The 68,500-nt window shown below is 46.9% G+C and overlaps 1 protein-coding gene across 1 annotated transcript; it reads right to left on the minus strand.

The window, feature by feature from the left end:
• Positions 1-43,112: 43,112 nt before the first annotated feature.
• Positions 43,113-57,331, minus strand: LOC144165291 (nitric oxide synthase, salivary gland-like). Its single transcript, XM_077695412.1, has 5 exons — positions 57,250-57,331; positions 56,443-56,573; positions 54,582-54,733; positions 52,717-52,908; positions 43,113-51,234 (listed from the first exon to the last, which is right to left on the minus strand). The coding sequence occupies exons 2-5, from the start codon at positions 56,462-56,464 to the stop codon at positions 51,130-51,132; spliced, it is 471 nt and encodes a 156-aa protein (XP_077551538.1). The 5' UTR covers positions 56,465-56,573; positions 57,250-57,331; the 3' UTR covers positions 43,113-51,129.
• Between the last annotated feature and the right edge of the window lie 11,169 nt (positions 57,332-68,500).

Genomic DNA, 68,500 nt, shown 5'->3' on the forward strand with positions numbered 1-68,500 from the left:
TCCCACGCCTCACTGATTTCGCGTGCGCGTGTGTCGCGAAGCGTTTGTGTCTTCTAAACGCTGGGACCGTTCACAGGTTTTGCAGTGCGTTGAAAATTGCTTCCTGTACTGATTCGGAGGGAGTATGCATTCTCTTTCAAGTGCTCGTTTAGGCGTCGCCAGGTTTGCCCGACATGCGCGCGACCGCATGCGAGGGGCGCCTCCTACACGACGCTGTCTTCTCCAGGCACGGCATTGAACACCCCTTCTGTATAGCCCTCTACAAAAAGGAACTTGGCTACCTAAACCCGTGATTAGCGCGTAGGTGACTCAACGGGTGAGCTTGCACTTCGGACATTTTTCTTTGTTTTCAATGTGCTATCTTCACTGACGCGTTCTGTCATCATTCTGTTTTTCTCTTTATACTGTTTCTGAAATAAAAAGTGCGCAGATTCTATTCAGGGCACGTGTTTGTGTATTGTTTCCTTGATTCTTGTTTAGCGCTGTTTTTTAGCCTTAGGATGAAGAACTAACAATCCCAAGTTAATGCCTTAGTAAGAGTAAATTTTGTGTTTTGTAGACTCCTCAGTATTAAGCAAGATATATACACAAATACAATATGTACTTCTGGCCCGTCAATATGCCGAATCGGCGTTTACTGACAGATTTCCATCATGCAAATACACAAAACCACTTTCAACAAATTTTTCCCAAGAATTACCTAAACAGTGAGAGGGACTTCTTCACTATAAAACACCTAAAAGGGCCGCCCTCAAAAGGGATCCAAAGTTGCGATTTTACTTGCGCACTCGCTGGAAGAACGTCCTGCAACAAATGTGGTTTAAATGTCTTGAGTATTATCCGAGTTATCGTTCATTAAAAAGGGCCAGGGACACGGCCTGTATATTTCACGCTCTCATCGCACCTCTCATCGCACTGTGGACGCTATGACGTCACCGACAAGGAGCAAGCCGGACGAGATCCTTGCGATTTCGAGATGGGCGCAGTCATGGAGGAAGGAAAAAAAGTCGAGGCGTTGACGAAGTTTTAAAGTTAACTGGTTTTAAATGCAGAGCATTTCAGTAACTCACGATGTCACCCGCGTTGACGTCCGTAGTCCGCACCGTCGTTGTCCCTACTGTATAAAAATCCAGAAACATCCCCCTCGCGAGGGGCACGATCAAATGCAGAGCATTTCCGCGGGGTTGTTTACGACGTTCACGAATGGCTGCGGCTTCTCGCTGGCGAAGTTCGGCGTCGGCGGCTCGCTTGCGGCGCTTGCGCTCAGCATCCGCAGCACGCCGCCGCGCCGCTTTCTCTTCCAGCGTAGACATTGTCGATGAAGTCGATGGTGAAACGTGAGACGTGCCGTGAACCCCCTGCCGCGGCTATGACGCAACGTGGCGCGGCTATCGCGCAACACAATCCAACACAATCCACTTTAATCCAATCCAATCCAAATCCAATCCCATCCAAGCCAAGCCAAGCCAATCCAATCGAATCCAATCCAATGCCAGACCCACGGGGAGCGATGCGGACTACGACTACGGACGTCAACGCGGGTGACATCGTGAGTTACTGAAATGCTCTGCATTTAAAAGTTAGGAGACGGCATGACGTCACGCAGCTAGCCTTCGCGAGCCCACCGCCGTTGAAGCCGCTCCCTCCGCTGTTTCCCTTTCTCAAGCCGCCGCAGTCGGCCCAGCACGTGACCTCCATGGTCGACTGGGCCGGCGGCGTCGGCGGTCTCCGACTCCGGTGCATCTCGCGTGTTTGGTTGGCGATAGCTTTTCCCCGTCCTTCCTGCATTTGTCTGCTCGGCGATCTCATGCCCGCGTGCGGGCAGGAGTGCCGCGTACGTGCGAAAGACAGATGCCGTGAAAAAAAAAACGAACATGTAGCAGGTTACGCGACAACGGGCCGCAGAGCAGTTTCGAGCAGACGAAATTGAAGAGTGCGCGGCGGCCCATACAGCGGCGGGCGGCGGGGTCACGTGTTTCCGTGACGCCTGGGCCGACTTCGATTTTACTTTTTATGCATAGGCTTCACGTTTCTCCGGTGGCGCCGTCTCCTAACGTTTTTTTTCTCCATGGGCGCAGTTATGGGCTCCTCTCGGCGGCAAGTCACGCTGTTTCTTTGTTTTGTTTGTTTGTTGGTTTGTTTGTTTGTTTGCTGCAGCACGCGCATGCTCCGCCTACTTCTGTCGAGCCGGGCCGGTCGTCAGTCGGCCCGCTCGAACTTCTGTGCTATGTGTTCCTCTCGTCGCCCGTGCTCGCGTCGGAACGTCACTTTTAAAATAGGGGAAACGAGCGTTTAAAGGTCAGACATGGGGGTTCCAAACACTTAACAATCTCGCCAACGAAATTAATTTAAGACGCAGCCCGGTAGCGTTTCCGCATGCGGCGCTCTCGCGGCGAACATGTCCTTGGAGCAGAAAAGGGTTAGCATCGCCGCAGCTGTTCGGTCACCGGTTTACGGAGCTGCGCCCACGGAGCAAGATGCTCCGTGGCCGCGCCGACAACGACCACCAGCGCAATCTTTCACTGCACTATCAGCCCTTCCGCGCATTCATAAACTCAATTTCAGTAACAGCCCCGCTCTGGCGGGCGGTGACAAGTTTTAGCTGCTGCCGTGCATGCCGTATCGTGCGTACACCGCACAGTGGGCTCCTTGCCGAGAGTGCAGGCAGATGCTTGCCGTGGTCACGCGTGTAACAACGTTTCCGCCTGCAGATACGCTCCGTGTTTTTCAGCATTATTCGTATCTTCTAAACACGGCGCTATATGTACAAACTCAGCTCAGCTCGCGTGAAGGATGGTGAAGATCGACATTCGTTCTTACTAAGATTTGCCGTGCCGGCGGTCCTCCGAGGAAATGACTGCGCGCGCCTTGCTCGATCGGTGGAAATTAGGCCAGTGTTCTCCGCGCGCGCGAGATGCGTCTCCGAAAATGACCGATATGACCTCATGCGGTCGCAGCAGCCTTGAAAGAGCAGACGCATCTAAGGTGCGAATAAAAAAAATTACGCCCACCTCCCCTTGCGGGAACCCTGGTGTGATGCGGCGCTGAGGGGGGTTCAAGCGCAAGCGGAGAGCAACCATCGACCGAAAGGCCGCCGGAGAGCGGCACACCGGTTACATGCGCAGCGCCGCCCACCGGCGGAGTGACAGCGCGCTGGGCCGCACACGCGCTCACCTGGGCACGCGCCGGCGCCAGTGCGTCTGCCGCGGCTATGAAGCAACACAATCCAACACAATCCACTTTAATCCAATCCAAATCGAATCCAATCCAAGCCAAGCCAAGCCAATCGAATCCAATCCAATGCCCCTCGCGAGAGAGTGTTCGCTATCGGAGAGGAGAGCGGGAGAGTGGCTGCGGACAACAACGGACGCACGCAGGAAGGACAGGGCCGCCGACAAGAGATGCTCTGAGCGTCGCATCTAAAAGGAGAAAGCTTAGGGCAATGCCGCGAGCTCGGGTAGTAGGTCTCCACGAGACAATTGCCGTAGGCGCCTGACTTTCTCGTTTGCTTTGTTTTTCCTTAAGGTGATTTCGCACGTTGCGATCGCATTTCTTTTTGTGTGGGACATTTCCATTGATGGGAATTGTCACCCTTTAAGATTCGTGTGCTTGGGTAAAGTACTGCTGGGCTAAAATGTAATTAGTGTGGTTAGTTCGTTGTGTATTTATGTTGCAACAAAAAGCCTGGTAGAGCTGCAGTGTGGAATTGTATTCGCACTTACCGATGATGCCGTTGTGTTTTCGGTGTTGTCGTGTCGCTTGCATGACCAAGACAGAGACGTTCCTGGGAAACAACTCTTCGTCCAGTGCCCGACCCGGTGAAGTTGCAGCACAGTGTCCTTAGTCCCAAGCCTGGAGTGGAGCGTCTCTCGAGCACATCTCTTCAAGGCCATCCCTCCAAACAGTGGTTGCTGGCCTTTCTCTATCGGGATCTGAGACCCCCGGGAGTGAAGCTGTTACGATTCAGCGCGCAGTTACCTTGTGCGCGCGTGCTGCGTGTAGGGTACCGAATAACCTCCGCTCGGCCGCAGAGCCCACCTTCCTCGAACGTGTTGAGACAAGCACCGGCGCGTGGGCACTTCATATTGCCGCGAACCATGCATTGGGTTTGTTTATTTGTGTAGCGTCACTTCATATTCTCCAAATAAGCCTGAACACTCCCGGGTCTGAATAATCGGGGTTCGCGGTCACGAATCCCTCGAGGGGAACGAGGTTGCTCACTCCAGTGTCCTTATCTGCTTACACCGAGCCGTTCCCTCGCGGGAAAATCATCTCCCCTCGTACCTAATAAACCACAACAACCTCCAATGCCCTGCACGAACGTCTTGGTCCACTGTCGACACCAACGGCGAATGTTTCCGCATGCACGCCCGCTACTCCAAAGATATGAAGCGCCCACCTTCAGAAGACCCAAACCAACGCCTATCCGCCCGCACCCTCCTCAATGCCGTACATCCAGTACAGCGCCAAGCCACCTGCAAATACTGTTTATCACTCGGCACCCTATGCCATAAGTAATCGGAGTGCCAGAAAACGTCATGTCTACAACCCATCTCGAACCCTTCAACAGTAGACGGCGTGGTTGCCCAGCAAGGACCTCACGATCCAGCTCGACCGGGTGAACATGGCCACGCATCCAGCAACAGTCCGAGGATCATGGAACGAGGATCCTCTCCACCGGGCGGGTGGCCTAACAGCAGCACCTGTCCTTGATTAAAGAGTTTATTCATTCGTTCAATACAGCGAATCTGAGCTAGCTTCTGGCCGAAATTGAGTGCGTCTATTGCGTCGCTTCGACACAGCATGGCACGCATTCGTTATACATAGCCGCGCGCTCGCTTTGAGGTAACGTAAAAACGCTCTGTAGCTATAAATCTAATGTAGGTATCTCAGACAAAATATGCTGAAATTGGCCGCTAAAGCGGCTGCATAATTATGCCGAGTTTCACTTAGTTGTCGGATATCGTTAGGTCACCGTGAAGTTCTAAACGTTGCAGAATTCCCATCTGCTGCCAATACATCTGTGGCCGTCTACGTAGGGAGTATAGTCGCAAGAAAGGGCCGCAACTTGTCGAAACTATACCCAAATTATCTGACAATCAATTTAGAATTAAAGATGGTACCTGTACAAGTCTTTATTTTTATTTCACCATCAATTACTCGATAGTTATATACTATTACAGCTTCGCTGGTCTTCCGTTTTACAATAGTGGAAAGGCGCTCGCTTTTAAAGCGAAGCTTTCTGTGCCACTATTATAGCGTGGTTCATTCAAGTAAAACGCACTGCCGGAAAGCCAACTTTACACAGTGGGATTTGCAAAACGATGATAAGTATGAGCGAACACAAGTCAAGTGAATCAAGAAAAGAATGCTTCACGTGGCCACAATCTATACAGGGTCCTCCGCATTATCTTGCCGACGCCTATCCGATTCCGTCATTTCGACATTTTTTCTTCAGTGCACTTGCAGTTATAACACATAACAAAAGTTAGCATGTTCTTGAACCGCGCTGTCTAAAAACACAAACAGACAAGGGAAGACAAACCAACTCGCCAACCAACTAACCAACTATAACCAACTAGCCCCCGTCATAGCCTTGCTAAAAGTTACAGTCATGCAAGAAGACGCATATAACTGCATCTAAAATAAGGCTTCCGCCAAAACGCCAGCAAGCAGATACACACGTCCAACAGATGCAGCCACTCTGGTGGGCAACTATGCTTCGCATAAATGCTCCGCCCCAACGCAGCCTGCTCCTGAAAAAATGGACTTCGTTGGGAGAGAGGATCCGCATGCCGGTCAGTCATGCGGAACTTCCACACGCTGCATAATCCCATCACGCGAAAATCGAAGACGCCTGTGTGTTCGAGATTTTGGCGCAGGTTAAAGATCCGCGGTTGGTCAATATTACTCCGGAGCCCTCAAATATGGCGCGGCTGATCGCCTGTGTAACGTCGACGAATTAAACGTCACAGTCAATCAAATATAATCAAATCAATCATAGCTCACTCCAGGAGAATCTGGAAAAGGGAAGAAACGAATTGTATAAGCGATAATGCCCATATGTCCTTTTTAACACTTCGGTGCAAAACATCCCGGAAAAATACCGCAACCCGGCACAAAACAACGCAATAGTCAATATAGTCTCTGGTTGATTGGACAAGCGGCAATTGTCGGACAAAGGAATGGACATTACTTCTTGCGCAACCATGTTTTCGTTGGTAGTGTTGATGTGTGCAACCTAAAATAATGTTTTTTTTTTTGCATTTGGCGGAAGACACGTACGCCCGGCACGGCACGCTTTGATGTAGGCATCCTAGAACTCACTAGCCGAGGCCTACGCAGCGGATGAACGCCCTCCGCGTCACCGCAGACGCTCAAATGCCATGCGCTTCTCCCGCATATTCGGAGCTTGCCTCACTCATGCCTGTATCCTACACTCTTAATCTGGTTCCACGTAAGATCCACTTAGGAACTGGAACTTTTTCGCAAAAAAGTTCCAGTTATATATTTGGAACCGTGTTCCACATACCTTGAAAATTAAGTGGAACAGTGCACCACATATTTTTGCAACTAAATTATGTGGATCGGTGTTCCAAACAAAAGTATGTGGATCACTGTTCCCAATAAAAGGGTAGTTTAAGTGACTGGAACATTGATCCATGTAAAATGATTATAGAATTTATCCGGTGCGCCGTTCTAGGTACCTTCAGACCAGCTGTTTATATAAAACGGTGTTCCTATAGACATTGGGAAGCTGTCTATGGGACTCCACTTTTCCAATATTTCTGCTTTCCTGTCGGTATACACCGAGGTCATAATCCAGGCTGGCGGATGCATTGGTATCAGCAGGAAACCGCAAGCACCATTTTAACACAGCCTTGATATACGACCCGCAGTGGTACCAACAACTGGAAAGCAGAAACCACCGCAGCAGTGTGGTCCCTGACAGTTCCCAACAGTTGCCTATCGGAGCACAGTTCTATATAAAAGTTGGTCTGAGGCACCTAGAGCGGCACATAGTCGTTGGCTTCACCCGCAGAATCCTGTGCTGGGTTTTAGCTGCATGTAAAAGAAACAATATATACTTGCATTAAAATACACACGAAACCAACTATTATGACTCACACACTGCTTTTCAATATACTATACAACTTTATTGGGTGTTAGTATGCATACATTTCAGATATGAATAGCTGTCTATTTTAAATTGCACAGAAAATGACCAACGTACAAGGAATAAATACCATAACGATTGCACTAGGCTCCAAGTGGCATTTTCACATATCCACCTTTACTCAAAAACATGGTTAATAAAGACGGTGTTAGGGGCAACTGCTTCACACATAAATAGACGTGCGCGTCTACCGCGGCACTGACACAGACATTATACAACAGTGAGCATCAAATATGCTGTCTTATCTGATAAACCAAGGTAATTCAAAGGCGGAATTACTCATTGCGCTTGCCATACTATGTTTACGCATAACTGTTTGGGAAAATGCAGTTTGCTATTAAATTGTAGGAAAACGCCTAAAAAAAGCCCTACACGGTTGTAGTATCACAAACCTACAACAGTGCAGTGCAAGAGTTTAGGAAAAGAACGCTCGAGCCAAGATTAACGATCAAACATTTTGACACGAGAGGTCACATACCACAATTAAAACATGATTATTAGAGATAGTAGTTTCCTGACACCAGACGTAAGTGAAACATCAAGCTATTTTTAGACAAAATACTGTATGAGCATCCTGAAAAGGCCTTTGACTTAAGGCACGTTACTTGCCCAAACAACTTGTAGTTGTTTAAAATATTTCATCCCAAGAAATCGCGCAAAAGCCAACGTGATTCTTATATAATTTTTCAAACCAGGTAGCTGGGAGCATGTTACACATATTAACATTTAATAAGCAGACTGATTATATACGTCATCAATTCAAGCAGGAACAAGTCATACATCCTTAAGAAGCAAACAAGCCAGCGTTGAATCATACAGGTGACCAGTTTTACAAAGCAGACTTGAAAGCATTTTTTCTAGCCTCAACATTTTACCTTAGGTAAAATTCACAGTTGCGTGCTATAAAAACCCTCCCGTCTTGCTGTCCGTGTAATTGTGACCAAAGCCCTGCTTCTGCCAAGCAAGAAATGCAACTTTGTTCAAAGGAGAAAACTTGTTCAAGCCAAATACGCACATTTTAAATTCTTCTACGGCGTGGGTGTCAGCTCACATACAGTACAAAAATGTATCAATGAAGGGGGAAGCCATCTGCGTAAATAGCACTGTCACTTTTTCCTCAGCAGGAGCACTGCCAGGGAAAAAAATCTCATGAGCTACACTTGAATAATAAGGACTTTACAATTCGGTGCCATGAACTCCATTAACACCCACTATAGATTCAAAGGCACCCTGCGCATTGTGCCAATGCTAAAAAATCGTAAAGCAAGGCACAAATTTAGTGTTCAGTTGACATGAAACTTGCATGTGCCAGTAACTTAAACCTGTTCATCTGACCTCACCCCCTTCATGCCTTCTATCTGACTTCCTTCATGCCTTTCAAGAGATACTTTGACATCTACCAATAATTTAAAATCCCAAGTAGAGCTGAACACTTCAAGTATTCCAACAGTACTCCAACTTAAAAGTACTCCAACCTAAATGGCACCAGGCCACTGTCAAATTTCTCATGCTTTCCAAGAACTCGCTGCAAAAGTCCCAAGAACTCTCCAAAAGCACATAACCATAAGAACATGATGACAAGATGAAAAAGATGACATATGCGGCGAAGAGGATGACCACATCCCGAAGTGACAATGCAGGCGGCGCATCCGTGATGTGTTTCTTGCGGGCAATATTGATGTCGTCAGTCCCTTCTCTCAGAATAACCGGGCCTCGAGAAGACTTACTGCTCATCTCATGTACCTTCAAGGAAACAAGAAAATTTTGTTACATGGTTGCTTTAAATGAGTGAGTTGCTTAGGCCCTTTCATAACACAGTAATTGATTTAAAATCAGTGATTTCTTGGTTTTTTTCTGGGAGTGCTGCTAAAGGTGAAAGTGCGCTAAACAATATCAGCACAGACAATCAATGGTTTTTATCCTTGAGTGGTTTCGTTTATTAATCAAATAAAATTTACTATAATCACCTTTCGACATTGTATTTTACACACCTTCTCTCTGCAAAAAATGTTCTCTGTACTGTACAATGTGCTCCCTACAATGCTGTAGTGACGCTGGCTTAATATAACTTACAGCTAAACGATGTTTTACCGCAAAGAAATAAATGACCAGTTATAGGAAATCATAAATATCGCTCTGTGGCAGAAATTTTTTCGTGGAATTATTTCCACCTAAAATATTTCCCTCTCGATGTATATTCCTCCATGGTGCGTAGTGGTATGAGCGAGAAGTTGAGCTGACTAATGCTGAACTAGGCTGTTGCACAATTTTCTTATAAAATACAACTCAGGCACATTTTATTGTACACGTCACTTTCTGTACTCTAAAAATTCCCTTCAAAAAATAATTATCCCTTATTTAGCCACCTATCAAAATCCAATGCAAGCATTACTCAAGCTACACCTGTATTTGGGAGTATTATTGGTACTACGGGCGTATTAAAAGAGTGAAATTTAAATTTTCATTTGCCACCGTATTGTTGTAGCAGCAACCACGTTGGGCGTGTCCGTGGTGCTGGCAAATGACCGCAACAACTCTCAAGGTGCAAAAGCTAAATATTTACAAAACTAAATACAAAATAGTGGACTTTTTGGCCACTGTTGGAGCATCCGTAATAGGCGGAATGTGAACACAATCGCCATTATTGGCGTTCACGATAACGTATTAACAGTGAGATTTTATTAGGATGAACAGTCCCAGAAATTGAGTCCCGCAAAAACAAAATGCCAGCGTACCCAACCAAAAAAATAAGATCCGGGCGTTTCTGCCAGGGCCGTTTTGAAGTGCACTTCCAGGAAAGTTTTGCTAACGCGTTTCGAAAAGCTCCTACTGTCACCTTGAACCACAGGCTAAGCTGTCACTGAAAAGAAGTTTCAAACCATTATTTATAAAGCAACTAACTAAAAACGCGCCATAAAAGACCCAAAAATGGCAGTGCGTACTTACTTGTAGAATGCAATGATTTCATCCCGTGAAAGAGCTTTAATGTGTTGCCTTGTGATCATACGTTTCCAAGAAGCGGTCCAAATACAATTAAAATAGCCATACGCATTCCTTTTTCCGCTGTTTTAGGTCTATGTTAGTCCTGTTGCCTAGAAAATAAACAGTACAAAAATATCAGAATAAATTCATGCCTTGATTTACCCAGGTAGCACGAGAAAATATTGAAGAATGTCTGATTCGTTCCACGAAACTCGAATGTTTTTTTTTACAGCGGAAGCCCTGGTAATCTTTTCTTCCTAAAAAATTTGAGATATAAAATATTTGAACATACTTTAAGCTCACCTGTTCTTGGTCTATGCGAACTGGTGAATATCTGCACAATATGCACGACTCAAAAGGTACTCTTTTGTGGCCTATGAGCTCCACAGGGCATTCCTAATCCGCCACACTCTCCCCAACGACCCTTCAGCATGCCGAAGATGTCTTCAGCCATAGTGAATTCCAGAGCCATGCCTTCGCAGGAGCATGTAAGGAATGGAAATAATTTGTTTTCATTGTTGTTTTGCAGAGGAACAAAAACATCTGTCACAACCTATCAGTGCAGGGCCAAATGTCTCCACAGTCAGCTATAGACTGTTTCTGAACAGGTCATAGAGTATGAATACAGAATGTAGCAATCTGCTTTTGCAGTATAATTTCTACGTTCAAAGGAGAACAGAAACGGATTAACGTTTGGTGCACATCATGATGCAACAACTTTGACCCTAAGCGTTTTGAAAATTATTTTAACACTCGAGCTGCCACTGACATTGATAGCATACAAATGCAGGAATGGATTGTTTTTAAACTTACTTTGTGATGTTAAAACTTTTCATAGTCCACACGTGAGCTTTATGCGTAATTATTCTGAGGTCTCAGGTTACCACTGACATTGACAGCATAGAAACGGCACTACGCTTTCTGCGTGTTCCCACGTGCTTTCCCCTCCACAAAAGGAACGTTTTGTCACTACGCTACTGCTCAGACAACCACTTTCCCTTGCATTTCACTACACGTCAGGGGACCAACTTAAGTTGACTAGTGTAAATAGAACATTTGAATTCATCGAAGGCATTGGAAGAAACCTGGAACTACACACACAGCACAGATAAACGTAAGCAGCGCTGCCGCTAACCCCTTGAGCGCACATTAACATTAAACGGAATAGCGTGATTAGCACAGTAAATTTATAGCTCTCAGCAGACCAACCCAACGCAATTAACACGAAAGTTTGAAAATGCCGATAAGTCTAAAGACAGACGCTCTGACAAACAAGTTGTGCAGTGCGTGCGCGCGAGACAATGGTGTGCGACTAACCCGAGAAGATTCAGTACCGCTTACAGCTACAGCAACCGTCAATATACAACTCAGCAACACCACACCGTAAGGGGACATGCAGACTCGAGAAATGCGCACACCAACAACTTTCTAAATAGCACTAGCTAACGTACGCAGTTAAAAATGTCAAACCGACTCCGACCCACAAACACACAAGCTTAAAGGGGCCCTGAAAGGCCTTTTGAGCACACTAAATTGACTAGCGCAATCGTTAGATTGGGGCGTCAACATCATCTGTGCCAGGTATTACTCTTTTACGCGCAGCGGAAAGCTCACACTTTTGTTGCAAAGTTTGTCGCTTTTTCTCACCCTTCCCTTCGTATTTTTGGACGCCGCCATCTTCGCATGTCTACGTCATCGATTCCCAGATTTTCGTCATGAGCTAGACATTCTGCTATTGGGCGGCTTTTTCACGCACTTCCGGCAAAGAGATGAGTCGTCTGCTCAGCGTCGGCTCGCCGGCTGATCTGCCAGCGGAGTGCCGGAGTGCTGGGACATTTTACGACAAACGAAACAAGTGTAAACAGACGCTTAACCGTTTGTATTGAATGCAACAGGGCCATAACACGACATGGATATTCTCTTACGTCAGTACGTTCCATAAAGAAAGCGTTGAAGCCCCGTGGCACTTATTTCTTGCAATCACAGAGAACGCCCTGAGCCGAATGCCCGAGTTTGACGCATACATTTTATTAAACTTCCAAACAATCCAGAGATGCGTTTCGAACGAACACAACGTCACAACATGCGTTGCAAGTCCGAACCGCGATTGAAAGACGATGGATTGCCTCCTCCTGAAGCAAAATGGAGAGACGAGCTAGTTGGTTCGCAATTTCCATGAGTGAAACTTAAGCGCAAAAGTTTTTCACAGGGACGAGAAAGGGAACGACACAGGCGCTTACTATCAACTGAAAGTTTTAATGAAAACGAATACACATTTATACCACCCCCAGACCGAACAACCCAGCACGTGTGCCCTTCGCACATGCGTACGGCCGTACAAGAGAACCGCCCGATTCCATTCTCGTTTCTCTTCTCCTTTCCCTCATTCTCTACCCCCTCTCCTTGAGAAGTTGCACTTCTTTATCTAAAATACTCAGCGAAGGGTGACTTATACAATCGGGACCCTTAATCCGGATATGGAAGGCTTCTGCAAGTTCCCTGGTGGCACGGTCTCTGTGCTTAAAAACTACTACCGTGTCCGTGAAGTGTGGCTGACAACGTGGCTGATAACCGCATTTAGAACAGTGCTGCGCCAGGTGTGTGTAGGGCTTTCCTTTCAAAGAGGAATGATGCTCCCTCAGGCGTACATTCAGACAGCCGCCGGTCTGGCCGACGTACACCCGGCCACAGGACATGGGAATGCAGTACACAACATTAGTCCTGCAACGAACAAATTGGAGCCCGTGCTTTATCAAACAACCTCGTGGGGGGGGAATCGCCCCGGGAATCGAGCCTGTTGCTCACCATGGCGCGTAAACTGCCCAGGTTGTTCCTGGCCGAGAACACCACCTTGACGCCGAATCTGTCAGCTGTCTTCTTGAGGCGATGCGACAGCGCATGTACATAGGGAATGACTGCCACTTTTTTGCTCTGTTCGGTATCTGTTATGTGATGCGCGAACCCTTTCAACTGTTTCACAAGACGCTGACAGATTGCCTGGAGGACGGAGAGGGGAAACCCTGCGTTCTCCAGCCGAACCACTTGTGCATTAAAGCTTTGTTGCGCCGAATGATAACAGCACTTGCTGACTGCGGATTTGAGACACGTGTGGGCTATCCCGTTCTTATAACCCGCCCCGTTCTAATAAGCCACTCTTGAACTTGGCTTCTTTTCATTCCAAGCTGGTTAAAAATGGGATAGCCCACACGTGTCTCAAATCCGCAGTCAGCAAGTCCTATTATCATTTGGCGCAACAAAGCTTTAATGCACAAGTAGTTCGGCTGGAGAACGCAGGGTTTCCCCTCTCCGTCCTCCAGGCAATCTGTCAGCGTCTTGTGAAACAGTTGAAAGGGTTCGCGCATCACATAACAGATACCGAACAGAGCAAAAAAGTGGCAGTCATTCCCTATGTACATGCGCTGTCGCATCGCCTCAAGATTCGGCGTCAATGTGGTGTTCTCGGCCAGGAACAAGCTGGGCAGTTTATGCGCCATGGTGAGCAACAGGCTCGATTCCCGGGGCAATTCCCCCCCCACGAGGTTGTTTGATAAAACACGGGCTCCAATTTGTTCGTTGCAGGACTAATGTTGTGTACTGCATTCCCATGTCCTGTGGCCGGGTGTACGTCGGCCAGACCGGCCGCTGTCTGAATGTACGCCTGAGGGAGCATCATTCCTCTTTGAAAGGAAAGCCCTACACACACCTGGTGTAGCACTGTTCTAAATGCGGTTATCAGCCACGTTGTCAGCCACACTTCACGGACACGGTAGTAGTTTTTAAGCACAGAGACCGTGCCACCAGGGAACTTGCAGAAGCCTTCCATATCCGGATTAAGGGTCCCGATTGTATAAGTCACCCTTCGCTGAGTATTTTAGATAAAGAAGTGCAACTTCTCAAGGAGAGGGGGTAGAGAATGAGGGAAAGGAGAAGAGAAACGAGAATGGAATCGGGCGGTTCTCTTGTACGGCCGTACGCATGTGCGAAGGGCACACGTGCTGGGTTGTTCTGTCTGAGGTTGGTATAAATGTGTATTCGTTTTCATTAAAACTTTCAGTTGATAGTAAGCGCCTGTGTCGTTCCCTTTCTCGTCCCTGTGAAAAACCTTTGCGCTTAAGTTTCACTCGTGGAAATTGCCTCCTCGTGCCCCTCGTAAACTCGGTACTCACCTCGCGCGCGGTTTGCGGGACGAACAGCAAGTCACTTAACTCTGGCGCACAAGCCGAGATGGCTTTTAGCTACGCACACTGCACATACCCCATGAGAGGTTGAGTCGTACGCTGCTCGAGAAAGATAATCCAGACCATGGGAAGCACTATCCACCCGCAGAAGCACAACGTCGCATTTCATCGCGAAACAAAGGCGTCCACAACACACACACCATCGCCTCCTGTAATGCCAAACGCATCTCGCACTTCCAAATGAGAGTGAGTAGTATGCCTGCAGTGCCCATATGCCGCGAGGTGGGGCCCCAAGCTGAACCGGGATCACGCAACCGTAACTGACTTCTAGAGCGGTTTGTGCTTTGTTGCCAGGGCAACCGATGTTTGATATTGTCAAAGAAATGGTGCTCGCTCCAGCGCTAGAAAGCTCAGAGCCGCGGCGAAGCATGTTTTGCCAACGTTGCCGCTCTCCACCACGCGTCGCCACCACGCGTTGCCGCCGGCAGGAATTACCACCGCGACACAAAATAAGACCCGGCACCAGCGGGGCCACATCTGATACGGCGCTTTTTGGATAAACAGTGCGCTGTGCATCCAAGGCAAGGGAGCGAGCGCACAATCCTCCCCGTGCGGCTGCGAGTTCGCCGCCGATAAAAAGTCACGTGCCGCCGATAGCAACGTTCTGCAGCAACGTACACCGCCAAAGGGCAAGGCCAGGCCGCCGCACACATGCGGCCAGATTTTTCGTTCGCTTTTCTAGCCTTGAGCGGAGTGCGGGATTCATGGTGTCAACAAAGCTTGCCCGTAGCAGACGGCAGTGTGAGCAGCGCAATAGCGGAAGTACGTAACCGCCGAGGAGCGCAGCCTCATGGGAGGGAAGGCTTGCTCGCCGTCAACAGCGGAGAGTAAGTTGAAAGGAGAAGGAAACGCGGCGCGACGATAATGCCCGGTTCTTGATTTACGATTTCTCAGCTAATACTCATCGCTTTAACAAAATTCTTGCAAGAGGAGATTGCTAATACATTGCTTTATTTGGTTACATGTACATCGACGCATCGGCGGAAGGTATTTCAGGACCCATTTAAGTTAAAGTGAATAACGTCCGCAAACGTTTCTCGCATCGAACAGGCAGCGGAGCGGCCCATTTATCGGACGCAGTAATGACCAAGTCAATGAACAACAACCGTTACCAGAACGTCAATAAGCAGCACTGACCATTTTAAATGCGAATGCATTTCTTAGTCGGGGGTTGTCGTGCTCCGCCGGCGTGCGCCTGCCTCTGAACCCGTCCCCTTCCCCTGAGCAGTGGGAGATACTGCTGTCCAGCTGTCGACCTGAGGACCAGCTACTGCTTGTGACCAGGGCTACGGCAGCCTGGACAGCACATGGGCTCCTGGACTGAGGAACCACTCTCGCATTATTGCGTAATAAAGTTGTCTCTCTCTCTGCATTCCTCCAGCGCGAGCGCACGTGAGCGCGCGCCTCGTAGTTCTACCTTCGTCGTCGTCGTCTCGGCGCGGCGGACCCGCGCCGCTACAGTCGGGGGTTGTCGTGCTCCGTCGGCGTGCGCCCGCAGGTGTTATCTCTCCGCGCTCCTCCTCGCCCCTAGCAACAGCTGTGGCGCGCCTAGCAACCGGAGCAGGTGGTAGCTCGGGCGGGAGTAGCGGAGGGCAAGGGGAGAGGAGGAGCGCGCTCGGGCGTGTGAGGGCGCTCGCATCGCGGAGCTCGGGCGGAGTAGCGGAGAGTGAGTGGAGAGGAGGAGCGCCCTCGGGCGTGTGAGGGCGCTCGCATCGCGGAGCTCGGCGGGAGAGAGAGCTCGCGCGCGGGGCGGGCGTGTTGCGCGGGTCTCTCTCTCCTCTCCGCGTACCCTCTCTCCACTCGCTGCGCTCGGAAAATGTATATAAATGCAGTGGAGCGCACGCCTCTCTCCGTTACTGCTTGCCGCAGCGCACTCATCCCCTCCAAGAACTCGAGGAGTGCTGGGCACTCTGTCTAGGAGTAAAACCTTTTGTCCCATATTTCACTCCCTTTGGAAGCATTGGGCGACTCTTCCGAGGAGTAGCGCGTGGCGCCCAAACGAGAGGCGAAATACTCCCCGTGGGATTTACTTGCTGCTTTCGAAGCAGAGTACTTGAACCCTGTGTGGGAATTGCAATGCCATCTCCAAGGCAGCGTTCCGTCACTCCGTTTAGGCGTGAATAAGCTCTATTGGCGGCGTTCCCGGATACTGCAGACGGGTACTACTACTCTCTTGGAAAGCATCTCGTTACGCCTCAAGAGCGTTCTGCTATTCCCCGCGAGGCAGCGTGTTTTCGCTCCGCCTGCTACTATAGCCACCTCCCCCCCCACTTCCCCACAATGGTACTATAGGCAGTTACAAGCAAACAAAACAGGACAAGCTATTTTGAAACATGGAAAAGAAGAAAAAACAAGCTCACTTTATTTTTCAAAAAAAGTACCACAACAATCGGTTCATTCTGCAATTTCACACAAAATGCAATTTATTGGGAATTAAAATATTGCATAAAAACGGTTCCTACTCCACATGCACACAGGAGACGTAGCGCCTATTTAGGATACATCCAAGAAAAATTCACAAATAAAAATGCAGTAAAGAAATTGAAAACACTGAAATACAAACATTAAATTATGACAATAAAAATGACATTAACATCCACAAATAAAAAGGTACTGGCATTAGCACGAAAAGCGTCAGTAGAAATACAGCAGTGGGAGAATAGTTAACAGTATTAACATAAAACAAAATGGCCTTAGTACATCAGTGAGTGCTTCACATGGACTGGAAAAGCCAGCTCTTATTTAGCACACATAAAAAATATTTACAAATAAATTTTGCGAAAGAAAAATCTGGGACTAAAACAATTCAGCGTGGATTACTATTAACGCATTACAAGGTGCAATCAACACAAAGATACAAAGCCATTGACACGGCAACTTTGCAACAGATATATGTTGGTGGGACAATAGGAAACCGCAGGAAACATTCTCACTGGGTTTTAAGTGCGAATGCACTTCTTAAGCGAGCCTGAAGCGTCCGCCGCCGTCCGCATAGCAACAGCTGCGGGTGCGCGCGCTCCTCGTCTTCCTTGGCAACGGGGGGAGATGGGCGCGCGCTGCCTGGCCGCTGACATGGCACATTCCCACGTGGGGGATTGGCCAAGAATCGGGCGTGAGAAGGGCTAATGCACCCGCTTAAAGGAGTACTGACACGAAATTTCAAAGCTGAGATCCGCGCTAGCAATCAAGTACAACGACAACACAAATAGGTGTCTGTGAATAAATGCATCTTTCTTTCTTTGTAGTTGTGTGTGTGTGTGATCTCTCTTTCGCGAACATTACCGAACCGCGCAAATTCAACTCGTGCATTCTCACTTTCACATTCTTCCCCTCGGGGAAATGCGGGGATTTTTTAAGGCGGGTGGTTCTCAAATGAGGATGCGCTAGTAAGATTTAAAAAGGCATAACTTGGTATTAAAAACAAACACATTCGAGCTGACTGCTTCATAATGTTGGTGGCGGCTTTCAGAAGAGTACCGGCCAGGGCACCAAGTAACGTCTACAGAAGAAAGAAGGTGCGCTTCGCCTTTGAAGCGTATTACACAATGAACGGCCAAAACACAGACAGCAGCAATGGGAACCCATCCACGATGTCCAAGGGTGTGAGGAGAAGTGTCTTGAATGCGACGGCCACTGCTGCTGACGCCTCGGGGATCTCTCCCTCTCTCTCTCAAAAAAAAAAATCTTCGGGCAAGTAGCGTCTTCCCGTGGTTCCTACATAGGCAGAAAGAGGGGGACAGCAAAGATAAGTTCTACAATGAAAAAAATATTAGTGAGTTTGACAACGTTAAATGAAGTTTATTGGGTGATAGATTAGTTTTTGCGCCGAGAGCACGCACTGAACCCGTATTGGAATGCCATACTGCTTGGCGCAGTAACCAGTCTAGATGCGAATGTGTGGTGACCTTGTATGCAGCCACGCTCATTGTACCACTTGGCCAATGTCATGTCAGACAGCCCGCCCTACAGCTGCCTGCCTACGCACTGCGCCCCAAACCCATAAGTGCTTACGTGTCCGTAGCTTCAATTGTTTACCCCGCTATCGTTCCCGGTATAAAAACATTGCACAAAATTTAAGGAAACATAGCTCTTTTACTAAGGTTATAATCCCTGAATAATTTGCATTGGATTTTGTCCTCAGCCGACTGCAACGTACGGCCAATTATACGTTCACAAGACCAGCGTGGAAAGTTGCTAATGGGTCATATAGCTACTGTTTTCTTCATTCTCGAGTACGCTTCGTTGCATGCACGCTGCAGAGCGCAACATTTGATGAGAACCAATAGGCTCGTTATTGAACGATCACAACGCCCGAACATTAAACCACATGCAGCGACGGCGACAACCGACGCGAAAAAATTAATGTAATGGGGCAGCCACAAACGAAAAAAAGTAATGCATTGCTGCCAATGCCCTTCGTCACCGTTGCTGCCGCTCGCTTGTGGGCTGCTTCTGTCCGTTAATAAGCCCGCGACGGCGACGGCCCGTCGCCTGCCGCAGTCGCCGCCGTCAGCGGCCTGTGTAATAAATTTTCGCTTGTCTGTGTCGCCCACAATACCTGTTTTCGTACACACTGAGCGAGGTTTCTCGAGTCGCTCATCGCCTTAGACGCATGTAATTACCCCTTAACGTACGCCCCGAACAGTCCCATTTCCGTCCATCCTGCCCTCAAATCAAAACGCAAAAAACCTGTCTGAACAGCATTTCAGTCTGCTGCTGTACGCGCGGCGGTCACTAAAATTACTGTAATTTTATTGACTACCACGCGCTAGACGCGCTCCTATCACTCAGCCTATTGTACGCAATTCTTTGGAGCCGCGCAGGGAGCCACAGGCACTGCATGGCCGCCACTCTAACCCTAGCCGCCGAGTACACCGTAGCGCTGCGACTACTCGCGCGACCATGCTTCTTACCTGCGAAAATATTCGGCAAGGATACCAACACTTCACGAATCAAAGGGATTGAAACGGTGCAAGAATCGACGCTGTTTGCACACGGGTACAAAAGCCGCCCTTAAAATCTAAGCAACGGTCAAAATCAGTCACGAAAACGTTAGGACTAACCGCTTCCGCACACCGAAGAAACGAGAGCAACTCTGCATCGTTAAATACACAAGACAAGAATACGAGGTTAACTAATGGCTTACCTCTACTTCCCGCCAGCGTTTCTTCGTCGGGTAGATAAATTCAAGGTCGTCATAGCTGGGAAAGATCCCAAACTCGAGGGGCGAAGCCTGCGACGGCCGCGAATACAGTCCGGCCATAGCGCGCGCATCGCTACACAGTGCGCATAGTTCCGAAATCGGCCTCAGCGCTGCCGCCGCTGTGATTTTCGTCCGAAAGAAAAACTAGTTCCACGCACGCACGCACGCACGCACGCACAAATTAACGAATATACGACTTGCTCGCGTGTATGCATGATGTCGCGCTGACGCACAAGCCGCCAGCAGTTAGGCAACACGCGTCGTACTGTGTCGAAGCAAGTATGGCGATAAGGGCAGGTCCAACTTCCCATGTTGCACGAAGCGTCTGTTGAAAGCCCACTTCGTTCGTAGCACATTGACATCACGGTCTGGCGCGGTCTGTAAGTCGCCCGTCCGGCCTTGGCGGGTTCACCGCCTGTGTAGGTTTTTGCAGAACACGCGCACTTTGTGGCTCGCTGAAGGTGCCTTTCTCACGCTTGCTCGGGCGGTTCGCGTTACCTGATCCGCCGGATGTATAACGCGTTACGTATCGTGATCCACGCCTGCGCCGCCGCGGGGGTGGGGTTCATCATTTCTCTTTGCTTAAAGGAGCCATGAAGAGAAAATACAACTTCGTGTAATTTGAAAGAACTAGGATTCAGTATCTTACTCAGCTCCATCACAGCCCCAAAAGATGTTTTTTAACGAAAAAAAAGCAAGAAGTATTTAAAAAATTTCAAACTTTGCGCCACAGTGACGTTTTATGAGCAAGAATGACGTCATACGGGCCAACAATAAAACATAATTTTCAGTGCGTTAACTGCACGTTATCATTCAAGTGATGCGGTCAAATGGAACTAGAGGCCCCATTACAGATGTTCAGTATTGTGTCATCACGACAGGTCAGTTAGGTGGCCGCCAATCGCACAAACAAGGTTCCGTGACGTCATAGAAAAGTTGCGGGAAATTGGCTAGGGGGTCGCCACTGCTTCACACGTTTTCTTTAATATCTCCGTTATTTGTTCGAAGATTGCGATGATATTGGCATCATTGTTATCGGGACTAAGTAGTCTTTCTAATAAACCCAACTTGTATTTTGTCTTCATGGCTCCTTTAAAGGCGCTTGAGTTCCAGCAACCGATAGGTGAGTACGCTTTTATCATCGCTCGTCAGCCGACGAGATAGTTTTCAGCGTAGAGGGTGTATTTGAGATTCCCTCGCAGTGATATCGCCTGTTCCTCACACTCCGATCTTGCAGACAGGCCCCATATTGCTGTTAATACCAGTTATGTATACGGATTTCCTTTAATTAACCTAATAAAAGCTACCGTATGTACATGCCTATCTCGGCGACACTAGCCACGGTTGTTGGGTCGGGTTCGTGTTGCCCTTGCAGCTTGAGCTATCAGAAGAGCGCGGACTTCACTTCTTGCAACACCATTTTTCTCAATCGATTTTAGATTTACAATCCGTTTTTTTACCTCGACTAGGCGCAGGAAAAGCGCACGTCTATCAAACTCTTCCAAAGCGACCGTCTGCAGCGGTCCGTAGATTAGTTCCTTCGGTTTGCCGCCTGCCGCCACTGAACGCTGCGAGCAATCGTTACACGAATTCATATCCTTGCACGTTTAGAATGAGCGGCAGAAGTAATCGGGCGCCTTTTACACAACTGCTTTATATAATATCTTCGTATGCAAATAAAACATCGCTGATGAGTTGGTGTGCGCAGATGGCAGGAGTGCATCTCCATGCTTACTCCCGCACTGGACAAGAATGGAATGGCAATTTTACTCTTCGTACTGGAGATGGGAGACGATGCGCAGGTTTACTCTTCACTGGTGCGGGAGCAGAACTGGGGCTGCACTCCGTCGCGCTCGAGAAGACTACGCGGTCAGTTTTGCTCTCCTCGTCATGGGGAGCGAGCATTGCATCCAACTCCCCGCAGCTTTCGAGGGGAGTCCGCCAACGCTTGCAAGCGTACAATGACTGTTGGACTCTTCAACTACTCCCCCGATTTCTTAGAGTGTCGGTGCACCCAATGCATTCGCATTTCCGCACGATCCCCTTCGGGGCAGTGGGGGGAGTTTTTTTGCTCCTTCTGGCAAACCTTCACTTCGTCGAACAGTAAATACAGCCCGAAGAAATGAAGAAATCCACAGTTTCACGCCACAACCAAACTGGTAACCGTTCCCGCCAGTCTGACCGACAGTTAATCTAGTACATCAGGCGCATAACGCGAGCAATCGAGAAAACCGCTATAGAACGCCACTAGTGGCGCTGCATGCGGAAGAACAAAAACTAGCTTGCGTCAACGTTAAGACGTCGGGGCGCTGCAGTCGTTGAAAGTGTTCACACAGTCCCGTTTTTCTCTCATCGTCGTTGTACCCATTGCCATCCCACTATGCCATGCATCAACGCAAGCGGCGTTGCCTTGCGGCTGTCAACGCATGCGCACGGCGTGCCGCACTGAAGGGGCGGTTGTTTCGTAATGGTTTCGGCCAACTTTTTCTTCCTCCGTGGCTTGGGCGATGCACGCCGTAGCCAGTGACCAGTCCGCGGAAGAGATCACAAACTCGGCACCCTTGATCGCTTTTATTTGCTTAGGAAAATGGGAGTAGGCCTCTAAGCGGACGTCTACGTGGCTCTGAGGCTGGAACAAAGAGCTCAGATATTAGCCAATTTAACACGTTAGTTGGGCTAAAGTTGTTTCTCTCCGCGGGCTATGAGCGCGTGCGGTTAGTGTGCATAAACTTTGATGACAGCTTTAGTTCGTTGTTTGCAGTGAAAACAATACGACGCTTCGTTATTGACTGCGTTCTCTTGACAACATGCCTTTCCAATACCAATAATATATACTGCGACGTTCTTTGATACCCACGTTATAGAAAACTACTTCCGTATTGGCCTCGAGGACATACCGTGGCGCCACCTACGAGTGACGTCACTTGTAGGACGCCGAATCGTGTTGTCGTCTGCTACAACACATTTCCCGTGCGTATGCGGAAGCGTGTTTTTTTGTTGTGGCCACCGTCTCACCCGGTCCTTGTGGATTTGATGCAAATTACCAAAAAAGTTGTCTGTAAACCAAATAATTCCGGCAAGCAATCAGCGTCTCGCTTGTTCCCGGCGACACCGCCGCGTTTAGGTAGTTGCTACCATCGCGACCCACAGCTCTTACATGCATACGCAGCCAGCTAACGCCAAGGACGATGCAACTGATGCCGAGAAAAGTACACTGTAAATTCATTATGAAATACTTGTGACGGGACATGCGTGTGCAAGCAAACACCTTGTAACAGCGACGGAAACGCGTCGCTCACTTATGATCTCACCGCGCGAACTGCTCGTATTGCCTGATAAATGAATGACGCGAGAACGGTGATCAGATTGCTTCGCCGCACATGCTTAAAAGTATTGTTATGGTCTGCAGTTCGGCCTAATCAGTGCCTATTTCCCCTACGATAGTCATGCCCGGATTTGATTAACGATCACTGCCGTAGCCTGTACTCTGCACGGCTGATGTTTAGTTTTCGCGACTTGTCCGCAATGTATGAACGGTATGAACGCGAGTTTTTAACGCCTTCGAGCGGGTTCGGACAAGGCTATATTTAGTTTTCATTGGGTGCTCGGCGTGGTAATTTATAATTGCAGCGTGTTTTGTATGTTTACAGTAAGCTGGCATTTCTCAAGCATCAATTTCGAAACTCACGACTTCTCACAGAAGGCGAGGCTGCGTACGAGGCGAAACACGTCGTTAATGATTTCGGGTAATGGGGATATTTAGAATAGGAGAACCGAGCGTTGGGGGCCCCCAAGAAGTTAGAGGAACCCAAACGCAGCACGCGCGTGCGCGACGGGAGGGCCTTCGCCAACAGCTCGCAGCCGGCTTCGGATGCACGTAATCGGATGTTGGGAACTTTAGGCTTGGCGTCGCAGCAGATATTTCATCGCCGTTAGAGTTGCGAGTGACAGTCCGTAACAGAACGTTTCACCGTGCTGGGAACTCTGTAAGCGCGGTGATTTCCGTTGAAGCGATCGACGATCAAGATCACGCACGGCCTCGGTCGATTCTTGCCCGCAAGCATAGCCATCCTTCGGCCGCTCGCCGCACCGTGCGTGAACGGGCCGGCGCTGCCGGGACCGACCTCCGCGGCCGGTCGGCGTAAATCGCGGCAGATGTTTGAGCATCGCTTTGAAAACCACAGCTGATGACACTACCTATCAGAATTTTTCATCACACTAACATCCGCTTTCACCAATCTGGAACTTCTTTTCCACGACTTGTGTGATTTTAAAAAGCGGCGACAAGTTGTTGCTGCCGCGACCTGCGTCGGTTCGATCCGCACCGTCGGCTGTGCGGGCAGGCACGGCGGGTGCGTGTGCTTCTGCGAGCAGTCAACGCTTCACGATTTCCTGTTTTGTACATTTCTTGCAAACAAGGGAAATCTAGAAACTTCACTCGGCGATCGTCGTAGTCCACATTGTTGATCGGGGAAACAAGCCGCTGCTTACGCTTCGGTCGCATGCGTAATACACCACCACGCTCATGGTGTTTGCGGATAATCTATCCACAGTTGATACGGTTATTCAGTCACCATTAGGTCGAACTGCGCTTGAGGCACTGAGAATTAACTTCAAACGAAGGAAATTAACACGAAAATACTTTTAGAACGCGCTTCCTAAGCGAAGCGTCACGCCCTGCAAGCCAACTACGCAGCAAGATAGGAATGGTGATCCTACAAGTAACGTCAAAACGATCGCAGCACTGGCCTCTCCAGTGGTGGGCCTCGCGGCCAATAGTGAATCCAGTGTGAAATAGCTAATTAGCGAGTAATAATACATCTGCCCGTTTTCCAGCAGTTTTTCTTCATGAACACCGATAGTGCAGGAAAACAGCAACGGGGGGACCAGCAGGAGAAGGCAGGTTATTCGGTGAACTTGAATTACTATGGCAAGTAACAACATTAGGGTAACACTGCAGATTTTCCCGATACTGCCATGCATAATTCGAAATAAGAATGCATTTCAGTATAAATATATAGAATGTAAGGCAGATGCCGCGAGGTAGATTTAGTTCTCCAGGTTTTGTGTCGTTCTCCTCCTGCGAAGAGGCTTTCGTTTTTGCTTGTGAAAATTAACAGCCGAACTGAGACAAAATACAAAAACGAACTTCTAAGCATATACCTGCATGCGGAGCATGATGTGTGCGGTGTAAAATGTGACGCAGTCGGTTACCATAATGTAACCGACCCCATCACAACATAAGTAACGTAAACTAAGTACCATTGAGCGCGTACTACACCACAGCGATATGATGACTGAGCATTGAACAAAAACTGCCGTTTCTGCGAAGCTTTGTAAACCAGATGCATAACATGTAATAGCCTCAACAAGTATTTCGTTATGAAGGTGCTCACAAAAGCAATACGAATTATTCAGCACTATAGCAGTTATGGCTTCGCCCGAACGGCAAATGAGGAAAGGGAAGACGTTTAGTCCTTCTCAAATTCAATTCACTGGTAATTTTGTACTTCACGCCCCAAATTGGAAAAATAAGATGTTCACGAAAGTGGTTTGAGTGCCACAGAACACCTGAAAAGGGGTTCCTGCAATTTCATCTTTTCCCTAAGATCTCTCGACGTTTTTAATGCTTTGTACGGCAATGGCAAAGAAGTGCGATTTCGTTTTCTGTCAAAGGACATCAATGAAACTACACCTTAGCCGTATTATGAAAGTTAACTGCTGCAAGGCAGTTTCATAGGTGTCGGCGAAGTTCATTATAGTATGCGGTGTGCACGTGTATATTAAACCCGCCAGTGCATCTTTGATCAAGAAGCACCAAATATATATGCGGTTCATTGTTCCAGTTGATGCTTGAAAAAGTGCATACTTCACTGCCGTGCACGAGTTATGTGGAACAAGACACGAGCAAAAAATATACAAACGCACTCTCCACAACCGTTTATTGGAACATAAGTGGAACAGTAACCGGAACCGCCGACATCGCATGACCCCATTTTGTCGGTTCCAGATAAAGACTACAAACATAAAGAAAACAAGTTGATGGTTCCAGATAAGATCTACCTATATCCCTCGTTCCAGTTATTTCTTCGTTCGGATCCACATAAAATATGTGGATCACCCTTTTTAACTGGAACTTATATGGAACCCGATTAAGAGTGTAAAAAGCGGATTCGTACGATGCCAAGGGTATGCTGATTCTGGCCTGTGCCCACTACCCGCAAGTAGCCGGTGTTTGTGGAAACAGCACGCCAACGAGAACTCGCTAGCGCGTCAGTGTCAGTCTGCGCGCGTTCTGCGAACTCACTCGTGTAGCAGTGAACGTTACGGCCCCAAAATGGTGAACTCAGCTTGGAAAACATCGGCCGCAAACGAAAAAATCAACTTCCAAAAAAATGCATGCACCCTCGGGGATTCCAACTTGCGACTAGGAAAATAAAAATCCTAGCGCTACAGACCACTCGGCCACTAGCCAGCGCTACCGAGGTTGGATTTACAAGGTGTATAATGTATAACCAATTTACACTTTCATTTAGTTTTAGGATTTCAAGTATCATAGGGGACTATTTGTTGAATAGCGCTCGTGCAGTAAGCGTCCCCCAAACTTCCACAATATCTCGCGTCTAACAATTGCATTTCCTAGACGGAAAAGCGTTCGCAGATGTGTCGTCGTGCTGCTGACCGCTGTGCTTGTTCACCCAGCGCAAAAAAGTTTTTCCTGCTCCCTAGGTTTGTGCTGTACGGTAAAAGTTTCAGTTGATTTTATTTCCTTAGTCCCTATATTGACTTCGCTGGCTCTTTTCCCGCCTTCAAGTGGCCTTACCCAGACAACACCAAACATCCTAAGGACATCGCAAAAAAGGCCTTAAATCCCATGTCCCAAACAGCACAGCCTATGGGCATCCCTGGGACTTCCGTCCTGGGAGAGTCCTAAACATGTCCAAGAATGGCTGTGACTGGGATGTATGCTGAAGCGCATGCGTGCTTTTATAGCTTTTATGTTGATTCGGTCAGCCCAATGTTTTATTTTTACGTATAGAGGAATAAAACGCGTAGGTACAGCCGTAGAGCAAAATAAGGCACACCCGTAGGTAGCGCGTGATTGTTACAGGAAGTGCTTCAGAGAAAGGCTATTACACTGATTAAACCAACTGAAAACGCTGCGTCTGAGCACGGCAACTTTCTAACGTGGGAAAGAACCGTCCGCTCAGATGGCCTGCTGCTTGGTTCTGTGTCTGCCTTGTTGCCATTTTATTCGTATTTATGTAAAATATTTAAAAGATAAGTTAAAAATAAAATTTTTACTTTATTTTAATTATATCTCGATACATTTTTAAAGCTTCATTGTTATTCTACATCATTAGAGACGTCTGTGCACATTTTACGAAACTGATTCAGCCGATTCAGCCACCGCAGTTTTATAAACATGGCCGCCCGCGGATGTTGTTGCGCCGTGCTGCTGGAACCAACGTTTCTACGTTGGCTGGAACGTCATTTCACAAGGTAACTACTGCAAGTCGTAACCACTCAGTGTTTAAACCCTTCCAATGCCCTTCTTGTGTTTTATGCATGATTTCTTGCTGTGTGGTCGAAAGTGGGTGCTCAGTGCGGAAACGGTCGAAAGGCTTCTTCCGGGGTGGCGGGAAAAGTTGCAACGTTTGCTGCACTTTTTCGCGTCGCTCAACTTGTTTTGTACCTCTAGCTGTTGATTATTTTACATGAATTTATTATACAACTAGTGTAGAAGGGCATCACTGCAACAGATAAAAAAAACGCCGCAGATGCCGGAAAGCCGAGCAAGGACAACTCTAGACAAAGAGACATTATTGGGCCTCATAGTGTCACTAACTAAAACTTTTAGCGTAGCTTAGTCCTTGGTTCTAGGCCTCAATCATCAGTCCCGCGCTACCCGGAACGAAGTCACTCATTTCTCGCATGTATTTAGATGAAACCCCGTCTCGGGTTTTGTCAACACGTGTGACAGTCCAGTGACAGTCCTCGGTACTGACTGCGTTTTTTCCTTTTTATTTTTTTTCTTTCAGAAATGGCACAGTGGCATAGCGCAGGCATTATGCGTTATAATTTACGCGTTTAACAGTTTTCACTGAGTAGCATGTCAGTGTGTGATGTGCTCAATTTACACAGCTCGCGTGACCGCCTGCCCGTGTATGTGCTAATGACTGTGCTGCAATCTAATGCCCCTGCTACACTACCGTCCGAATGTCATTTGAACCAAACGCCATTTGACTCAAATGCCAAGTTGTGCTGCTACACTAGGTTTTCAAATTCCATTCGGCTCAAATGGCATTCGAGCCAAATGAGCACCGAGAGAGAGACATTTGGGATTTCAAATGCCATTTCTAGCACTCTCGCACGCAGTGTGTTCGATCGGCAATGAAAAATAATACTTCCGTACGTAAAACAAACAAAATATTTTTGTTTGTTGAACCTTGTTCACTGTTCATTTACTTAAAATATGAAATCAACATATTTAATTTTCATACTCTCGAAACCAGTGGGTCAGTTGCAGAAAAAAAAACTAAAACTTCGCAAACAGCCACCACATTAGAGTCAAAACTGGTGTCTTTTCTAATTTTATATCATTTTACTGCCTTAGACTGCTCCTAAATTTGATTGTTGTGTTATTGAACGAAAACGGGACGGGGCGACAACAGTGCCACTACAGCACGGCGAGCAATTGTGAAAGCTTGCAAATGCCATTGGGATGGTAGTGTAGAACGGCGGATTCTGAATGGCATTCGAAGCACCCCATTTGAGTCGATTGACATTCGGACCCTAGTGTAGCCGGGGTATAAATGTGGCTTGCTGCTGCAACTTTGCGGCCGTTTGTGGATGGGCATGTTGGTGACTACACAACCTCCACAGCAAAAAGAATTCCGGCAAACTATGCAACAAATGGCAACGCAATCTGGGCCGCTTTGACGACTGATTAAAGAATTGGGCACTGTTGGGGTAGTTGTGCATCATGTGCAAAAGGCTGCGAAGACTGGCTTCATGTGCGGTTACTCTTAAAAAGCCATAACAATTTTTAATGAGCAGTAAAAACAACCTTTCACTCATTTTGTTTGTAATCTTTCTCAAATTGCGCGATATGCTCTGAATATAGGTGTTGCAGTCAGTCTTTAACTGCCAAGCAGCTTTGGTTCTTTTTTTTTGCCAGTTTCATGTAGTCTCTTGTCGGCAAGCAGAGACTCATAGATGCAGTTAGCAGTTTTTACAGGGAGCTTTAAACCTGGTGGGCATACCGGAAAACCGCGACTCCCGTGTCTGGTGTCGTCCTTGTTATTGTTACTATGTTATATTCCATTGTGCTTCGCACCATTTGATCCAAAGGAAGGCTAATGTAATGGCACATTTGACAAATATTTATTGGTAAATCGCTGCAGTAGCTTGCATGTGTGTGATGCGTAGGGCCAACAAGCATGGTTGTAAGAGCCAGTTCAAAATCTCTTGACTTAAAATTATATAGGAAAACTGGTTCATTTCCATCTCCAGCCGGTGAAATGTTTGAGCAATCACGGAATGTAAAGGAGATGTGGATGAAACAGAACTGAAGTGATCGTTCACAAATCCAAATATAAAAATTTCTATTACACATAAATTTCTGCGCAAAACAACCCGCAAGCTCCTCAAGGTTTTACGTGGCAGTGGGCTGTTGGAGTGTTTTGAGAGTTCTGGCCGCGAGGTTTATTTTGACTGTAGCGCAATCACGAGAGCATGTGAGAGATCTGCGAAGCTCAGCTTTTACTCGTAAGCATGCCGTTTTACCCATGATGTGATATCACCGCATTAACATTGTGTTTGTTGTTGCTGTGCCTGCTACATATTCTAAACATTATGTTAAGTAAAGCCTCGCTAAGCGTGCCTTGTTATCTGTACACTTCAGTAATGCTCGAGTTGTGTTTCCTTACTGGCAGTGTTCAAGCTAGCTGGTGTCTGGGCTGTTCATTGAATTCGTTACAAGTTGTTTTCTAAATTATGAGCAGGCAGCTTCATGGCCATGGAAATCCTCCCCAGCCACATGGAACTCCAAAGGATAAGAAGACAGCAACACGGTTCTGACATGCTGCGGAAAGAGCTGCGGCACACTAGAAAACCGTTGGAGCTACAATACAGTCACTGCCGAGGAATGATATGAAAGTCGATTAATCTCATTTTCTTGATTGCTCATGTATATTTTCCTGACACTAGTCTAAACTGTTTTTTTTGTGTGTGTGGTAAGCAACTACGTGGTAAAAAAAAACTTCAGTATTCAGGGCATCTTACCAGAATAAGGTGCTTGGCACCAGTACTCCCTCAGGGTTTGTTTGTCCATTTGGACGTTTGCATGGTCTCTGCTGTGCGTCAGCTAGCACCACATACATGGCTAATGCACTATTACAAAATGCAGCCGGTCTAGTTTTGAGTGAAATCAATATTATTTATCTTATTGCTTGAGAGACAAATCCAAATTTCAAACTCGAAAAATCTTATTTTCCTTGACTTGCCTCGTTATTTTCGAAGAGTTATAGAAAACAATTATATAGAAATTGGATAGCTTGCTGTGCATTCATAATACATACCGATTAGTGGCTGCATGATGGAATTCAAATGTTTTCAATTTTTTTTTCATATTTCTGCTAAAAAAGTCTAAAAAGGGAAGTTCTCTACCTGATATTCACATGACTCCGTGCAGAGCTTTGATAGTTTTTGTACACGTTGGCTGTAGACTGATTTTTTTTTGCCGTCAAAATTTGGCTGCATTTATTTGGATTTTTTTTCACTGCGAAGGTTGAAATATCGCAATATACATCCTTACACGGTCCCATATTTTCAACGCTAAGTTTTCAATGCACATATATTTCCACACTTCGACCTCAGTACGTATAATGGTAACAAAATGCAGCCAAATTTTAAAGGTAGGAAAATATGCGTACAGCCAACACGTGCAAACTGTTATTCTTCTGCTCTAAGCCGTGCAATGTTACCTGTTCATCAATTTTCTTTTAACAGACACGTGAAAACCTATTTGGCTGAGAACAATTTTATCATCATGTGGCCAATTGGCATGTCTTCTAAGCACACAGCAAACGTTTTCCCTTTACGTTGAATAGTTTCACATAATTCTTTTCGAATGTAGGTACACGTGATCCAAAATTTGATTTTACGTTTAAAATTATGAGTTTTTTTTTTTCATTTGCACAAGATTTTACAAGTAGTACTTTATATCAATCAGAACTAGATCAGCTGGTCTTTCAAACAGTTTTTATGTGTGTGGTGCAAAGCGATGCCTCACGGTAGCCCCATACTGTTCAAAAGTGGCCGCACATCCTGAGGGAGTGTGGCTGCCACATTAAAAGGGGCAATGCAGACAAAATACAAGTTTGTTTTGTTCGAAAGATTTGGGGTTTTGTAGTGCCCATATTGCGTGTCGGGCAGCGAATGATGCTTTATCCGCCAAAAAATTAATCAATTCAAGTTAAACTTTTGATTCTCCCGCCAAATGGTGTGTTTTGTGCCGCCTGCCATGACAACACAAGGAAGGGTCTTCAAGTGAATGTCAAGTGCGCCGTCCCGCCTGCAGCGTACTGCGAAGCCTTGTTTACCATCAATCCTAGGTGTCGCCACCGTACTTCTCCGCACCGCTCTTCACCTTTGCTGTGTTTTTGACTATTTGCACCTGGCTTGGTTTATTATGGTAGTTACTAATTGTTTCGTGAAACATGAGGTACGTCGACAGTTAGTCACATAAGACAATGTCGCTTACACCAATCGGCCAGCGTCGTCTGAGACAATCCCAAAGTGCCGCACTGCTGTGCTGCTATAACAAGCATAGTGCGCGCAGTACCAACAATAGTATGCACTGGTTCTTCTTTCGTAACTTCCATTGTTTCACCCCACCATTTTTACTGCTATAAAATGAATATACATTACACTTAAGCGAAAATAGCTCATATTGCAAGCTTATAAGCTCTGCCTAACGTGCGTCTGCTTTTGCTGGCCTCAGCCAATCGCACGGCTGCGCGTATGGTGTCATATCTCCCAGTGCGGGAAGTGAGCTAGTGAGTCGCACGGCAATTCCCTTTTTTCCTAATTATGTAGCTTATTTGAGCGAAGTTTACATTTAAAGGACATGAACACAAAATTCAAGTTTGGTTCATTCCAAGGATTGCCTCGTTAGAACCATGTAGACACACCTTTTAACCTAAACTTCGCTCAAACATGCTATGTAATTGGGGAAAAAAAGAATGGCCATGCGACACACTAGCTCATTTCTCGCAACAAAACCGATGATGTCATACCAGCCAGCTGTGTGATTGGCAGAGGCCGGCAAAAGCAAACTCAAATAAGGCAGAACTTTTAAGCTTGCCGAACGAGCTATTCGAGCTTAAATTTAGGGCACATTCTTTTTGTATCAGTTAGAATGGTGGGACAAACAGTGGAAGTAACGAAAGCACACGTAAACATAGAAGTACCGATGTGCACTGCTGTCGGTACTGCGCGCAGTATGTTTGGTTCAGATGCACAGCACTGCGGGGCTTTGGCGTTGTCTCAGACTATACTGGCTGATTGACGCAAGCGATGGTGTCTTGCGTGAGCATATTTGTCGAGCAAGCACCATGTTTCATGAAACTATTATTTTCTCCATGAACAAAAACAAGCCAGGTTTTAATACGGTCACCAACAAACCACAGACCAAAAACAAAACTGCTTGCCGTGGTGTGGTGGCGCCATCTAGGTCGACTAACAGTAAACAAGTCTCCTCTCCACACCAAGTTTAGCTGAAAGACCCGTTCTTACGATGTCATTGCACACATTGTCAAAACACAGAGAGAATAAAAAGTTTAACTTAAATTGATTAATTTCACAGTGAAGAAAGCATCGCTTGCTTCTGGACAAGCACTAGGGGCATTATAGAACACGAAATCTTTCAGATAAACCAAACTTGTGTTTTGTCTTCATGGCCCTTTAAAGTCGTGTCAGTATGATTCTATTGAGGCAATCTTTCTAATGGACCAAACTTGTGTTTCGTCTGCATGGCCCTTTTAATGGTTTTCAGTAACTTTTTGTGCACTAATGTGCTTTCCTGTGTCGTGAAACATGATTCACCTTTTGTTATTTCAGAAAGTACAGCACTTTCAGACCTCATTCTTTATGCCATAAATTGCTTAGAGATTAGTCTGACCTTATTTTGTAAATGAATTATTCAGGTGCATGGCGAATTTCTGATGTATAAGAGAAGAGACAATTCTTTGTAGAAACTTTATAGGTGTCATTATTGCTGCACCGATGTGATCACCATCATCGGTGCCCGTAGTCGCGTGATCAGCTCTCGCTCGAGCTGCTTTGTCTTCATTTCATCGCCATGTTGTAAAATAGAACACCACCATCGCATCACCGGGACGTCTCAGCCCTTGCTCCTCTTATCCAACATTTTGGTGCCGATGAACCCGGGAAGAAGGCCCTCTGCGATTCGGAGGCATCCGAACTTTGGCCTATTAGAAGGAGGACCCCTCGATACCGATGACGGACCCTGGTGATGGCCAGGTCGACGGTGCTACCCGAAGCCGAACAACGCGATGGGCGGACGAGACGACGGTGAATCCTCACCTGCGACTATTTTCCCGATGACCTCTGGCAGCGATATTCTAAACGGTGAGGAGAACTCCGCTGCTCATCGCGCAATGGAAGATTCAGAACGTTATATGCACGGACAAAGTATTCCTCTTCCTACGAACCGCGTTGGCGAAGTGAATATGCAAAGAGAAAAAACGTGGTTTATCGCTCGAGAATTGTGCCGAGACGCTAAAGCAACGTTAGACTTACCTATACAGATCAGTGATGTTCGCGACGTGTTGACGAGCTTGCTGCGGCAGCTGCGGAAAATTGTAGTTGAGCTGAGACTGTTGAATGAGGAAATTTAACCGCTTGTTGACATCGACCACTTGGATGAGGAATTTGCTACCAACATTGACCATGAAGACGAAATCACGCATATTATGATCCGATTATACTACCAATTGAAAGAGAAGAAACCTGAAACCATCGAACAGTGCGAGATAATCGAGAAATTGTATTCTTCAGAAAACTTCAATCCCTGCCCTTACTGAACTATGCGACGAAACCCCTGATTTTAAAACCATTGGTGAACCTGCCTTGCTGCCAGAAAAGTCGCCTCTGTCAGATTTCTTGCCTCAGAGAGAAATTCAGAATCTGACCCCTGTGTTGGCTGCCTCTGAACTTCAAGGGGAATGCGCCCAACATTCGCGTGAACTTGAAGAGTGCGCCAGTGTGACCGCGAGTAAGATAACCGGCTCATCGACTCCAATGACGTTGGCAAAACACGAGGCTATGAATGTTCCACCACTGGCAATGTTGAAAGGGCAAGATGAGACATGCATATTATCGACCTACATACAAGCGATACACGGAACTGAAGAGCGGGATGAAGACGTTCATGTAAGATATGGAAGGAAGATTGCCGCGGCCCGTAGTCGGCAATGCATTCTAAAGAAATCAATCCACTACAGACACCATTTGAAGAACAAGGCACCTGACAACGCCAATAGAATTACTAGAGTCCATAGCTACAGAAAGAAGCGTCAGCCTCCAAGACACTGTTTTAGATGGCAGCAAAGAAACGTGAAGAGCTCGCGTCGGAGAACAGGACTGCCGAAGGCGGGCTACGGATTTTCACCTGGCTACGTGCACTGCATCTACAGACTCGGCGTGTACTCAGAAGACGGCCACAGGGACGATTTCGTCATCTAACTGCCCTACCGGATCGGACCGGAACGAACTTATGTTAGTTTATGGAAGCGGACTGACCACGGTTTGTGGTGGGCGGGGAAGATGTAGAAACTTTATAGGTGTCATTATTGCTGCACCGATGTGATCACCATCATCGGTGCCCGTAGTCGCGTGAGCAGCTCTCGCTTGAGCTGCTTTGTCTTCATCTCATCGCCATGTTGTAAAATAGAACACCACCACCGCATCACCGGGACGTCTCGGCCCTTGGTCCTCTTATTCCACATTCTTATCTTTCTGTGCATAACTCGTGCTACCTTCAGAAATTGCTCATGTGAAATTTCACTTCTGCTTCAGCTAGTCGAATTTATTGTCAGAAAGAGAAGCAAAGTCATGCATGAAGCTATAAAGAACTTTTATTTGTGGTGTTATGAAAGTGTAGTCTACCTTTAAGACTTGAGTGCTGCTTGATTTTGCCACTTATCGCTGTTTTGTACGAAATTGCTCCAATAAAATGGTTTTGAAAGGTTTTGCAGAGTTATAATTGTGCACCTCAGTGGAGGAAAAGCTCCATTGCAATGAAATGTTGAGCGATAACCACAAGCATTAATCAAATGTGTCCTGAATAGGACCTACGAGCACCTTTCTGGAACATCCCAAAAATTTCCTTTCTTTGTTCTACATGGGATGTCAGACCTCCCACCAAAGTTCTAGTCTGGGACATCGCAGCGAGGTCTTTTTTTGTATCACTTCGGATGTTTTTGGAACTTAAGTGGGATGTCCCTGGCAGTTTCCGAACTCCCAGGTGGGACATCCCTAGCACTTACCTAGGATGTATGTGCGTTGTCTAGGTAGATTTTCCTACTAGCGTACCAGTCAGCGAAGCGTCGCATGTGCACTTGTGCAGCACTCGTGTGGAGCGACCCGGACTCGGAGCTTGATACAGTATACAAATTAACAAAGTAAAGAGAGGCACATTCTCCCATTCACAAACGTGTTGTGGCTTAGTTTCAACTGCGACGACCCGTCGGCGACCGGCGGTCTAAACGCTGGACCGACTGACTCAGTCGGACGGTCGGCGGGCCGTGCAGTAGCGCAGGCAATTGCCAGTTGATCTCCTCCTTACACCCCACGAGAAAGCCACAGGAAACGGGCGAGGGTGCAGAGAGGAGGACAGCATTTTCTAATTGATTTTTCCAATAAATTAATGCGCTTAAACGCGCTCAGAGTGGTCTAAACATGGCCTATGGACTCCGGACTACGATTTGCGCTACGAGTCCCGCAATGTTTACAAATCACTTGAGTGTCCCTTTAAAGCTGTCGTGGTCTACGTCGGCCTGTACATGAAGGTGTCGTTGACTGTTTTGGATTTTTCAATGCTGATGTAGACTGATGATTACCATTCCACCAGGACATCCGAGCAGTGTCGTTGGCACTGATCTCTGATTTCGGAATAAGCTGGTGACTGTGGGAAGAGCTATGTTGGTTACATATTTATTTTATTTTATTTATAATACTGCCAGTCTCTACTGAGACCATAGCAGATGGGGACAATGTGCAGATACAAACAACACTCATTACGCCAACTATTCAGCTAAAAGTAAAGGAAATGAGTCACAGCAACTTTGCACTTTACAGAAAAGCAATTTAGGATATGTAATAATTGCATTTTGTACTCTTGTACTCATATATGCTAATTGTCATGATAAATAGAAAACATTTAAACATTCTGCACTGCATACACAACTACGTGCAAAAAGTACAAGCACATGGTCGTTTGCGTGATTACATAATAGCACTGTCAATTGAGACATCCTAGAACATTTTATCAATTTTTAATTCGAAAGCAGATAGCGACTTAGCGGTAGTGGTGAGATGGTCTAGTGTATTCCATTCATGGATGGCAACCAGAAAAAAAAAGTGTATCTAAGCGCATCATTATTACATTTATGCTCTACTAAATTCTTTGCGTGTTTGTGCCTGCTAGCTCGTGTTTTCGAGTAAGAAATGTATACGTTTTTGGAATGTATAAGTTCTTGGACTATCACGAAACGAAATGTATAAGTATAATGTATAAGTATAATGTATAAGTTCTTGGACTAGCGCAAAACAAAACCTTTGGGGAAAGCGCTGGTCATTGCGCTAATGTGGGTATGTTCTGCTGTGAGGGTGTGTAACGCTGTGTGTGCTTTCGGACTCGCACGCAACAAAAAAAATGAAACCAGTTCCACTCAACTTGATAGCTGTCGGAAGAGAAGATCAGTGATCCACCAGTGTTTCCTTTTTGTTATTCTCGTGAGTTCCTCGTATTAGTGTTCCTTTTCTGCCAACTGGCCCGTCAGCAAACCCTTCTGCGTTTTCTGCCATTTTCGTACATGTAGTAAAGAGCGCCGCCTCTATGATATTGCCTGATGCATGCGGCGTTGCTCCTACTCTCCCTCCAGGAAGGACTGTGACGCCCTCTCTCGACTAGTTCAGTTTCATCCTGGAGTTGGTACCGCAAGTAGTCATGAGAGGGCGCCACAGCCCCTGAAAATTCCTATAAAAAGACACTGAGGTGAGTTTTTATGAATTTTGAATAATTAATTCGTTAATTCGAGATTTTTTCCTCATTTTGTATCATTGTGTGCTTATTTGTGGCCTAGGAACGGTAGCCTCTGTCGCATCGACGCAGAAAAAGGTCATTCCCAGCACTTTGCATGTGATCTAAACATTTTCCCGCATTAGAGCGCGAAGTTCACCTTCAAATCTAGGGATAGAGGTTGGAGGGATTGTAAAGGGGGTCAGTGTATGGCGGGAGGGGGGGGGAGGGAAATCTACTTTCACTTCGACCGGTGTGGACGAGAAGGAGGGGGGGGAAGCGGGGGGTAAAAAAGAAAGGTGGGTGAATTCAGTTCATCAACACACATCCATCACGCAAGCGGATGAACGCTGAGAGCATCGCACTGGCTGTAAAGCGTGGTTGGTTCTACCTGTATTTTGTGTGTTATTTCTTTCTCCACGCGCCATTTGTTTTTGCCATTGTAGGTATTTTCTGCTATGAGTCTTGTTGCTACGTTTCCAATCGAACCTTCATCCCTCTTCAGTGCATAGAAGGGGAGTGCTGCGCTATTTTCGAGGGTATTTTTATTATTACCGTTTCATATTTTGAAGACATATCGGCCAGGCCGTGGGGCCTAGGGCCTCTATGTCAAACGTGCATAGCGGTGTTATGTGCGGAGGTCAGCGCCTGGGTAGAATGATCATGCGCTATCTGAACACTTCCACCAATGAGTTTCTACTGAGTCTTCTAAAGAGACGAACCACAATAACTCCCGTGTGTCGAGGTTTCGGTCCATTATAAATATCTCGAAGTTTTTTAAATAATTCCGTAATCTAACCTTTCTGCATGGCTAATACCACGGGATAAACCGACACAGTGGATAAACCGACACGGGATAAACCGACACAGTGGTGTCGGTTTATCCCGTGAAACCCTACTAATAAGAGCGAGGGTCAAGTCACTCTATCTCTGTTCTCTTGCAACGGGTTAGGAAAACGTCTGTTTGCAAAACCATACCGTCCGCTTCCCCCTCCACCTACCCGCCCCTTCGAATTGGGCGCGAAAATCGTCTTTGTGTCTGGAGTAAGCTACTATGCTTGTCGACCTTCGCACTTGCCCGGTCATTCACAGCATGCGCCCAGCACCCTTTGAATGTCCTTGGAACTATCAACAGATGGGCTGAGCTATTAATTGCGAATTGATACCATTTTGTAAATGAGACATGCAAAGTGAAAATGGCATATATTTCAAACTAATGGTTGTGCACCGCCCTCAGCAGAAATATGTAACGTATATGAAGGTACCGATTACAGTTTGATCTCTCTTCCCCCGCAAGCAAACGCCAGCATTTATAGGCAATCTATCGATACAACAGTAAAATGTCCATAATACAAGCCATGCTAAAGTAGTAGCTGGAAGAAACTTTGGTATTTTGTTGTTCTGTTTTTTTTAGATGCAAAGCATCTCATCCTCGGGGCTGTGTCCCTCCCTCCATCGTTGTCGTTGTCCGCCGCCCGCACTCTACTGCGTGTGCGCGTCTCTTCATCCCTGCCAGCGTTTGGCCTGACGTCAGCGCACTTCATTATAACAAGAAACAGTTAGGCGGCGCCCGGTTGCGATCCCACGACTCTCTGGCCGCAACGGGAGGTACGTGGCGCTCTTCCCACTGCGCTACAAACCGAGACGGGAGCATGTGCTACGAGCGCGCCTTATGTCCTTCACTCATTCAAACTACGTCAAGAAGATACTGATACAACGAAGGCACTCGAAGCTGAATGTCAACGGAAACGACGAACTGAAAACTAATTGGAACTTCAGTCGACCCCATGGCTGCTTCGCATACTACTCAGGGTTCCCCTACGGGAAGATTGTGTAATTTGTTTTCATAACTTTGTCCAATACGTACAGTTCTGCCACAGCTCCAACTGACGCTACCGAAATAAAGTAACGGAAAGGGCCGCGGCCTGTGCGTCGCATAAAGCGCACCGAAAAAATCGGCATTTTGTACAGTGTTGAACACCTAAAGGATTTCTGTCTATGCTCAAAAAACAATTCTATGTGGCATTAAAAGCACTTAAAACTGTGCGATGGCCACATATACCTGGCCGAAACTTTGTGATATGGTAGGCGCATCACGCCGTCAAAAACCATTTTGCTCGCCTCAAAGTTCTGGAGGATGTACACAAAACATATAAAAGCTAATACCTGTACTAAAATTCGCGCATAAGTTCTTTAATTCAACCGTATTCGGGTTACAAACATTTAACTATATATACAACCACATGCGCTGGTTGCTGCCACCTAACAACCGTTTCAATGTTTATCCGAACAGCATGCTCGTTTGAACTGAAACAAACGTTTTAACGCGGCGCTGAGGTTTCTCTTGCCAGCTGGCCAAAGCCCCCTCTGCTTCCCCCCCCCCCTACTTCGGTGTTCAAACATCGGTTGCCTTGGCAACCAGTCATTAACAGCTCTCAAATTAAGGTATGGTCGGCTGGTCCCGGTTTAGGTCGGGGCCCCCCTTACATGTGCCCAAAACAGGGGTCCCAATCGCTCCCATTGGGAAGCGCGCGATGCGTTTGGAACTGAAAAAATACCGGAGGCGACGGTGGTGGTCGGGCCAACGCAAGAGGGCATGTCTGTCTGGAAGCATCTGAACCAGAGGTAAATGCTGTTGATGACCTGTAAACTCACTTCATTGCAAGGGGCGTGCACGCGACCACCACACACATAGTTGATCCGCAAACACCAGTAACTATTGTCACCAGTCCACAATTCATCTGAAACGACCTACACTTGTCGAGGGGGTCTAACATACACTACCGCGCAGCCCGTCTCAGCCAAAACGCACGTACTCGACAACAGCCACACTTTTCGCATTATTTGGACTCCAGGGCACTAGTGTTTCGCAGGAAATTATCGGGCACATACGCTCGCCCGAGCAACTAATTACCGAGCACATTACCAGCTTCCTCGAACCATAAGCGACGAAGAGCCGCCTTTCACCTAGCTCGCAGCGCAAGGTGCACCCCTCACCACATCGCACACTCACAATGCGGCAGTCCATTCTTCTCCGACAAATACAGAATCCACTGAGCATCTCACACGTAACATCCGGAATTTACCTGGCGCACTGACTCGCTCCTCGTACGGAAGATACCGCAACAAATTCTACACATTATGGGCGTTCCAGTTCAGCGAGCCATGAAACGAATAATGTTAGGAATAACACTCAGGGACAGGAAACGAGCTACCGGGATTAGAGACCAAACTATAGTGTAGACGATATCATAGTTAAAATAGAGAAAAACAAATGAACTTGGGCTGGCCATGTAGTTGGGAGAAATGGCGACTGGTGGACTACCCGGGTAACAGAGTTTATACCAAAGGACGGGTCTAAAAGAAGGGGAAGGCCAATAATCGATGGAGGGAAGCGATAAGGAATTTCGGAGGCAAAGATTGGACTCGATTAGCGTAGGACAGGAGTGGTTGGAGGTCGATGGTTTTCGATGGTCTCCTTCGAACTGCAGTGGACCTAGCGGGGCTGTTTATGGCCATGACGACGTCTATTTGCAACTCAACGTTGACCCGAATCTCTAACCCAACTTTGCCATCCCGGGAGAGGAGGCTGCATGACCGTGGCGCAGCTACGCAGCTCCTGCTGACCCCCAGAGCGGAGGAAGCTTTGGACACCGCTTCCAAAGCAGGTAGCCTGGACTAAGGGCGCCTGCAAAAATAAAGTTGATTTCCTTCATTTTCCATGCTTAACACACTGGTGCAGAGAAGGCTAGCTCCTGCGATGTGTGTACTGCGGCGAATGCCCTTTAATACACATAAAAATGACCAAGGATGTGATGTTACATTGGTGGACGACACGAAGGTGCGCGCCACTGCGCATGTGGTGCATTCGTTCACGTGATGTTTCGGTGAGGTGTAAAGGCTCATCTATATTACCTTGAATAAATTTTCTTTGGGGAGCGATCGGTACTTCAATACTGATTATAAGGTTTAACGCGCCGACACATTACAGGTGGTGAGAAACTTCACAGGCGGTGAGGAGTTCTGATTAATTTTGACCACCTGGGGTCGTTTAACGTGCGACGAAACCTCGACCACACGAGCGTTTTCGCTTTTCGCCTCCATCAGAAAAGCGGACACCGAAGTTGGAAATCTAAGCGCGTCCTTGAGTTCAGCAGCATAGCGCCTTATCCACTTGACCACCGCGGGGGGTGAGCAATAGGTACTACTTTTGTAAGTGGAGCAATTATTTACAGGCCATGCTGTATTTCACTTCACGCTGACTGGAAACTCTCTCTTGTTTTTACTTCTTTTTCGGCCAAAAGTACGGCGTTCACTTAACAATTTTTCGACGATGTCTTGCACTGCAGGGTGCAACACCTTGTTTTCGTATTTAAAAAACTGAAACGCTGACAACATTTCTCCGAAACGAACACTCCGTTTGACCCCACTTTTATTCTTCTAGTTTGGCTGGACGCTTTGCGATCGAAAACGCGGACGTACAGTGGTTGGCGATATAATACCTACCACAATACAAATGTTGCCCTTAGTGGGGTTGTGATTTTGCGGCGGGTCCTCTGAAGCACACGTCTGCATATGATCACAACCCTATAGTACACTCACGGAGTGGAGTGAAGTGCTATCACGCCGGGAAACGGAGAGACGGGATGGGTAGAAGATTTGTAGCCTGCGGTTGCAACGCTGACAATACAAGGCATGAAAGGAGAAACTGAGACGTCTAATTAGCTTGCTTTTTTGTACAGCCTTCTACTGTCTAAATGCCGGCAACGTATATTCGGCTGCACGCTGGAAATTATGGTTTTTTTTAACTCAAACTGGGTCGTTCGCTCTGTCCCATAAAACTTTGAGTGTATAAATCTATAGCTCCTCCTCCTGTGCTTATTAGTGCCACTGGTGCAATTTAGTGCCACGTGCCATGGGCCATGCTGAAATAGGCGAAGCCAGAACTGTTCGCTAACAAAAAAATCTGCGGGAATTAACTCTTGAATCTTTTGCACTCTTCCAAACCTGCTTTACATGCCGAATATTACGTCACGATTGACACAGCCACGGCTTCATGTATTAAACATAGTATTCGCGTCAAATCTATAGTTCCAAGTACCAACATTCAAGAGTATACTTTTGCTAAAAATTATTGCTTTGAATGTCTGTCCAATAATTATCCTCATATGTGCTTGGCATACAAGAGTGAAACTGTGCCAAGAAGCTTCTGTTTGCAGTGCCAGTTTTTTCGATGTCGGTTCTTGTAGGTGGTTTTTCATGGGTAGTGCCATGAGAGTTATGAATATATTTCGTAGCGCATTGCCTGTACACGGGTTGGCGTGAACTGCATGGCCCTCTCCTGTTTGAGCCAGGCTTGGTGTGCATTATCTGACAAATAGATACAAACCAACAGCTATTTTGATCTGCTACAATACCGCAGTTGTACAAACTTTCCACATTTCCCTACTTCTGAGCCATAAAGAGCTGCGCTTCAGACTAGCCAACAGCAAATCCGTACACAGCGTTTCGGTTGCCAGTATCGACGAGGCAGAAGCCACGGCAGCACGCGAGGTTCCATAGGTTGGACACATATTTTAGTGGGTGTGCAGCTGTCATTGCTGGAAATGGGCCAGAAAAAGTAGTCCCAAGGGCGGCGTCTGCTTTGCTACTCATGGCAGGAGGGGATGCAACCGGGGATGTATACAGGCCACTACATGTACTCCAGTGTTCTCTATGTGCTTCATGTACTGCCACTCCTTGGATGGGCTGTCACATAGACCAATCTCTTACCGGCAGAACCTGACCGTGGCCTTGGTGGTGCTGACGACGTCGTTGACTGAGCCGCATGTTGAAGCTTAATAGTTGCATGTTGAAGCCGAAGTCGATGTTTATTTTTCTTTCCGCATACAGGCACCGACAGCTCAGAAATTGCTAATTGCGCCTGTTCGCTCGCTCACCATTGAGTATTATTCCGTTCAGTGGAGGAATCTGAAAAGGCGTTCGTCCTTTCATGCCACCAGCTCATCCGTCTTGTGAATTACCATTGCTAATTATTGCGCAAACGGTACTTGAAGTTGGTCCAACCTGCCGGAATATCAAGCATAACCCGTTGCAGGACAGTTTCTGCACTCGTGGCCAGGAATAAACTAAAAAAAAAAATTCCCGGCCCACAGCGAGGTGAGTAAGAGTCGGGACCATCAATACAGAAGGAAAGATATTTTATTCATGTGTAGACTTATGTATAGTATGTATATTATTTATAGATGTATGTATAATTTCTTATATAATATGTATAGGAAGCCGCAGCCGCGTTTCGCACAGTGGTTATCGCACGTAACAAGAGAAAAAACAACAACCGACGCTCAAAGTGATACAGGCGATGGTTGATCGATACAGCTTTGTTATACACGTAGCGAGATAAATCTTCCAAGGTCCAAACATTGTCACAGAGCTCTGTACAGGCAGGGAACGTGGGGTCGAAGGCCAACATCTCAACAAACGCCCTATATAGCGGCCGCGCGTGAGGTATGAGCGCTCGCGTGACAACAGTGCCGTTGGCGAGGAAACACAGCATTAAGAAGCGATAAGGGCCAAGCGGCAGCGCCATATATAGCAGTAGCACAGATACAGTCGGGACATAAGTCGTTCAGCAAACATCATCGAACCACACTCTTTGAGGGATGACGCGTTGTGCGCGCATACGTTAGCGAGGAATCGAGGAATCGCCGCATTCTGCGGACGAAATACTTGATAATAACATTATCACCAAGTCAATAACAAGCACAAGACACTGCCATGAAGTTGGGGAAGAAATTGATAGAAGTAGAGGTAGGGACTGGCTCAGTTCGTAAGGCGAGGTTAGAGTGAGATTTACAAAAAACAAAACTAATTACAGCCTAACGTCAGCTACACCAATGCTTGTAGTACACACAGGCTCCTACGCAATTGTACATATATTCAAGCTGTTTTTATTTGTCGAATGTGGAACTAGAAATATAAACTGGGTGCTAAGACGTCGGCAGGATGCTTGTTTTTACCTTCGAGCTAGGAATCAGCATCGTGCGGTTGATATTTAGTTTTATCTTAACAATAACAGAACAATAAAGCGCTGCTTGATATACAGACGCTCGATGTGTCCTTAAGCATTTGGTATGACCATTTGCTTAAGCGTCTCGGAATAACTGACACTGACACTTATGAGACGTTCCTACAGCTGTACTGTAAAGGATCTCTGATTTCTAAAGGAGGCATGTGGCGAAGCTAAAGTATGCACCTTGCAGTTATCTTATCATGTATGAAGGAAACAGTACAGCAGTCCACAAAGGCATCGGTTTTAGGTTGCGTAAAATACCGCGGGCAGCGCGGAAATCCTCTCAACTTGTATTGTAGCTTACATATACCGATGAGAGCACGGTAACTAGAAAGTTCAGCGAAGTAAAAATAACATTTCATAACGCGCGCACCAGCCTAGGTGGTTTTATGGTTCGAGATTGCTGGCTTCTAGGCTACCGCACATCCAGGCAGTCGCACCGTCAAATTTCAACACACTTAGATCTAATTGTAACAAGAGTGTACATCTCGCCGACTTGTCGCATGGTAGCAGCTGAAGCAGCAAGATTTACTCGTATCATTTTGCAAGAGAGACAACGGTAGTAACAGCAACCTAAACATTGCAACGAAGGGACGAAACAACCTACCACTGAAAACGGCTCTGTAAACGTTTAGCGAACCCACTAAACACACTAAGTTAAGTACAAAAGGCACATTACGTTAAGTACCTCGTACGTTGACACTCTTCCTTGAGATGGTCAAAAACAATGTAGAAAAAAACTGTCATTGATGTTAATGGGCCAGAAAATGTCAACAATGTCCTTCCAGCTTGGCCAACCTGCAATATTTCTCTACAAAAAAGCTCCGTTCTGTTTTGTCTCATCACAGGATAAACACATTCGCAAATTAACAATACGGTATTAGAACCATATTATGCTTGAAAGCTTCGTGTTCTCAACGACGCCGAAAGTTCAGTTATTGTATTACTGTTTTATTGCAAGACATATAACAGTCATTTCAAATTTCGTCAGTGCGTTGGCTTATGGCCATGCTGTATACAAACCAGACAAATTGAAACATTAAGCAACCTATATGTTACCGTACCGTTTGGAAGGAGAACAGTCAAAAGTGTGGCCTTTTAATTCGTGGAAAGGAAAAGAGGCAAGAGAAGGTAAGTTGGCCTTCGAAAGGCTTTAATATCTACGCGGGTCAACGGAGCACCATAAACAAGCCAATGATAATCTAACAGGAACGGTGCATTTTAAGACAAGGCGCAGATACAAAACTGGCCCTTCAACAAAAAGAAATGTCATCGATGTGCCTGGTGTAAACTGTGCGTTTTGAAGCGTTTGTGTCACTAAAATATTTCCACAGCAGGTGCGACAGTGTTCAAGCCGTACTTGTTGAGCAGCCCTGGTGTAACGCCTTTTGTAAACGCCCGAACGCGTTCACGGTGTCTATAGCGGCTATCTCTACACATGGCGGCTGCTAATATCAACAGCCACGCGAAGAAACTAAAAGCACACTCTTATAATACTGCGTCTACATGTCAGTAAACCAAAGGGGAGGTCCTTAGAGCGAAGTAAACCACCCAGCCTGTCGTCATCCGCACCTCAGACAACGGCACAAAATTGCTTTGGCAGAATTAAGGCAACAAACAAAGCGCAAAGGAGCCACTCAGTTGCTTGAAGTTGAAGCACAGACGGGCTGCAAGGCCACAATGCTTCTGCTGGGAGATTAACCTGAAATAGCATCTATGCCACGCAAAAATTAACAGCATTTGTTTGTCTGTACAATGGATCATTTACACCTCAAACAAAGCGCAAGTGAAGACAAAAAGCCAATTGGTTGGTTATTCTCACCGTGGTTGCCGGTGACACCGTTGTCCAATATTGGAAATCGCGGGGCGCGCCCACGGTGTTAGTCTATCAGGCTTGCCTGGCATGCACATCGCGCGCTGTTTCTTTGACTTAATGCGCAAAGGCTGAAGTCGCGTGCGCTGTTAAGGAAGTTTAGTATGTTTTTTTGTAATGTTGGTGAATGGCCGTTCGATGATTTGACGTTTCGGCAGCGACCGCCGAATGCCAACCAGAATCTGTTTGGAGTGGGGCCCGGTACGCCCTCTGAATCCGTCAGAAGCGGCAACTCCTGTGTAGAGCGACCCACTAAAAGTAATGCTGGGGCCTGTAAGTGCAGATACAGGCAGTGGAATAGGTCCACTCCCTTACAGCAAATTGGTACGGCTTGTTTGGGTGGGCCACAAAGTTAGCACTTGAGTGCCACTCTCTACGGGAGAAACGTGAGCAGGTGGCACTGCTTTAAGCGTGTGGAAATTTGGAGCGCCGGAATACGAGAGGGAACAAAATGTGCGGTATATATTTCACAACACACCCGGCGGAATTTACCAAAAAATGTTTAAGGGAGGAAGTGTACAACGAATAAAGTTTGTGCAGAACGCCTTCGATATCTTCCCAAGGCAAGGTTCGCAGAAACTTGCACCTTTCCCCTAAATGAGTCCCGCGGGGCTTTCGCAAACTCACGTCCGTTGTGCACTTTTTCGAGCAAGAGTGCATAATGTCAATCGAAACTTGTGGGTAGCCTTATAGGAATATTCAGTATAGTTGATAACTTGCAGGGGATTATTTCATTTCTTATACCGTAGTCATCTTTCTCTTTTTTCATACTGATTAGTTTACTATTCATTGTGAGGGCGTATTACAGCGGGACATTTTACATTTCATCGCATCAAAAAAGACGTCATACGGTCAGGCAGGAGGAGTTGCTTAGCACCCCCCGTACCACATACTTGAAAAGCCAAGACAATTTCCCAAAAGCGACGACCCACAGAAAGAAGACATTAGGACGAGCGCAACAGGACGAAGAGGACGAGAGCCGGATGCGCTTTTCCTGTTGCCTCCTTCGTGTGTGTCCTCCTCCTTGTGCAATTCTCATGGCTTTTCAAATTTCACACCAACTCACCCGTCAAGAAATCTTGCTGTAGTAGCACATACCATGGTATGCGCTACCTGCGACGCAAAAACGTTTCGGGAGCACACGACGCACGGAAAATAGCTTTCGCAAAAGTACAAACGGCTGCTCTCTCTTTTCTTTTGATTCACCCGGAAGAGAGTGAGCGGTGCGAGCACAGTAACATGCTGGAAAACATTATTAGCGACTGGGAGCACGGAGGACGTACGACGGACAGGTGGTATAACACCGAGCAGAAATCCTTTTGTACACATAAATGCTCTGTAAAATGCTGCACTCCTGGTAACCGACCAAGACAAGACAAGGCTCGCTGTTTATCTCTCTCCGCTAACACTTCACAAAACACGTGACACACTTGCCCCGTTACACTCTCATCTCAAGGTTGCGCCTTCAAAGAGGAGGAACTCTTTACACGCGCGCTGGGAAATTAAACTGCCCAGAACGAAAAAAGGAAGTACGCGTAACATTTAACAACAAGCACGATGGCTCCGTGAGAAATATCTATTTAGGGGAGACGTTACGTTGGCCAATACGCGTAGAAAAGTGGAGAGCACGTATAAGGGTAGCGTGGAGTGTCTGCGTACGAAGCAGCTGTTCTTGCGGGACGCCCAGGGCACGTCTAGCTGCGCACGGCACGAGACAGCGGCTGCAAGTTTCGTGTCAGGCCTTAATCATCTCGGGACGCCACAATTAGGGCTCGAAGGCCGACGAGCCACGCTGGTGACGCCTGCCATTGTCGCGCGGGTACAGCAGGGCGGTGCTGAACCGTTCTGTACTGGCGCTACAACGGTTGCATCCGTTTGGGTTTCGCCTTGCATGTTGTGATGCGGCGTGGTATTGCACGGTCTACAACAAAATGACGACCACGGCTATACATATAGAAAGGAGTAGTCGCGTCTCTCTGCGTGTTCAGGTGGTCCACTGGTCGGTTACCAACGGGGTCGGCTGTACACGACGAAACGAGTTCCAGAAGAGCAGAGCACGGAACAGAAACTTTGCTCTTCCTCTAGGGCGAAGCACATGTGCTGCGAGCGACGCGTTAGGCACACGTTTGTTTCCTCCCCCAACCGGTCTGGCAGCGGTGACCTGGAACACGCCTGCAGGAGCGGTTTTGTAGAGGGACAAAACGCGCGCGGAAACGCGTCGCTCGCCGCACATGTGCTTCGCCCTTTATTCTGTTTCAGCCGCGTGGTCTTAACGCTCAATTCGCAATCTCGCAAAAAGGAATTTTATAGCTTTTTTTTAATCAGGAACCTTCGACTTGTAGTTTTATCTCTTCCTACCTGGTGGGACGGCCACATCATGTTTTTTTTTTTTTTTTTTTGTCAACCTCAAAGCCTGTTGAGGAGGGCAAGACGTTACAAAAGGATTGCATATTTTTTTCATAAACGCATACCCACCAAATTATTTTACCTATTTTTTGTGCTGTGCTGTTTCTCTGAAATGTGCTTCCCCTGGTTACCGACCTTTCACATGGAGTCCCCCCACCCACCTCCACACCCAAAATGGCGTGCCGGATAGCCCGGTTGCAGCTTAGGAGCGTGTCCTGTTGCACACATCGTGTACTTATATAGCTGGTTTAAAGATATGGATCTGAGGAGGGAAATATTGTTGGGTGTGACTTGAAGAACAGGAAAAGCACAGTCGGGCACGAAGCGGCTGCAAGACGTAGCCAACGGGTGAACGTGGGTAACAACGCATGTCGGAGGCATAAATGCTATGGCTCCAAAGGCAAACACATAAAGGATTACAGACCGCTCAGGTCATGTCGCTTACAAGTTACACGGATAAAAGCTGTACAGGGACGAGTTTTAGGCGCTTAAATGTGTACTAGCACGAGGATCTAGTGATTGTTTTCGTGTGGCCGCCCTTGTCGTCGCACACTGTTTGGTACAAGTAAGAGACGAAGAAACGTTTTTGTATGTATATATATGTCAATGACATGTCTTTTACTCCGCCACAGAGATTCGTAGGGTATCTCGTGCGAAAAGAATTATTTTGGCCTGAATTTGTTGTTCTCAGAAAGCGTCTTGTTGAAGTCTCACAGTTTGTTTTCACAACTCCTGTGCGCAAGAAAATAGCTGAAGTAACAAGCAGTGGCACGAAGCCTAAAGAGGTTCGAGTTGGTAAGGTGATGCTATATTGGGCGCATGGGTGTGGCACGTCACTCACGTGAATTCCTTAAAGCATTTGGAGGTAATGTTGCTGAGCTGCGACGCGGAGTCCAAACTACATGTCGTACGACTGGCTGAGGAGGCCAATAACGCCCACAGGCTTTTGACCTCCATCTAGAGGGAAAGGGCCGACAAATCTTCGCATTCCCCGCTCTGCTCGCTCGGTTTTTGCCGCAATGAACTTTGCTCGTCCTCATCACCAACGTCGCGCCATAAGTAGGGTTTTCTAACAGCTGGCACGCCATCTGTGATTTTTAACTCCACTGTTTGGCACCAGCAAGAGGTGGTTCTACGCAGACCACGCAACTGCGTTCCTCGAGCTTTACCGACAACACGACGCCCCGCGCCATTTCAACAGCGCAGAAAGGTGTGCTTGTCCCCCCTTAGAAATTTATAATATTTGCGCACATTGTTGCTTAGTGGAGTTTGTTCCGTAGAGCAGCACAAACAACTGCTCTACCTCGCCCGGCCGCACTACACTTGACCACGACTTTCTGGTTTGCTGTTTGGCACGCAGCAGCTACCCAGACAAAAGTTGTAGATGTGAAAAAGAGAATTTAGTTGCCCGTCTTGGCAGACCGCTAACGTTTCCGAACCTCACACAACGTTGCGAGCCAGAAGAGTTAATATTTCGCTACGTGCGTCTTCTAAATAAGGAGGGCGTTAATACTGTACGATTCCATACTTCCACACGCACGCATCTTACGAATATTTGTAGGCAAGTTGTGACACGAGTGATTTGTTAGTTTCTGCTACGTGGCGTGAAAAACAGTCAAGTACAAGTGTAATTGTGCTACGGACTTCCCAATACAGGTGCCTATGCCATTGACAATATTCTGTTCAACTTGACACTTATTCAAACAGGCCACTCGGTGGCTCACAGGAGCGTAGTCCTCACTCTGTCTTCTTGCCGCAATAACGTGACGTCCTGCTCGCGTTTGCACGCACGTCTATGCGAAACTAGGTTTAGAACCCCAGGGTAGCACAGCAATAGCGTTAGGCAATACCAATGCTGGGCGCCATTTGTGTCGCCTTCTAATAGATGTGATACTGAAAGCATCTTAGGCCACACCTTTTCTCGCTGGGCTAGGCACAAGAACACGGAAATCAACATTATCATGTGCTCGGCCTGGCGACAGTCTTCTCGCTAAATTTGATCTCATTTGCGGAACTAGAAGAGCGACACGGTTCCCCACTGCGCGAACATGGATGACCCTGTGGATCCAAGAGACCTCAGCTGCCTGATGTAGAAACCTACCATCTGTCCGAATAAGTCGCTTCACAAAACAAAACTAAGTACCTGCATTCCTTTAACGCGATTGCAGTTCGCGCGCTTTGTGACGCTTCCGTGGACAATCGGCTGTCATTGAGCTGCTCGTGGTTAAGTGGGCAGAACAAATCGTGTGAGTTCTGGGGGTGTGGCGTGCAGGCTACTGTTTTTTGACAACCGATCACGGCGCAACGGTGCCCCCAACAATCCACCCGCATTGCTCTTTCTCGCCAAACTAGTATTCACTGCACCCGCATTGACGAGTCCACTCACTCGCTTCAATCGCACGGTCATCATCGAAAAAGTGAGCGAATTTACTGAGGATGACGTGCGCTAGCTTCATAGGTTTGATTACTTCCCCGCACCGTTGTAATGGAAAGCCAGTGTCATTACGAGGATTAGTCTACCCGTGGTGCAGTATCACGTACGACAGCAATTGTTTTCATCTACAAAGGTTAACAGACAGACGAAAAAAAGATCGAAATATTACTGCCCGATTGTGCGTGTTGTATCTTGAAGGACGCGGCACTGGTTGTGGACATTATTCCACGTGTTACACCAGCCAAAGTGCTAGGGAAGAAAACGGCGGCGCCCCCGTGCGGCGGCGATGCAGGTGTCGTCATTTGGCGTGTTGCCGCCCTTCCGGCGGGGGTACCACGGTGCTGTTAGTGAGGAGAGCCCTGAGCCTGGAGAAAGTGAGCGAGCCAAAGGAGTCGGGCAGCCTCGCCAGCGGGTGTCACTTGTTCGTGCTACGCCGCTTGGCATCCTCCCGGCTTTTTCTCGTTGCTTCCTCGGTGCGCAGGGTGACGCCGAAGATGTCCTCGTGGATGCGGTTCTCCTCCTGGGGGGTGAGAGAGGGGAAGAGAGATGCAGCCAGAAGACGCATCACTTACTCCCTCACTCACTCCATTAGACAACCGTTAGTAAAATGTAGTATGTCTAGCACAGTCTGCCTTTTAACGTCAGCACTAGCCATGCCGCACCATTTGCCTCCGGCAAGCCTTTACATTTACAAGTAACTGCAAAAGAAATAGAGTGTGTAAAAACTTCGTAACTGCCATGAAAGTAGCTGTATGGAGCTTCCGCCAAAAAAATTGCGCTTTTTACCGGGCTCCAGTTTTGAGAGGTATAGGCAACCATTATTAGATATCTTATGGCAAGCACAGACGGTTTTATAACATCACTACTGGCATTGCCGGGCTATTTTTCTTTGGCAAGCATTTACATCTGAAGTAACTGCAAAAGAAATCGTTTTTTTTAATGCGGGCCAATCCACTCTGTGAAGGGGATTAGACAGCGAAGCTGTAAACGACACCCACAACGATTAACCGTGCGAGGTCAATTGATTCACGCACGTGGCTCTACAAAGAGGGAAACCGGAGACAAATGGAGTGTACTTAACCACACGCTCTATTACTTCAAAGAGATATTCTTTGCTAAGGTTAGATCAATGCATGATTCATGACCGGTGGTTGATTGAGTTGTACTGGTGAACCACATGAGTGGAAATTTCATTATAAAATTAAAGGAAGCTCTGACCCGGTATTAGACGATCTCACTTCTCCACCGTCTCTGCCGCACCCGAGGGAGGTGACGAAATCGGCGGCAGAGACGGAGAAGTGCTATGCCTTGTCTTCGTGTGAGCTTCCCTTAATTTTTGCTAAGCCCTGGCGCATTCGCAAGGCACGCTCACGGCCACAGCACATGCCGTGTGCGGAGCGCACAGCGTCGCGAGAGGTCGCGTGAGGCTATCACGTGGGTCATTCAGCGAGAACGTAGGGGGTAAACCCCCCGCAGCTGTGCTCACTGAGCCCACCGTCTGTCTCCCCCATCTGGTAAGACAACAAGCTCTCGCCCTGTTTCTGTATTCTTCCCAGGTTCGATTCCTGGCAGTGCCAGTAATTTTTGTATTTGTTCGCGGGAGCTTTTTGTTGACGCCGACGGTCGCGACAGAACCCTTAGCGAGTAGAGGGGCAAAGCCTGCCTTTAAAGGTTGGTAACTGCCCAGAAGTAGGTTATGGAACTACCACTGAGGAAATTGCACTTTTGACATGACTCCACTTGTGAGAAAGATTAGGCAATCATTTGTAAAATAAAGCATGTCGAGCACCGTCAGTTCTTAATCTCAGCATTAGCCATGCTAAAAAATTTAAAAAATAGTGACACATCGCTAAAATTCACTTATTAGGCATTCAACCCGGAACTCTTGAATGAAATCCTTTCGCCTCAAACACTACATTTTTATTGCCGATAGACCAATAAACCACCCGTTTCATTCCGCACGCACTCATTAACAATGTCGGTTGCACAGACGGACACATACCCTGAGCTTGTCCATGAGCGCTTCGGCCTTTTCCTCAGTAACATTCCCCTTGTCCTTGAGGATGGCGCGCACCGCCTTGTTGACTCCGTCGGCCATGATGACGTCACCGCAGACGTACAGGTGGCCGTTGTCCTTCATGAGCAGCTTGTACAGCTCGTCAGCTCTCTCATGCAGCCGGTCTTGCACGTAGCACTGGAACGTATGAACCCGATTGATAAGACGACCCCAATCACCATATTTTACTGTTATAAGCGCACAATGTCCGAGCTGTGTATCCCCATGAAATAAGGTTCGTGGGTGGGTCACGGGACGGCGAGATAGCGCGTGTTTCGGCAATGTGTTGACTAGGAAGCAATGAAGTGTTACTTTACTTTTGAAGCAACGGTGTCAGCACTGGCTATGACATGGCCTTGTCCTCGCACACCAACCAATAGACTTATGACCGTCAATGTCCACATAGGACAGAGTGTCGTACCATTCACACTAGAGGGATATCTCTCACTACAGGCGTGTGCGGTTGCGTGAGTCACCGTAACAGCCGAAACTGTTTTATTTTACTTCGCCTGGCTTGTGGCATGGCTTCTTGTGGCTCGTACTAACAAATTCAAACTGACGGACTTTGTCTTTCTCGCGCTGCATGAAACTTTTCACACAATTCCTGACGAAGTAAGCTGTGCTATTAATCAGGTAAAGCAACTTTAAATGGTCCTTTAGTGGCTTTGTTGCAATCTTTACTGGCCTAGTCAACTTTCCAGCTTGTGCAAGTCATGCGAAGTACAAATCAAACACTTATCAGCATTTTATGATGTAACACGCGTTGAAGTGCCGCCCGCTTAAGTACTAGCACCAGATCTTCTTCCAGTAGATATGGGTATGAAACTATATGCATCATACCATCGAAAACTACAGAAATGTGAAAGCCACACCTAAAAGCCAGACATTCTTTGTGAAATAATGATTCCTAGGTTCCTAGTTTCTCAGTATTCGTTTTCCCACTTCCTGCGGGCAGAATCCCTCGCGAATCTAAAAGACACGCGGGAATAGTAAAGGCAGGAACTATCAGCACAAGAGCCCGCACTGCCTGTTGCAGTTTTCCTAGCTGTTACTTCCTTGGTTCTGCGTGCATTTAGGAGTGCACTTCAAAAACCTCCGTGCTTTTGTTTTTTGGTTCTGTGCCCCTATACCTGATTCTCTTTATGGCTTCCAATCTGGAACGTTTGGGACGTAATACGCGCCGTTCAGGGAATAGATTAAAAAGGAGCGCAGGCCAGTGGCTTGAGCATGGGCCATGTTACGACAGGGAAAAGCCATTCTTCAGCGTTTATTTTCGCCGTGAAGAGAGTGACGCAAACCCGTGCACGGCGGTCCAAGCACAGCGTTCCGAACTCCTGGGCGTGCCCCCTCCCTGTCCCCGTGCCCCGTGCGTGCCGACGTATTCTAGTTCACTATACCGACGTGCCACACCCTTCTCAGCGTCTCTACAATCATCATCATCGTCTATGTTGGAGACAAATTAGAAATCCGCAGCAGGCCACATATTGACGATGGACCTCATCGGGGGCTCAACAGTGAAAAATGAAATTTTTCTGAAAATGAAATTTCTCAGTTCTGAAAAATGAAATTTTAACATTCTAAATTCCCGCAACCATCATCCCAATGTCAAGTTGCGGGCATATTCTTAAGTATACGGTGGTTCTTATGCAATGCCTTGTTCCTCTTCTTAAGATCACGACAGACACGGGCGATTAGGAAACAAGTTAAGGTTGTCAGAGCGGGCAGGTCCGGTCTGAGTTTGCGGTACCCTTGCAATAAGCTCACTGTTGTACTCGGCACAATTTACGCCGAGGGGCGTCTATAATACATGCCTTTTTCTGTCCCGGTACTCTGGAGAAGGCCAGGAAGACGTTCTGCAGCGCCCCGGCGTCTTTCATTGTCTGCACTTCCTCGGCGTACAGTTGTGACTCTTTCGTCCGGCACCCGAAGTACAGCTCCATCTGGCCTTCGTAGAACGGCTGACCTAGATTGGGTAGAGATAGGAACACATACAAAAAGACAAAGATGGCAAATAACTTGGAGTTCAGCAGTGTCTGTATCCAAGCTGGTAGATAGTTAAAAATTATTTCTGGTTATTGATATAGCTATTTCTAGCAGCTTTATGCAAGGTCGCTCTCTCCAACAAACCCTCTCCCTCACAACATCACTCACTCACTCAAATAAACCAATACGGGGCCTGATCCATTCGGCCCTGATAAGACGTAATGCAAGACCAGCCAAAAACGAATTCAGCCTGAAACACGTAAAAGAGGCCGTTCGATTGAAGCACCATCGGCGGCCGCCCTTCTTGTCTGCAAGCTGTATTTCGCTGTTATTTTCCCTTTTTGTGGCTTAGAGCTCAGTCGTTTAAGGTTTAGCTTGCCTTAAAGCAACTATTCAGAGTGTTCAAACAGTACCAGTACAAGAAAATTGGCCGCGCATCTGCTCAATCATACAAAGACGATACTACTCTGCCCTCCTGCCTCGTCAATCCATTCAATTTTACCGCACTCCACTGCTCCACGCTAAGGCCCTTCTCCACGCGCGGGGAAGCACCACTACCCCACAATATATACCTACAGTAATGCACGAATGAGCGTAGGCGTGCGCACAGGGGGGGCAAGGGGGGCGGCCGCCCCCCCTAATCATCTGAAGGGGGGCACCAAATTTGCCCCATACCTTGCCGATGTAATACATGAAAGTAAAAATTCCTGCTCAGAAATATTTTGTGTGTTGCAATTCCATCGCATTGAAATAAAAATTTTATAACCATCCCTCTTTGCACTGCATTCGGACCGCTAGGCCTTCAGTGGGAAGAGGTCGGGAGTTGCTGTAGGGGGGAGGGCAAGGGGAACGGTAAGACTTTGCCCCCCCCTAAACGATAACTCTGCGCACGCCTATGCGAATGAGTACAATTTTGGTACAATATGAACCGTTAAACGAACCGGCGAAGAGTGGCAACTGACTGGTGGCGCCACCTGGCCCTCGCTGTGGGAAACGCACAATAGGGCGTCCCCAGGGCCACTGCCAGGAGGCCTCAGCGGTACCGCAGCAGTGCAGTCGGCGTTGCGTTTTTTTTCTACGGGCAATTTCACGGGGAATTTTTTACACAGTGGCTGTAGTGTTTCATTTGCTAAAGAAAATCAAGCATCCGTGTATTTTCTCATAAAAGAACACTGAAATGTCACTTATAAATTGATGTTTTGTTTTAAATATGCATCACGTTTGTTTTGTGCTCAACAATTTTGACAAGTAATGTACGTTGCCACCAGATTTAGCCGTTTCGAAATGACGTTGGTCATAGAAACGTCCCTCTCAACATCTGCGTTAACTTTGGCCAAGCGGCTGAATCGAGGGTAAACTTGTAACCATCTGAGACTCTAACAGCGCTAGTAACATTCGCGGTGTTTTAACCCCGTTCGCGTTTGTCGACAACCGACCTTTCCACCTCGTCAGTGGTACAAGTAGTTAAAGCTTGTGCCTGGGCCAGAGGCACCCATTTTCGGATGGTTGCTTTTGTGAGTGCGTTTCTCTTTTGTAATATGTATTTGTTACATGACGCATAGTTACATCGAGGCATGTCGTGTGTTTTCTTCGATTAACAAGTAAACCTCTTACGGACATACAGGCAGACCAAAATTTCCGTGTTAAAAGTAGCCCACGAAATACTATTGTTTTTACAATAATCCGTACCTTCCTGGTAGACTCCCTGCATAGAACAATAGCGTCGTTGCCAGAAGCTCCTGTAGGGGGCGATACCCGTTCCCGGCCCAACGAGCACCACGGGAACGTTCTTCTGCTCTGGCAGGTGGAAATTCGGCGCGCTATCAGGAAAGAAGGGGGAAAGATGGCATTTCGTTGTTTACATACACCCTTTCTACTGGTGCACTAAAGCGACTTTGTAAATGGAGAGTGGCCCTAACCAGTAAAAAGGCATGCCTTCAAAGTATTCCACAACTCATGCGTAGAAGGTAAAATCTCCGTTCGAATTACAAAATATGCACGTAGCCCCATAATCTACAAGTGCCGCTTGCTCTTGATCATTCGTTAAACCTGTACAAGCCTAGAACAGTACGTGCTGCCTATGTCCTTTTATTTTTCCGCTGCGCTCAGGTAATGGCAACATTTCAACCCTCCAGAGCAAGAAAAATCAAAATACAGAACAATGCGTTGAGCTTTATGTCGTCCTTCTGTTCTTTGCACAGAAAGCGGCAGCGTAGAATTTGAGAACAGTTCAGTCGAAGTTGGCACTTGACTTGCACTAAATGAAGTAAAGGTGATTAGTGTGAAGTTGAACTTAAAAAAGTGTTTTCGTCGGTATTTTTTTCTCTTTTTCAACAGAAGGGACCTATTTCTGCAAAAAAATAGTTTGCCTTAAATGGCGAGCGACGCATGTTTTTGTCTAATGAGTGAGCAGCACCATCTTTTGTTTTTTGCTCTTGCTTCAGCGCTTATCGTGCACAGTAGGCGACTACGTGTGCTGTATTACGATCGACTCACATTCTGACGAAGCAAGCAATCCCCTCTCCGGGCTCCACGGTGTCCAGAAAGGAAGAGCATACGCCGTAGTGCTTTTTGCCTGCGCCGTCTGAAATGAGAAAAGGGAGAGGGTGGGTTGAGACGCTCGTGAAATAAAGTACCCACAAAAGGTAGCCCACGGCGCTAACCGAGTTTTTCCCGTAATAACTGGGACTTTTATGATGTGTCGTACTACAAAAAAGCACTGAGTTTCCCCAGGGCATACTGTTTATGTCACGCCAAAAAAAAAATGCACGAAACAGGATCCAAATGGGTATTTTTCATTGAGGCGAACTATCTTTTAGCGGCTTTGTTCACGCCTCCACTTTCGAGCAGCAGCTAGCTCTATTGCAATACATCAAAAACGCACTAGAGCTGACTTCAGCGTTCACTGAAGACGACCTGTAATTGGGTTGTCTGAACCACCTTTGGTTCTAAAAAAAGGTCTCTCTCTCTCTCTCTCTCTCTCTCTCTCTCTCTCGATTTCTCATAAGTGACTCCTTGGTTGTCGTCTGAGTTTGGGTTTTGACTCGCAGACGGTTGGGGCTTTGACTCGTTAAACTATGACTTTGACTCGCACGCAGTTTGGACTTTTGAGCGCAACGGCTTTCACTATGACCCTTCGCCATTTCAAATAGCACGAGCAAAGCTTCGCTTTCAACTATTGTCGTGGTCATGCGGAGGAGTGCACAATATTGCTAGCCAATGCACCCCTCTCAAAATCCGAACTCCTCCGACTGGGTCCTAAATGGAGCAGTCGGATAGTCGTACGCGTCTTAACGCCGGGAACCCAGGTTCGATTTCGACCACGTGATGCGTTTTTGTCTTGAGGCGCTTGAATGCCTTCGTGAAAACCCATTGTGTAAGTTGGATTTCCTGCAGACCGTTTTTAACGTAACGTTTTGCATTTTGGGCTTCGACATTTCACTTTGAAGAAACTAGCTTTCGAGCAGAAAAAACCACCTTTCAGTTCACCGATGATGATCATCACCGACACAGAGAGTTGGCTTTCCTGCAGTGTATTTTGTAGTGCGCAGGGACGCCATCAGCGAGGCATAAAAATATTCGCTTTAATAAGCTGGACAAGAGGTCCCTCATAATGAGTACAAGAAAACAATGCTTTAAGAATTTCGTAATGCCCACATAAACGACGATACATGTGTCGACCTTAGAACTGACGTTGTCGCTGAAAAAACAAACCGGGTTGTAACGGCGAATTAACCAGCTATAAACGGACCTGCTATACGCTTTCTGTTCCGGCGCCTACCGCAGTCATTTCAAAAAAACAAAATTAAATATGTCATAGGATCATGCAAGTGGTTCATTTGCGTGTTGTTACTGCCAGCGAGTAATGACTGTATGAATCACTTCTGTGTTTAGCATGATTGAGGACTCAGTTGCAGCAATCGTACAGCGAGTAAGTTATTGCTTGTCAAACAGCACAAAAAGTTGCAGCAATCGTACAGCGAGTAAGTTATTGCTTGTCAAACAGCACAAAAGTACCACTACAACTTAAAATGGAAGTTAGTCAAGGATGAGCTTTTGCTTGTCAGTTTTCTCTCTCCAGCAATGATGGAAATTGCAGCTGAGTGTTTTATGTCGGTACAAGGATAACTTACCTTTTTCATTGCTGGAGAGAGAAAACTGACAAGCAAAAGCTCATCCCTGACTAACTTCCATTTTAAGTTGTAGTGGTACTTCTGTGCTGTTTGACAAGCAATAACTTACTCGCTGTACGATTGCTGCAAATGAGGTGTGACATACACGCTTTAAATCTCCAAGCTCTCCAAGCGCACCATCACATTGCACTTCAGTGGATTCCAGCCCATTGTGGGATAACTGGCAATGTGAAGGCGGACATTGCTGCATCCGTTGCGCATAAGCATAATGGATCGGCAATAGCTATACCATTCTCCAGGAAAGATGCATCTATACTTGCATCCAGCGTGGCACGGAATATGCAGCGTGCAGCCTGGGATGACGTATCACGTCATTATGCGCCGTTATATTTCATAGATCCCAACTGCAAATTTAAAATGCCACCAGGACTCCCCAAGCGGGTACAAGCAATTCTACATCGCATGCGGTTGAATGTCGCATACACGCGCAACTTCCTCTTCAAGATAAAACAGATTACGTCGCCACTCTGCCCACACTGTGATGTGCGAGAAACCCTGTAGCCCCTGCTCCGTGAATGTGCTCGATTCAGTGCTCAAAGAGTATCCCTCGCAGTGACTTTGGGACTGCCGCTTTCCGTGGACATGCAGCTAAAGGACGTTTTAGGACCATGGGCTTGTCCCAAACGTGCTTTAAGGGCTACCAAAGCTCTGATAGAGTACCTGCAACACACAGGTCAAGACCAGTCGCTGTAAATAACTCGCCGTATCTGTACGCATCAACTTCTTGAACATCATCGCCATCATCTTCATCCCGTCATCAACTGGCGTAGCAAGTTAGGCATTTTAGCCCAGCTAACATCGCTAGACTTCATTAAAGATCGCTCTATCTCTCTCTCTCTCCTTAATCATGCTAAATACAAACAGCGAGGGCTTCCTTATTTTTTAGACTTGTAGTTTTTAGTCTTGTATAAAGAACAGCAACGGCCATGGTGGATGTGTTTCTGTTATAGCAACAATGACCGTGTTTTCATAAGAAGCTAGGTACGGCTTCTTGCGAGGCAGTTCCCGCTCACACCCGCCGCCTTGGCTCTGTGGCTAAGGCGTTGTGCTGCTGAGCACGAAGACGCGCGTTCGATTCTCAACCGCGGTGGCTGCTATCCTGATGCAGACGAAAAGCAAGGAAGCCCGTGTGTACGAGATTTCTGAGCTCGATAAAGATCTCCAGGTGGTCAAAATTACTCCGGAGCCCTCCACTACAGCGCGCCTCATCACCTGCGTTGCGTCGGCGCGTTAAACCGTACAATAAATCAATCATCAGTCCCCGCTCACGACTACATATCTTTTTTAATATTCTGCTTTAAACGGCCACCATCTGAGTGGAAAGATTGCTTGAATATTTCACGCCGGTCGAGTCCGTTTCGATTGATTACGTTTATATCAGCCGTGATTTTATCACCCCCCCCCCCCCTTCAATTTTATCGCGATTAACACACCCTGCTCTACTGGGTATAACTGGTGACCTTGATGCAACAATGGTGAGATTCACAAACTTTCCTTAGCTGACACAAATAATTTGGAACCAATCCAACGATACAGCATTTCAAAATCGTTTTCCTCGCCCAAAGAACGTTAGCGAGTGTTATCTGCTCTACTAGTGCATCCGCCGTGGTGGCTCGATGGCTAAGGCGTTGTGCTGCTGAGTCACAGGACGCGGGTTTGATCCCGGCCACGGTCGCTGCTTTTCGTCTGGAGGCGGAAAGCGGAAACGCCCGTGAGTTGAGATTTCGGTGGACGTTAGAGGTACCCAGGTGGTCAAATTTATTCCGGAGGAATCCTCTGCTACGGCGTGCCTCACAATCAATGAACGGCAATTATGCTTTTTTTTTTCAAAGCGAAAGCTCGCTTAGTTAGACCGATTGCGTTCTGTCAAAAACTAAAGCATTTCCCCAATAGACCGGTTGGTCGACCGAAATGCTCTGATAAGATCTTCGGATACACGGCGCGTGCGAGAACCCGGGCTTCTAATGGGTTACTTCAAAATCACGAAAAAGGAACGTTGCTAGATAAGTCGATACACGCATAGATCATGAAGAAGCCGTACAGTGCTATACCTTTATCTGGTAAACCGCGTATTGGTATACAATTGCATCGTTCGTTGATGCGTTTATTCTGAGCGAAAAATGGTCGCGTGGGTTCGTTCTTGCTTTGCGACTTGGGTCTTTGAAAGTTTGACGACCGATCGGACGCACTCTCAAAAAGCTTTCGCGCTTCTCTCGAGTTTCTTTGGAAGGGATGGTAAGTTTTTTTTACTGATCACCTGGCGGTCCCTTGTGAACGTAAACTAAAAAAAAAAGCGTAAACAAACTATTACAATAGAAACCTGCGGTGAAGCGGATTTGTGGCATTATTTTCAACTTTGCGTGTGGTTTAGTATGTCTCGCTCACGGCTATAGAAATCACAATGCTGTGAGACTGTTATCATTTTAGATGCGGAGCATCTCATGCTCGGGGCTCTGTCCCTCCCTCCCTCGTTGTCGTTGTCCGCCGTCCGCACTCTTTTGCGCATGCGCGTCTCTTCAGCCACGTCAGCGTTTGGGCTGACGTCCACGCAGTCCACTATAAAAAGAAATAGTTAGGCGGCGCCCGGTTTCGATCCCACGACTCTCTGGCCGCAACGGGAGGTACGTGCCGCTCTTCCCACTGTGCTACAAACCGAGACGGGAGCATGTGTTACGAACGCGCTTTATGTCCTTCACTTATTCAAACAACGTCAAGAAGCTACTGATACAACGTAAGTAGCGCTAGATACGGGACACAGAAGAGAAGACACACACGACGGCGCTAACTCGCAAACTGCGGTCAACGAGGCAAGGACACTGGGGCTACGTAGTTCATGATTCTTAGAACACAGAAAAGGGCCCGTTGTAATCGAAATGTAGTTCAATAAAATTGACAGTTGGGCTAGTTGGTTTTGATTCATCGTAAGTAGTGCTAGATACGGGACAAAGAAGGGAAGACACACACGACGGCCTCGTTGACCGCAGTTTGCGAGTTGGCGCCGTCGTGTGTGTCTTCTCTTCTGTGTCCCGTATCTAGCGCTACTTACGATGAATCAAAACCAACTAACCCAACTGTCAATTTTATTGAACTACTGATACAACGAAGGCACGCGAAGCTGAACGTCAACGGAAACGACGAACTGAAAACTAACGGGAACTTCAGTCGACCCCATGGCTGCTTCCCACACTACTCAGGGTTCCCCTACGGGAAGATGGTGTAATTTTTTAAGTTGTATTCTGATCAGCGCTAGCTTTCAACGTGATAAGCCTTAATAGGTAGCTCATCTCAAATGTGCCGGTCCGGCTGATGCTGATGCCAGAATGCGAGGAAAGGGAGTGAGGTGGGCTGAAGATGGATGACCGCACTACTATACTCCCTCTCGCAATCGCCATACCCGTGGTCATTAAGCCTGCCCGCTTTAACTGTGCACAAGACCACACCAAATTTAAATTTGAAGTGCAAAAAAAATTTCGGTATAAGGGAGTCGCTTTATTGTATGTTTTACATGGTTCCACGAGGAGTGCGCGCAATGTGCGATGCAATGCTGCCTCCCCCCATTTTAAACAAAGCATAGTTTACAACAGGGACCAACACTGTCCCTTTCTACATCATTATAGCGAAGTTTTAAACACAAGATTTTCTTGACGAACAAACGGCGCTAACCACAGAAAAAGTTAAAACCCGTAATCGCGAACTTGCACATGTACGTTTAACATCGTTGCTGCATTATACATAATATTTATTATTTATAGTTGATAAGCCGTAACAATAAAATGCCAATACCAATTGTGTCGAGAAGACGAATATACACATAGCGTGTAATCTGCGTATCGCTTTTACCCAGGCAACAGCGCGTATTTCGGCTCGAGCGTATGCACAGCAAGAAAATTGTTTTACGGAGATTAAAAGGCTTGTATCCTTTATTCACGATCGCGCGGAAACCGCACGCGGCGAAGTCAGCGCGGGCCTTTCACTGGGGCTTTCGTTGCGGCCATTGAATAAAATTGTAACAAGCGGAGGAACCAAGCAGAAACAAACAAGCTGACTAGCCCACTCAAGATTAAAAAAAATAGCTAAACCATTCGCAAACTGTGTAAATGGGAAGAAAAGTTGGCCCGATCGATCTTCATGCAATGATGAAACCAAAGGCAAACAAAACCGAACAAGCCATGGGGAAAGCAGCCGGTGTGTGAACGGAACGGAAAAACGAAGACGAGTACTTCGCGTGTCTTCCTCTTCCCGCGTCTCTGTTTCATTTTTTTTTTTACGTTTTCATGCTTTGTTTTTATTTCTCATTTCTTTTTTTGGAGAGGGATTCTCTTACGGCTCACAGAGGACGGCTTTCGGGTTCACCTTGTTTGATCTTCGCGAATTTGACAGGGCACTTAAATTTAATTGGCTGTCACACTGGCTTATTGCTGACACCGTATATACATTGTTTGGGCACAAATGTTTTGTTCTATAATTGCTCGGTATTTTCCTTTTACTGAGAGCCCTTGGGCTGCATTAACGTAGAAAAGATGTTCTATACGACTGTGAGCAAAAATAAAAGAAGGACCTGGTTGCAAATTATGTAAAAGAACCAAGGTGAATTTATCGAGTACGTGTCCATACTGGGTGGGTACAAGTGCTCCACACCATGTGGAGACATTTTTTTGTGTTTCGTGCCATAATGATCCAGGCAATCCTTTACTTCACTATCTAGAGGAAGTGTGGCGTCTTTATCATTCTGCATGGCTTCCCAGAAGAGGTAACACAGCGCGTCCTCAGCGCCTGCCTCATGACCTGGGTTGCAAGGCCCTACGATGCCTTAGTTTCTACCGCCAACGACTTATCCTTAACAGTACATATTTTATGTGCTTCGCGGCAATTATTATGGCGTTATGCCCTATATTCCCACGAGGCCGAAAATCTGGCGTTGTGAGCACCGGACGGACCCAAAATTCTACGTGCACAATTCTACGTGCGCGCCCGAAACATGGATTTCGAACAGAAGGGTGGCAAGAGGGGAAATTTTCTTAGGGAACCTAAGCGTGCTTCTGTCCTGTAAAGGCAAACACGTAGTGATTATCAGACGTACTTACTCATACATTGTGTTTGGGCCTCTTTCTTCGCTTTCGTTTATCTGTATTTCGACGCGAATCGCTCTGACAGGCCGCTGCACTACTGTCAGAACTCTTTTCCGTGTGAGCCTGTTCTACACATGCGCCGTCGCGTTCACCTGTACAAAATTCACGCATCTCCACAAAGTGAATCCTGACGAGTGGGCGAACCACTGGAGATCGTTCTTACCGTAAATCACCGTGACATTGCCAACCCGCGCATGTCAATGAGTGACTGCGCGTGCGTACAGTACACAGAATTCCAATGCAATCCAATCCGATACAATTCAATTTAATCAAATCCAATCCAATGCAATTCAAATCCAATCCAATACAATCCAACCCAATCCAAATCCAATTGATTTTCCAATGCAATCTAATCCAATCCAATGCTCCTCGCGCATGCGCAACAGCTCGCCAGCAGCCACGCGAAACTGCTCTCTCTCTCTCTCTCTCTCTCTCTCTCTCTCTCTCTCTCTCTCTCTCTCTCTCTCTCTCCTCTCTCTCTCTCTCTCTCTCTCTCTCTCTCTCTCTCTCTCTCTCTCTCTCTCTCAAACCTTTTGTGAATCTCTCTCTCTACAACCTTCTGTGAACCTTTTACTTTGTTCTTGTCAACCTTTGGTGAACCTTTTATTCACAAATGTGTCGATTTACACGGTGCTGAGCGTCTCTCTCTCTCTCTCTCTCTCTCTCTCTCTCTCTCTCTCTCTCTCTCTCTCTCTCTCTCTCTCTCTCTCTCTCTCTGTAACCTTCTGTGAACCTTTTAATTTGTTCTTGTTAAGGTTTTTGTGAACCTTTGTTCACAGATGTTTCGATTTACACGGTCCTGGGCGCCTCTCTCTCTCTCTCTCTCTCTCTCTCCCCTCTCTCTCTCTCTCTCTCTCTCTCTCTCTCTCTCTGTCTAACCTTTTTTCCGAAAATTAGCGTCGATAGTTATGGTTTTTACTTTTTTCCCGCATTTTGCAACCATTCAGGCGGTTTGACATAAACATATTCGGTTTATACTGATGTGCGCACGTCCGTCAACGGATGGACATTGCGAGGTCCCAAGGTGCTCCGGGCCTAAAAGCATGCATTGGAATACTTTTTGTTCCTCATGATACTGTGCCGGGTCAGAGTTTGGCTCCTGTTCTCGCGACCAGGGTTCGCATGTTGTTTTTGTTTGTTTATTTTCTTTCTGTCCTATTCAGAAACAGTACTGCATGGGTTTACTTGTCAAGTGGTTGACATAATGAATTTTACGTTACCGGTTTAGTTGTAACCTCTGCTCAAATATTTCGTGTCAGTCGTCGTCACTGAGGAACGCAACTACCATACATGTGTCGTTGACATCTACGTCAATGCCGGGGTTCGACCATTGTAATCGTGGGCGCCGTGCTCGCCGACGTAATCACTGTAACGATCATTGTGTGATTGCGAGTAAAGTTACACTCAAAAGTGTGTAGTACCTGTGACAAGATTTAGTCAAACGTGAAATAAAAATGTATTGTCGGGTTTTCTTATACCTAGAAACTGTAACGTCTAACATTGTCCGGGTATTGGTAAAATGATGATCATAATAGAAAATACATGTACCGACAAAAACATGGTTAAAAATTTGACGATGATGACTCGAAAGTTGACTGATTATGGGGTTTAATGCGCCTGCGCAACGCAGGCGATGAGCCACACCCTAGTGGAGGGCTCCGGGTTAATTTTAACCATCTGGGGATCTTTAACGTGCGCCGAAATCTCGTATACACGGGCGTTTTTTGCTTTTCGCCTCAACCAGAAAAGCGGCCGCTGCGGCCGGGAACTGAACCCGCGTCCTCGTGCTCAGCAGCACAACGCCTTAGCCTCCAAGCCACCGCGACGGGTATCGCTCAAAAGTACTATGGCCCTCAGCACCAGTGGTAATTATTACAGTGTAATCAATCAAATGATTCGACATTGCACCTCCAGCCTACACTCTTAGGCAAAAAGGACTAAAATAGGGACTAAAATACAGCCGTTAGTCTTCGCGGGCGACCGTTCATCTTCAAGGGGAGTATCTGCGGCAGAGTACATGCCGTGTGCATAAATTCGGACTAACTGTTCGTCCCCGCCGATCTATAAGAAGACGAAACGCATGCAGTTAGTCTCTTTGCTGCGTCGTTAATCCCCTAATGGCGTCGTCGTTGCCCTTTCGCGCATATGTCTGCGAACAGTTTTATATTTCCAAAACACAATCCATTGCAGTCACTGGGTGCTTTAGATGGTGCCACGGGAGAAAATATTGATGTTAGTTATAAGAAAATCGCCTAGGGTTAGTAGAGCGGCGGGTAATGGCAAGGAGCGGCGAAGCGCGATTGTCATACGCTTCTCGGCGAGGTTATGTTGATACGCTGTGTTGCATACGGTTCGTGCGAGGTAATAACGGCCAATGAAAGCTTTCGAGTGCCTTAACAGTAACGCAAAAATTAGTGACAATAGCAAAAGTGGATTCCTGAGCGTAATGAATATGCATATGTTTAAGAGGCGAGAAAAAACGCATGTTGCTGATGACAACTGCAAAAAAAAAAAATGCTCGCTACAGGTAAGCGTCTCGAAGTTATCTTTTACACTCGGGACATAATTGCCTTGGGCACCAAAGCTATGACAATGCTGCAACTGCTGTAAAACCCGCTTGCATTTCCCAGTCGCAATCATCTAGCGACGCGAATTTGAAGAATTCAGGCTAAGCAACACCGAATTCGCTTTCGCCGATGCAGGAAATATGACATGTTTCCTTATTCTGACATTCACACAGACGACACCTTTCGCATACGTTACTTAGAGCACTTAACATATTGTCACGAAGCCAGGGACGACGCAGTGTTTTGGAAAAAAGAACAAGTTTATTGGAGTGAACTTGTGCTCCCCTAACAACTCAAAAGAATACAGAGGCGGCGAAGCAGCGGTCAACAAAGTGACTTGCGTCAGCGAGCGTCGCAGAATCGAATGCCGAGGCGTCTGCTCTGCAGGCTTTTTATATTTCGGCGCGAGTGTTTCTGGAACCGTCGATTCACATCCAGAACATTGCAGATCACAGACGATTATTCTGGGCTAGCGACGTTAGGGCGAAACAGTTTGCTTATCTGAATGTGATAGCCCGTGCGGCATAAAAATAGAGAATGGAAGACGCGCTTTGCTTGGAACGCAGATAACACAGCCGGGCGTGGCCCGGCAGTAAAAACAAACAATAAATAAGCAAGCCCATACATGGTTCGCGGCAATATGTATCGAACACTAAGAAAGCACTTAGCGTGCGCTAATTTGTGCGGAAACAAATGAGTCGTTCGATCGCCCAGCTACCTATCTCAACTAGGCGACGACGAGTTGGTTGTTATTTACGAGAAAAACTATGATTGTGAGGCTAGAAATTCAGGCGCCAGTTGCAATGGATCTGTTGCGTTATGCACAGAACTACACGCTGTACACTTGAATATTATATACTGCAGCTACCACCCGGCGGCGTGGTCCAGCGGATAGCGCGTCGGGTTCCTTGTCTATGTTTCCGGGCGTCAGGGGTTCGATCACTGCCGGTGAGGAGGTTTTTTTTTTTCTGCACTCTACGCAGTTCGTCCTTGGGGAGTATCGGAACGGACCATCCGGGTGGGGGACTAACCGTTCGTCCCCCTCGCAGTTAGTCCCCAAAGGGACTAATGATTGTGGCAGAGGCAGTTAGTCCCCCAAAGGACGAACTTTTAGTCCTTTTTGCCTAAGAGTGTACCGTGGGTGGAACTGTGCCTACTGTAAAAGCACGCATTACTGCAACTGTGAGGCTACACAGAGAACTGCAGCATTGTAAAGTCTGTGTCATTTGAATTGTCTACGTTATCGTGCTATCGTGTGAACTATCTAATCCTGCACTAAGCATACCCTTAACCGGGTAGATATTACGAGTACAGCAGAGGATTCGCAAACAATCTGGAACAGAAAACAGATCACCCCCGGAACATCCGCACAGCCTGCGCCTTTAAAAACATTAACTGCGACTGCGGTTAGTCCAGCGAAAGAAAGAGAAGGCTCTTAATTGAAAAGGCAGGGAGTTTTCCCAGCGTTAACGATCGCCTACAAGCGTCTCTGCTGAAGATTTGGGATGTATCGAAAAAAAAAGGCAGTAGAAAGAGGTGGGAAGGAAGAAAAAAAAACTAGTGGCTCGACGCGTTTGACGCACTGTTTTTTTTTTTTTTAGATTGCATCAGAGAAATCACAATTTTCAATTGTGACCGATGTCTCCCAAATAGGGAAACAAACTTTTCACAGCCCCGGCGCTGCTTTGAGGGGCAAGTCCATGGTTCTGGAAAAGTCTTCAGAATTACCGGCCCTTGTTCAAAGCATTTGATATCTTCCATGGGCCATGTGCAATGTAGGCCGCACATTCTAATGAAGTATGTTAACTGTTTCTACAGAAGAGCAATTGTTGCAGTACGGGTTGTTGCTCAGTTCAAG

Source organism: Haemaphysalis longicornis, unplaced genomic scaffold (genome assembly GCF_048455015.1).
Source record: "Haemaphysalis longicornis isolate Haplotype H1 unplaced genomic scaffold, Haemaphysalis longicornis Haplotype H1 scaffold_14, whole genome shotgun sequence".
Lineage (NCBI taxonomy): Eukaryota > Metazoa > Arthropoda > Arachnida > Ixodida > Ixodidae > Haemaphysalis > Haemaphysalis longicornis.

Bases quoted from the DNA above. Each gene is read 5' to 3' on its own strand.
- LOC144165291 (XM_077695412.1), bottom strand. From the start codon at position 56,464: ATGCAGGGAGTCTACCAGGAAG. The intron at 54,734-56,442 runs GTACGGATTATT...TACCCAATCTAG, and splicing joins GCAGGGAGTCTACCAGGAAG to GTCAGCCGTTCTACGAAGGC. The intron at 52,909-54,581 runs GCATGTATTATA...CATACGTTCCAG, and splicing joins GAGTACCGGGACAGAAAAAG to TGCTACGTGCAAGACCGGCT.